The 72,089-nt window shown below is 47.1% G+C and overlaps 1 protein-coding gene across 6 annotated transcripts; it reads right to left on the reverse strand.

The window, feature by feature from the left end:
• Positions 1–639: 639 nt before the first annotated feature.
• On the reverse strand, positions 640–29,329 carry LOC144106258 (cytochrome P450 3A6-like). Of its 6 annotated transcripts, none has more exons than XM_077639018.1 (6): positions 29,201–29,329; positions 23,152–23,255; positions 19,205–19,401; positions 17,073–17,262; positions 13,452–13,660; positions 640–1,662 (listed from the first exon to the last, which is right to left on the reverse strand). In XM_077639018.1, exons 3-6 carry the CDS (start codon positions 19,382–19,384, stop codon positions 721–723), a joined length of 1,521 nt encoding a protein of 506 aa, XP_077495144.1. In that variant the 5' UTR covers positions 19,385–19,401; positions 23,152–23,255; positions 29,201–29,329; the 3' UTR covers positions 640–720. The 6 variants fall into 6 exon arrangements, with proteins under 6 accessions (XP_077495144.1, XP_077495145.1, XP_077495143.1 ...); XM_077639019.1 differs by lacking the exon at positions 29,201–29,329 and adding an exon at positions 28,142–28,217; XM_077639017.1 differs by lacking the exon at positions 23,152–23,255 and having other exon boundaries at positions 29,201–29,322.
• Positions 29,330–72,089: the final 42,760 nt, after the last annotated feature.

Genomic DNA, 72,089 nt, shown 5'->3' on the forward strand with positions numbered 1-72,089 from the left:
CTGCAACACTCCGCCGTTTAGATCCTCGGCCCCTTAGTGAAGCCAAGATTCTGGGTCCTTGGTGTAAGCCTTAATAGCAGAGGACAGCTTTGAAGGCACTTTTCAAGTTCTTTAAGGACTGAGGACTTAGTACAAGGTTGTAAATTATCAGTTTGTGCCCTGTGCACCCTGCAAGTAATGGCCAACGGACACCTGGAAACATGATCTCCATTTGTTCTCTCCCCTTTCTATCTCTCCCACCGTTCCCCTTCCCAAGTGTAGAGTAGCATACCGGGCGCTGCCTATAGTTAACCTCCCTGCCTTTCCGTTCGTCTTTCTTTCTCACCCAATAATATTACTACCCATCCGTGGGTGGTAGTGGCCCGCGGGTTCTTATTTATTGTATTTTATTATGATATATACCTAATCCTTAAGTGAAAGGAAACTGCTGAGAATAACTCTTGAGTCTTTGTACCTTATCATCAAGAGTGCCGTAATAAATCTGCAAATACAGATTTTACGCGTTGCTGTGCTTTTCAAATGAAGATATGGTAGCTAGCTGCGAAGCAAAGTGGGACGTTTATTACCATGTGAGTATGCTATTTCTGCGATTGTTCTAAATTTGTCCAAGATTTGAGGCCTGGGAGCAACGTACTGGGAGAAAACGTTTTATTATCCGCAATGTTTCTGCAGGATCAAAATTTTGGTGGATTACACTGACAGCAAAAACTCTAAAAACATTCAAATATTCCTCGGTCTTAGGCTAAGGTGCACGCCACCCTTCGGGTTTGCCACCAAGCTTGGCACTTCCAGAATCAAAGGATCCTGCGATTGTTCGCATATTTCAAGTTTGTAATTGCGCAGCGTTTTCACCAGAGTGGTCTTGATACTGAGCAGGGCCAACCGTTTGCCGAGACAGGCCCTTTGACCCAAGCCGAAAGGGAAGTAGGCGGCAGGGTGCCTCTTCATCGACGCTTCTTCCGAGAAGCGTTCCGGGATGAATTCTTCGGGCTCGCGCCACAGCTCGGCATCACGGTGCACATAAAAGGCCGGAGCAATGATGTTGACGCCAGCGGGAATGAAGTGGCCGAGGACCGTCGTGTCCCGCGTGCATTTTCTGGCCACCATGTGGGGAACCGGCGGGTACAGACGGAAGGCTTCTTTTACCACCATATCCAATCTCTCAAGCTCGTGCAACTGCTCAAAGGACAGCTCATTTACGCCCGGGAAGCGCTCTTCCAACTCGTGCAGGATGTTCTCCTGTTCTTCTGGGTGTCTGGCCATCAAGTGGAATAGGAACGCGAGTGCTGCGGCAGTAGTGTCGAAGCCCGCTATGAGGAGGACCACGGCGTTCGAACTGACGTGGCGCTGATTGAGAGCCTTCAACTTTTGACCAGAAACACACGAGCCATTCTTGGCTGCGGTCTGGGCGTCCAACAACATCTGTATCATGTCGTCGCTTCGAGGCCGCTTTCCAGTGCGGCGGAGCTCGGTGACTTTGTTTACGTCATCCATCATTTTCTTCATGCAGCGAGCGAAGGACGTGAATGGATACAAAAGGAGAAGTATGTGACGCAGAGCAGGAAACGCAAAGGAGCCTTCAAGGGCAGTCTTGTCGGCCTGCTCGAAGACCTTTCGCATCCACTTCAGCATCGGATCTTTAGTCGATCTCTGGCAGTCAATCTGCATGAATAACCGAAAACAGCTCATTGGTGCATCATTGAAGAGGTAAAAAACAGCGCAGCGACGAAGGACACGTCAGAAGAAAGAAGAACAAGCGCTGACTAACAACTGAGGTTTATTGGAAAAAACACAGGTATTAATAAACTCCACAAAACAAGCAGCATACATGATTCTCCGAAAACACTTCTAATCATGGAAATCGAGATACTTAATCTCACGAAGAAGCACCGAAGCTATGCTTACACATGTGTCACCATTCACGTAGACGTGATATGCCTCACACAGTTCCCTTGTTAATTTTTTCCTATGCCTGCAAATAACTTTCGCCTCATGGAAAAGAGGTGTGCACATTTTCATATCGGGAGAAATGGGGATATTATTCAGGGGGCAATCTCGGATATATAAAGCAAGGTTGGGCGATGGGGTGCATTTAACGAGGTATTTTTTTTTACTTAGTTATCGCATACTGCGGACCAAATACGGTCCAAGGAGGAGAGGCACAGTGCAAAACTAAAGAGTACAAAACTTCGACCTTGAAGGAAAAAAGATACATGACGACGAAAGAAGTACTAAAAAGGACGACCAGCACTTATGCAACGCTAGATAGGCACAGGATGAAAGAAAGAATACGCAGTGTCAACAACACAGCGCGTCTCAGGCAGCGCCAACCGACGGTTGAAATTACTCAGGACAGGCAAGCAAAGGAGAATCATGAGGCAGCGGGTTGCAAACAGTAATCGTATTAGGAAAATATGAATACATATAGGCATTGTTAAAGAAGAAAATACCAGCCAAAAAAAAAGACGAACACACCAGGAGAGAACAACACAGGACCACGGCTGGACTAACAACTGGATTCTTTATTGAGTACAGACCTCCAAGTAAACTCAACGCATGCGCCAAGGCAGGACAGACGCTCAAGCATACTTATTCAAATAATCAAGTTCTTTTATCGTCAGCGCTATCGATGGTGAACTGACGCAAGCATCGCCATGTTTTGCTATTTGAAAGGCCTCAAAGATTTCGCGGGCCTTCCATGTTTTCCCATAGCCCAGAATGGTGACTTCAGAGAAACGTGGGGAACACTTGCCAGGACATCTACTACAGTGCCAAGCAGGATTGCCATCTTCACCAGCGCCAACATTTGTTTTGTGCTGGCGCATCCTGTCGTTCACACAGTCACCCGTCTGACCTATGTAAAATTTTCCACAGGTCAGCGGAATCTTATAAATCACTTCAATCCGGCACTTTGCGTACATGGTTCTATGTTTGGTCGTGCAACGCTTCTTGTTTCCGCCAGGCATAATTCGTGCACAAAGTCCTGAAAGCTTGACGGGCGCCGAAAAAATTAAATTGACCCCCTGGCGCTCGGCGACTTCCTTAACATTGTGCGCCACTTTGTGCAAATAAGGCATGACTTGAAATTTTTTCTTTTTCTCAGTGGCATCGTTATTTCCCTTCTTGACCTCGCCGTTCATCTCTCTTGATACGGATTCAGCGAACGCTCTCAACATTTCTTAAGGGAAACCTGCATCAGCAAGGCGTTTGGTTTGCGTAGCGACACTGGTTGACACGGTGTGACAGCAACTTTTTTCACAGAGTTCTCGAAACAAGCCTTAGCAATACCTCTCTTGACTAGTTTCGAATGGTTAGAGTCAAAGAATAAGAGCCCTTTTTTTGTCCTAGGTGAATACATCCAGCACACATGGCCTTCTCCAGAAAAGGTTAGTAGCAAGTCTAAAAAACGGATGGAGTTGTTAGTGGCTAATCCGTGAGTAAATTTCAGAAGGGATGAGCAGCGCCTAAAGGCACCTAAAACATGTTCAACTATCATCTGATAGGAGTCATTAGGTCCGGTGTTTTAAAAGCACTAAAAAGTCATCAACGTATCTGACAATTCGCAGAACACGCCCATCATCCAAAACACTTCGAAGCGAGCGGTCACACTTTGCTAAGAAAATATTGCAGAGCACTGGGGCTACACAAGCACCTATGCAGATCCCTTTCTTCTGAATATAAAACTTGTTGTTAAACTCGACAAGAGTGGAAGAGAGGTACATAGCAAGGAGCTCCAAAAAACTTTCACTCTGGATTCCACATCTTGTTTGAAAGGCCAGTTCACCACACTCTTCAATCAGTTCTCTCACCGCATGAAACAGTTCGTCGTGAGAGATAGAATAGTAAACGTCCTCGATGTCCACAGAGAAGGCCATGTTTGCTCCTAGTAGGCCTTGCTGTAGCTCCTGTACAAGAGCTGCAGAGTTCCTAATCCCGAAAGGGTCTTTTGGCGTAAGGCTGTTCAGATGTCGTTGAAGATATTGTCCAACCACCTTTTGCACGAGCCCTTTTCTGTAACGATGGCCCTCAATGGTACAGGTGGCTTATGTGTCTTCGCTGAGAAAAAAACCTGCAGCGAATTCTGCGAAGATTTCTTTACAGATTTTAGCAGGTGGTCAAAATTGAGTTCTCCGAGGAGCTGCTCAGCGGCGGATTTCACCTTGGTCGGTTTTTTCGAAGCGCCTACAAAATATTTTTCCATGGCTGCCGCAGCTTTTTCGCTGAACCGTTCCAAAGGCAGCACAACAAAACAGCCTTCCTTGTCAGACTCTAGAAGAGCCAGCTTCGAGTCACGAAGAAAGGTAACCACCTTGCGAAGGTCTTGCATTTTCCTTGCTATAACTTGGTTCCCCGACTTCTGAAGACAGTCAACACCTTCGGAGAGGCATCTCTCCTTTTCTTGGGTTGGCGCCAGGTCCGAGACACCTCTGAAAACCGCCAGTAGCTCATGGTTCTTCATTTTAGGCACCAAGCTGTACTTGGGACCCTTGGACAACAGGGAGTCGATATTCTCGGGTCCTGCTGCGCAGTCGATGTACGTCACAGGTCCAGGGATAGGTGTTGCTTTCTTCTTTCTTGGAAGCCATACCCGACATTGGTTCCAGTGGCATTCGGTGAGACGGGCTGCCAGCCGACATGAGCCCTGAAAACGTCTCTCGTTGGCCCAAGCCAAGAGACGTTTTCAGGGCTCATGTCGGCTGGCAGGGCAGCCCGTCTCACCGAATGCCACTGGAACCAATGTCGGGTATGGCTTCCTAGAAAGAAGAAAAGAACACCGATCCCTGGACCTGTGACGTACATCGACTGCGCAGCAGGACCCGAGAATATCGACTCCCGGTTGTCCAAGGGTCCCAAGTACAGCTTGGTGCCTGAAGTGAAGAACCATGAGCTACTGGCGGTTGCCAGAGGTGTCTCGGACCTGGCGCCAACCCAAGAAAAGGAGAGAGGCCTCTCCGAAGGTGTTGACTGTCTTCAGAAGTCGGGGAACCAAGTTATCGCAAGGAAAATGCGAGACCTTCGCAACGTGGTTACCTTTTTTCGTGACTCGAAGCTGGCTCTTCTAGAGTCTGACAAGGAAGGCTGTTTTGTTGTGCTGCCTTTGGAACGGTTCAGCGAAAAAGCTGCGGCATCCATGGAAAAATATTTTGTAAGCGCTTCGAAAAAACCGACCAAGGTGAAATCCGCCGCTGAGCAGCTCCCCGGAGAACTCAATTTGGACCACCTGCTAAAATCTGTAAAGTAATCTTCGCAGAATTCGCTGCAGGTTTTTTTCTCAGCGAAGACACATAAGCCACCTGTACCGTTGAGGGCCATCGTTACAGAAAAGGGCTCGTGGCAAAAGGTGGTTGGACAATATCTTCAACGACATCTGAACAGCCTTACGCCAAAAGACCCTTTCGGGATTAGGAACTCTGCAGCTCTTGTACAGGAGCTACAGCAAGGCCTACTAGGAGCAACCATGGCCTTCTCTGTGGACATCGAGGACGTTTACTATTCTATCCCTCACGACGAACTGTTTCATGACGTGAGAGAACTGATTGAAGAGTGTGGTGAACTGGCCTTTCAAGCAAGATGTGGAATCCAGAGTGAAAGTTTTTTGGAGCTCTTTGCTATGTACCTCTCTTCCACTCTTGTCGAGTTTAACAACAAGTTTTATATTCAGAAGAAAGGGATCTGCATAGGTGCTTGTGTAGCCCCAGTGCTCTGCAATATTTTCTTAGCAAAGTTTGACCGCTCGCTTCGAAGTGTTTTGGATGATGGGCGTGTTCTGCGAATTGTCAGATACGTTGATGACTTTTTAGTGATTTTAAACACCGGACCTAATGACTCATATCAGATGATAGTTGAACACGTTTAAGGTGCCTTTAGGCACTGCTCATACCTTCTGAAATTTACCCACGAATTAGCCACTAACAACTCCATCCGTTTTTTGGACTTGCTACTAACCTTTTCTGGAGAAGTCCATGTGTGCTGGATGTATTCACCTAGGACAAAAAAAGGGCTCTTACCCTTTGACTCTAACCATTCGAAACTAGTCAAGAGAGGTATTGCTAAGGCTTGTTTCGAGAACTCCGTGAAAAAAAGTTGCTGTCACACCGTGTCAACCAGTGTCGCTACGGAAGCCAAACGGCTGTCTGATGCAGGTTTCCCTTAAGAAATGTTGAGAGTGGTCGCTGAATCCATATCAAAAGAAATGAACGGCGAGGTCAACAAGGGAAATAATGATGCCGCTCAGAAAAGGAAAAAATTTCAAGTCATGCCTTATTTGCACAAAGTGGCGCACAATGTTAAGAAAGTCGCCGAGCGCCAGGGGGTCAATTTGATTTTTTCGGCGCCCGTCAAGCTTTCAGGACTTTGTGCACGAATTATGCCTGGCGGAAACAAGAAGCATTGCATGACCAAACATAGAACCATGTACGCAAAGTACCGGACTGAAGTGATTTATAAGATTCCGCTGACCTGTGGAAAATTTTACATAGGTCAGACGGGTGACTGTGTGAACGAGAGGATGCGCCAGCACAAAACAAAAGTTGGCGCTGGTGAAGATAGCAATCTTGCTTGGCACTGTAGTAGATGTCCTGGCAAGTGTTCCCCACGTTTCTCCGAAGTCACCATTCTGGGCTATGGGAAAACACGGAAGGCCCGCGAAATCTTTGAGGCCTTTCAAATAACAAAACACGGCGATGCTTGCGTCAGTTCACCATCGATAGCGCTGATAATAAAAGAACTTGATTATTTGAATAAGTATGCTTGAGCGTCTGTCCTGCCTTGGCGCATGCGTTGAGTTTACTTGGCGGTCTGTACCCAATAAAGAATTCAGGTGTTAGTCCAGCCGTTGTCCTGTGTTGTTCTCTCCTGGTGTGTTTGTCTTTTTTTGGCTGGTATTTTCTTCTTTAACATGCCATACCAACAGGCCCACCATTCTGCCCTGCTTCATATAGGCATTGGTGCGGGCAAGAATGGGTTCAATGTAGTGTTTATGCTTATGACGAGATTTCTTAGATGACTGTTTAGTTATGAGATTCTGGGGGTCTATGCCTAGTTTTGAAAAATAGAAACGACCAAGAAATTTAATTCGAGCCGTTTTCTTCGTTCTCTTAAGCATTCAAGCCTTGCTTCTTGCAACATAGCAGATTGAGAGTCCCGGCGTTTGTAGCAGTTGTATATAAGACGCGCGGCAAGCTTCTGAATTTTTTTCAATTTTTTCTATATCTACCGTTGTGCGAGGGCCCCACACAATACTAGCGTACTCCAAGGAAGGTCTTACTAGCGCTTTGTACGCCTTGCTTCTTAGTTCACTTGACGATCTTCGTAATCTGTGTTTTACATTGCATAATTTTTTACGTGCTGAAGAGCATATGTTTTCGATGTGCTCCAACCATTTAAGCCTGTTTGTAATTGCGACGCCTAAATACTTATATTCCACTACTTTTTTAATCATATTACCGCCCAGGTTATATGAAAACTCCAGTTTTTTCTTTTATTAGTAACACACGTATGCACAGTCTTCTCAATGTTAATCATTATATCCCATTTATCACACCATTCTGCTAGTAATTTTAGATTTGCGTTCAGCTCGATTTGATCCGTAACAGAATATATGGTTTTAAACATGGCACAGTCGTCTGCAAACAGTTTAACTGATACAGTTGGCCCGATAGAGGCTGACGTATACGGCTGTTCACACAATTTCCCGTTTGGCCGATGTATTGCTTGCCACAAGAACAATGATTATCGTAGACTACCCTTTCAGCACATGGCGTGAACTTATTTTGGTGGTTTATCTTGCAGGCTGTACTACCGGTCGTTTTTCTGTTTTTTAGCCATTGCTTTCCTATCTACTATGGCACATATTCTTCCAAGTATTATTGGGGATTAGAACAGCACTTGAATACCATATCTGGCGCCTACACTATTTAAGTTATGTGACAAAATATGGACATATAGTGTAACCGCATGCTTCTTTGTGCCAGACGGCTCTGATGGATGTCAATTCTTGAATGATTCTAGTTTCCGCAGAATTTGGTTGCACGCAAGCAAGCTTACCTCTTCCGGAAAGGCTGCTGATTATAATCTACTAACCTGATGACTAAAATTATTTGCCATCCCATGCACACAAGATTATGAAACTCTGGATCCTAAACATACAACGGCTATACCACATTTAACTAACTTAGAATGGGCTTAGGGATAACTAAGCAAGGGCTTCTCTGAGCGCTGCTGAAAAGACAAACAGACGTGTTCACGGCCAAGGACCAATCTTAAGTCTAAAAACTGTAGCTCTTTGTTTTCTGGGACTTCGATGGTAAATTTTAAACCTTCTCTGCAACTATCAAAGACTATTAGTATTTCTTCTACATGGCCCTTGAAATTTGTAGGCTCAACAAAAATTGAATAATAATCAACAAGCCTAAACACCTGTTTTACGCAATCTCCGAACTTAGATTTTATCGTCCTGTGAACACGACACAAAAAAATATTACTTACCACCGCAGCTACTTGCGAACCAATGCACACCCCAGCTTTTTGAGCAAAGAGTTTACCTTCCCACTCAACAAAAGTCGATTGCAGGTAAAACGTCAAAAGTACTAAAAACAACTCCACAGATACCCCACAATCCGAAATAAAGCTCACCTCATCATTGTCAATAGTTATGCTTTTCTTAACACACTGCAGGAGCTTATCCTGTGGTATGGAATAAAACAAATCCTGCACATCGATGCTGAACATGCCACTCGAACCCGGGTTACAGCGTTGCAAATACTCAACAATGGCGACAGACTTCGAAACAAGAAACGGGTCACCAATCACTAGAGTGCTAAGGTGCTTTTGCAAAAAGCTTGATATCGAATGTTGCCAGGTGTTCCGCTTTGTAACTATACATAGCAAAAGAATTTTGGGTTTCTGCGTTTTCACAGAGAAGAAAATATCTAGACAATTTTTCTGCGAACTACTAACAGAGCGCTGAAGCCCTACCAAGTTCATTTCTCCCAGTAACTGCATTGCTTCAGCCTTTGGTCTATGGACGTTAATACAAGCTTCTTGCAGTTTTTTTGCGATAGTGTTCCCGGCTCTTTGTCTGAACAGATTTTCTGGGACAACAACAAAATGCCCTTCTTTTTCCGATGCCAGTAGCCGTAAATACGCTGATGAGAGAAAGTTATCCAGGGGAGCCAAACTTCACCCCTTCGCGGACCCTCCAACTGTCCCCTTCAAAGCCTCAACACATTTTACCTCGCACCTCGGTTCTTCCGCCTTCCGGGCTTTGCGAGAAACACTCCTTCCAATGCACAGCATTTCTTCTTTTCCTAGGGATGGCTGGACACAAAATTTCGGGCCTTGCTTGAGAACCTTTTTCGCACCTGCTTCTCACCTAGAACCAGTAACTTGCCCTCAGAACACGGACGCTTCGTCTTCGCAAGTCGTCAAGGGCGTGAAGAATGCCAGAGGAATTCCGTGTGTTGCTTCGCTAGGTCACACCACTCACGAAAACGCCGCACTCGATGCTTGTCCCTGCCACATGCCGCCCAAAGGCAGTCGTTGTAGAACAGGTGCTAGTGCCACTACTCCGATCCTATTATGCGGAGCATTCGGGGAATGTGTCCTTTCGGCGGGACCAGGGCTCCGCACAACATCAGCGCCTCAATCGGGCAAATGGCACGTCTTGCATGCCAAAAAGTCAGGCGAGCTTTTAAAGCTGTAACTCCGATTAGGGAAGCCAAGCCAGCCTGGCTGTCAAGACGAGCTGCGTTAGGACAGAAAACAGAGCTCAGAGTACCGGAAATGAACTGAAGAAAAACCGAAAACTGGGTTAGTTGGTGCATCATTGAAGAGGTAAACTGGGTAAATGGTTGTTTTTTGGAGAGTAATAATACCTGTCTTTTTTCCAATAAACCTCATTTGTTAGTCAGTGCTTGTCCTTCTTTCTTCGTTCGTGTCCGTCGTCACTGCGCTGTTTTTTACCTCTTCAATGATGCACCAACTAGCAGTTTTCGGTTCTTCTGCAGTTCATTTCTGAAACTCTGAGGTCTGTTTTTTGTTCTAACACTGCTCTTCTTGACAACCAGGCTGGCGTGGCTTCCCTAGTCGCAGCTAATAACTGATTATATTATTATTATTATTATTATTATTATTATTATTATTATTATTATTATTATTATTATTATTATTATTATTATTATTATTATTGCAATTAATTCATGAACCTTACACTATTTTTCAGGCACTAGACATTAACCTCTACTTATACTTGGTGCTCTACCGGCAGAGGCCTTCTCAGCGGCTGCACTCTCCTCGACCGGAGGCTGCTTTGCCTATTGCGTTCTAGAAGCCTTCATCGATCGCTACGCTGCTTTCACGAATTTCGGCAGAATTTTTGCCCACGCATCCGCCTGTGCCATCGTGTGAAGATAACCGCTACGGGAGTGCTTGTCACGAACCCAGAGAGAGCGCCACCTTGACCAGTGTTTTCCTGCAGCCACTTAAAGCGCTGTACCTCGTCACTTTGGCGGCGAGTAAGCGCGCAAGCAACTCAAGCCACTGTCTACCATTTTCCAGCTGAGTGCTTATTTCTTTTGTATACTTTTCTTTTCGATGCCTCTGCTGTGCCGAAGTTTTTGTAGCATGCCAAATGCAGGAAAAAAAAACTGTCTGATGGTGCTAGATTACCCCACTGCAGGAATGCATGTGTGTTGTTGAATGTCCCAGCCTATTTGGAGACTTTCTGTGCACGCTACGAGCCAACTAGACACGCCAAATTCATCACAATAGAAGAAACGAAGGCGCACACTACAAATATGTGAGAGCGGCGCCTAGAGCCCGCGCTGGGAAGGCTACGATCGCAATAGAGGACGCATCACAAACAAAACGCTGTGCGCGGTCCAAAAGCATAAAAAGCTACAGTTTTCAAGAAGAGCCACAGCGGTGGCTCAGTGGTTACGGCACTCGTCTACTTACCCGGAGTACCCAGGTTCGAACGCGACCGTGGCGGCCGCGTTTGGATGGAGGCGAAACGCAAAAGGCGGCCGTGTGCTGTTCGATGTCAGTGCACGTTAAAGATCCCCAGGTGGTCCAAATTATTCCGGAGACCTCCACTACGACACCTCTTTCTCTCTTTCTTGTTTCACTCCCTCCTTTATTCGTTTCCTTACGGCGCGGTTCTGGAGCCCACCGTGATATGCGAGAGAGTACGTGTCATTTCCTCTCAAAACAATTTTCTAGTTTTTTTTTTGAAGAGTGTCTTTGGTCATCTCGTGAGGCTATTGTGCCTAAAGAGTTATGTGTCGTAAAACTGGTAATTTCAACGAGTAACGTGCACTTTACGGGTTGCAATTTTCTTGCGAAGTGTAAGAAAGATTCGTCAATTGTTTTTCTTAAATCGAGGAATAAACCAAGAGCAAACATTTTGTCTTGACTATTGTCAGTTATGCGCTCCTTAACGTTCATTCTTGCATGCTCGGTCGAGTTCTTTTTTTGAAATCCGTACTGACGCTGAGAAACGATTTCAGCTTGATTAAAAAAAGTTTTAGGCGGTCAGACAGCACATCCTCAAATATTTTATAAAGCGTTCTCAGCAGCGCAACAGGCGTGATAAAAGGTAGTATATCACTGATTTCACAGGCAACATGCTTAACCGTTGTGGGTACAAAGCCGTCAAATCCTAGTGCTACATTGTTTTCCAGTCTGTTCTATATTTGGCACATTTTTCCGCTGCGAAAATAAAGAACTGGATGTTTGTGCTGCGATCATCGTTATAGGGTTGCTATCCGTCTCTTTTCAGAGATGACACTATATCCGGGCTGGCTGTTTAATGCTCATTATATAATTTTGCTCTCGGCTAAATTCAATTATTTGTGCATTTTGTCGTATTCGCTGTGTCCCATACTTTTCTGGATGAATGCGCAGGTAAAAAAGAGGTCTTCATAGTATGTGAGTCCCGCTTTCCGGAGATCAATTTGAAGCTTTTGTTTCTGAGTTTCTCCGCTTAATGAAATTCTTGCCCCTGTTCGTGGGAAAGCCTGACAAATTGTGTTCTTATTTTTTACAAGTTTATACAGCTTTAAGTTATTGCATTACTTTCGTGTCTTTATTGCGTTAATCGCAAACCGCTGTTCAAGTGGCTCTGAAAGGGGCTCTCATCAAAGATGCGGTATTCCGGGGATGTTAAAGGGTGCTGCTTCCCGAATACATTCCAGCAAGAATTTTGTTATTGAGTTTCGTAGAAGTGGAGTTATATGCCGTGAAAAATTGAATTTCGGCCTCTTCGCGCCTTTCCCTCTCATCTCAATTTTTGAAAGAGGAGGAGGAAGATAAACTTTATTTTCGTCGACCTAGTAGCATTGGTGTGGGGTTATAGCCCCATCAAGTGGTCATGAGCCCGTGGCGTTCGGCGACTTCTAAAACTCTTGTCACAACCCGGATCTGTGTGTCCGAGTCGGAACTGAGCAATGCGGCCTCCCACTCGTCTGGATTCGAGAGTTGCAGACCTCGAGGAGGGGAGTCCTGTGGGCAAGTCCAGAGAATGGGGATAGAGTGGCATGTTGGCCACATAGTTGACAGGAGGGAGAGTAGACCGCCGGGTATATGCGGGCATATATCGCAGGGTTGGGGAAAGTGTTCGTTTGGAGTTACCTCCACGCAACCTCTTAGGGTTTGGTTAGAGAAATATGTGCGGCGGGATATAGGATTCTACCTAAGCGGTAGTGCATGGCTATGTCAGGAAATGTAACCATACGATCTCTCGCCGTCCGCAGGACGGGCGACAACACCTCCCGGCCGACGAATCCTCGGGCATGATTGTGGGCCACCTCGTTCCCTGGATGGGATGAGTGCGTAGGGACCCAGATCAATTGGATCGGGCGGAGTTGGTCCCTGGTGGTGCGGAGGAGAGACAGGGTGACGGGGGAGCCCCGGCCTTTGGCGAAATCATCAATCGCAGATTTAGAGTCGCTGAAGATGGTTTCTGCAGAGGTTAAGACCATCGTCAAGGCTATGGCCGCCTCCTCGGCCTCTTCAGACAATCTGACGGGAATGGAGCACGCAACCAACGGCCGTCCATAGTAGCTTACAACCGCGAGCGAAAAAACATCGTGATTATAGTATGCGGCAGCGTCGACGTAGACCGCTGTCTGATCTGTTAAAAATACTTTTTATGGAGACACTTAGCCCTGTCCTTGCGGCGAGTGACATGATACTCTGGGTGCATGTTTTTCGCAAGTGTAAAGGTCGGCGCTCCTCCGCCGACACCACCGCAGAAATTTCCCTGCAGGAGCTTCCTGGCCTGGCCTTGTGAACCGGATGCTGACCTTTGTCAAGCCATTACTGGCTATTTGCTGGCACCGTGCAGCATCCCAAGAATTGCAATTTCTCTTTCTATGCTGAAATAAAGTGATCTGATTGGATTATGCGCGCTATGCTCCGAATTACGGACACAGTGAAGCATTAACCCTTACCTCCAAGGCGAGGGCTGCTTTGGTGATGATGTCCAGTGCCAAACCCTGGGTCAGCTGGTACATTTCGACAGCTTTTGGTTTGCGGCAGACTTCCGCGAGCAGTTCGACGAAGACATCTGCACAACTGGTCACAAGACTGGAGTAGAGCTTCACTTTAGGGACTGTGAAACCTAGGTTCATGACTGAGCGCACACTTCTCCATTCCATGCCTGCAAAAAGAAACGCATTGGAAGGTAGAGATGTTTAGGACCACAAGCAATATATTTTCTTCTGTTGAGTAAAGCTGTTCATTGAAAGTTCTCTGCGATTTGGAAATTTTGGATTGCATGGTGGTGCAGGATGATGATGCGCGAAAGTTGAAAGTAAAACTAGTACGCTTATAAGGGCACACATAATGGACAGCAAGACCAGGTTTCACGAGCCCAGAGATCGCTTGTAACGCTGAGGGACTCGGTCAGATAGTGGGAAAGAATAGGCCTACGTCACCTGCCACTGCGGTATGGGGTTGCTGACATTGTAACGCTTCGTCCAGCAGCGCGGATGCGCTAGCAATTTGGGCGTAAGCTTCTGGCACAAGGGAAGGGATATGAGAGCCTCGTTTGACAAACGTACGAAGGAAGCCAACAGTCTCCGAAACCAAGGTGCATAGGGGAACGTTTCTATTTTTGTAGCGAGAGCTAGACTGGGCTACAAGTCGAGCAGTTCACGTACATGAGAGAGACCAGTTGTGCGCATGCGCCGTTACCATGGCAACCGAAGAGGAGCAAAGTGCGGCGTGCGCTTCGCTGTCCCCACGGCCGAGTGAGACGTCACGCGGATAAGCAGTTGTGCGCATGCGCTGATACCATGGTAGCGAGAGAAACGCCACAGCTGCGCCGCGTTTTTCATCACCGCCTCCCCGCACGCTGCTCAACAACCCGAAACCCGCGTCGCATATGCGCAGCATTGCGTATAGAAGGGGGAGGTGCAGTGGGCGTCTCTATCACAACGTTTGACATGCATGCAGAGAAGGAGAGTCCAGCCGCTGATAAACAGCGGTATAGACAAGAGAAGATTAACTCTTTAGATCCTGAGGTTGTCGCCTGGCAGTTGGTTTGAACCAAATAAGAACGCTGGAGTCCGCGTGTACGTGAAACGAGGTATCCCAGCTGTCAGACATTTCCCTTCGATCGCGGTGAATAACGCTGAAGCCTGCTGTGTTCGGCTTCTCGAAAGCGGCATTATCATCCAAGGAGTCTACGTGGCACCGAGAACATCTGTCAAGCGGACGATTGATGCTGTTGCCACGAGTATACCAGCTATACGGCACGGTTTTAAAGCTGTGACTGTGGGTGGTTCGAACAGGAAACAGGACTCTCTTAGTGTATGAAAGAAAAATTTAACTTTAATTCAGCTTCGGACCCTCACATCCAGTCTACACAATGGGGAACTAGAATAGAGCTTGTAAACTAAAGAGGCTCTACCAAATCAAAATACTGTGTCCATAAAATTGAGACCGCTGCATGCTACTTCACAGATTATCGGACAGTCTTCGTCTTTGTCAAGCAAAATGAATAAAAGATGTGCATACCCAATGTCCCTCATTGCTAAACATACAGTTACCACAACAAACTCAGCCAAGGAAACGTACCTCTTGCTACGTATATCCTGGCATAGCCAAGCTAAGCCACTGCCAATTTTTTTATATTTCTCGTACTGAAATTCGAGAATAATACTTCTATTAATCTGCCGCTTAAAGAAAATAAATTATAAAGCAGCAGAAAAAACAACCCTGTCGCTGGTGGGATATCCGAACCCAGAACGAGGGCCTCGGTTCTGACAGCCTTAGAAAGAATAAGAGGGTTCTCACATAGCCTCCACCCACGCCGTTCGGCGACGTTCCACGCCATACCAGCGGTAATACAGAACGTACTACGTCCTCCACTCATTGACGAGGGCGACACTGGTAAACTCTGTCAAATTCGGCTACACTCCACATGAATGCTCGCGAAGGTAGAAGACTGGACAGCCATCGTCGTTGCTCATTCGGTAGAGCACCGGACGCCAAATTCGAGGGTCGTGAGTTCGGGCCGCGCCGGCGACATGTGGTTGTTTTTCTTGTACTTTCTTATCAGTTATTTTCAAATAATGACCCTATTTATCTGCCACTGATTAGTACAAAAATTTTTAAATTCCCTGTGCTTCTTGGTCATGTGACTGTTGGCTTCCTTCATGCAATCCTACATTTCATTGTTCAACAATTTAAAAAAAAAATAGTTTTACAAGTCCTGCTTGTCATGAAGTTCTCGCTTTTATAGGTAATAAGGGGACAATTACTACTTAGCATCCACCCCATCGCAGCTATAAGGCTAAAAAGAAAACCAACACATCTTTCACAGAAATATCGTTCAATTGACCAACAAAGCAAAGCTACCAGAAGACAAAAGAAAATAGAGAATCTGCTCTGCTTTTTGACTAGTTTATTCAGAGTAATCAGATTCATCGGTCTGACTACGCCCACTGCAAGACAAAGACCCATGTCTCTCCATTTAACCCTGTCCTGTGCCCGCTGCGGCCACCGTCTCCTCGCCGACTTTTTAATCTAAACCACCCACCAATCTTTCTGCCGCCCCCTGCTACGTTTGCCTTCTAAAAAATTGGCGTATTCTTAAAGGATGTTGTGACCAAGTGCTACACCATGGTGGCCAAACCCTGTTCTGGTGAGGGAGTGCGTTGTAGGTTATTCAGAGTAATGCCATCTCTAGTTATGGCCTCCTGCTCCTACACCTAGCGGAATTTACTAAGTGGCAATACGTTTGTCTCACCACTTTCCCGCAACAACAGTGTGTAGTAGGCATGCACATTTATTGTTTCGCTTCTCGCATGAAGAGTGCCGAGTGCCCCAAGCGAACGAGCATTAAAGGTGCACTAAAGAAGAATCTGAACTCGTCTTTTTACCGCGGGAACTCTATCTACACGTTCTCAGCATTATTAGGAACTACGAATTATAGTCCTGTGTGGCCAATTGCCCTAATTGAATCGGATCAAACGTCTCGGCTCCCGCCTCTTTTTAACTCAACGCGGTAGCTAGGAGGAGTCAACCAACGCGTCAGCCAGCCCCGTGGCGACTTGCTGCTCTGCCGTCGGCGGAGTGGTTCGTAAATCAAAGAGTCCGCGTGTATTTTTATTTTCGTGGGCCTAATTTTGCTTCTATACTGTCTGTGACTGAAAATTTTCTTCACAGAAGCCTAAAAAGAAAATAAAATCGGAAGCGAAGCCATTACTAGAGTGACTGATAGGCACTCCACGCGTTGGTTGACTCCGCCTACCTACCGCGTTGAGTTGAAAAAAAGGCGGGAGTCGGGACGTTTAATGTGATTTTATTAGGGCAGTCTGCCTTACAGGACAATAATCAAAAGTTTCTAAGAATGCCCGGAACGTGTAGATTGAGTTGCCACGGTAAAAAGACGAGTTCAGATTCCTCTTTAGTGCACCCTTGTTGCAAATTACACCTGCGTATCGACGATTATATTGCACCGTATTTCATGCCTCACGTGACCTAAGGACACCTTACAAGTGACATCTATCGTCAGATAGTTGAAACTGAACAGCAACAAGAAGAATTAAGGCTTCTCTGCTTACCTGTGAGGAAAAAGAGAGAGCTTCTCATCGGCTCCACATCGAGGGCGTAAGACGGCCTGTCCAGGAAGGCGCGGCTGTCCTTGATGAAGATCTCTCTGATCACATCAACGTCTGTGATCACCATGTAAGGCTTTTCGGCCAGGTAGAACCCAAAGATTTTGCCATACTTCCAAATCCATTCTCCCATCACCTGCAAAGTTGGCGCCGATTTCGACATTCTGAAATGAAGGCAAGCTGTAAAAGAAGGACACTAAAATTGTCTAAATGGAGTTCGATACCACGGGTATTGATTCGTCACTCTCATTTATTCAGCACGAGTAACGAAGAAACATGGGAAGCGGATATTTTCGCCTGCATGCGAAGCTGTATACTCAAAAGTAACTGTGTCACATTAGCTTCTACATTTCTATTTCAACCGACCCCGTATTGCGTGTGCTTTATCCACCGCGTGATACATTCCTGGTGAACCTGTTTGCATTATGTTTAAGTGTCAGCGGAGACGGGTAGATTTCCAATACTAAATCAGAAAGGTGTTGTCGGGCTAGTTGTCTCGATACTTGTAATGGCATCAAAGGTTATGCACATAAAAAACGACACGAAGATGGAAGACACCACTGTATGAGCGCAAAATAACAACTAGTTTACTCAGAAGCTGACACCTCTGATTATAAGACATGTAGGCGCATGCGCGGTGGATACATCCACAGCATGCCTTGTAAACGTGGTAACCCCATCATACGCTACAGGCCAAATTGTAACAAAGCTGATTCGCTGCTGTATAAGGCGAGAGAAGTATCGCTGACGCTGACCCTACCAAATCTGCCCTGTAGGGTATGATGTTGTTACCACGTTTACCAGGCATGCTGTGGATGTATCCGCCGTGCGTGCGCCTACATGTCTTATATTCAGAGGTGTCAGCTTCCGAATAAATTAGTTGATAGTTTGCGCTCGTTCTGTCGTATGTTCTCTCATCGTTCCGTCATTTTTGCGCATAACCTTTGATGTCACTACAAGTATCAGCAATATAGGAAACACAAACTTCTTTGCAGTTTGGCGTTTTGTGTTCCTGGCTATGGCAGTTCTACTTTTAGCTGTGTGAATATTTCTTCTGGGCGTTTCTTCTACAGGCTAGTGTCGGCTAGTATCAATCCAGATATTAAAATAAATATATGCTCGTCGAAAAAAATTTGAAAGAAAATCAAAGGAATGTTTTGTTTGGGCAATATTGCGGTTCAAAAAAGTGGTTCCTCATTGTAATTAACTGGTCTTTCTGAAAAAGTCTGCATTCCAAAATCAAAAGCAGGACAGTTCTTATGAGCGTAGTTCTCACATCTGGAACAGGGATTTCTTCTTTGACTTAGTTTTCGCACACATTTTCAGTGCGCATTCCTTAGCACGGGGGGCATGAACTAAATAAAAATGTCAACCTGAGCGTCGTGAAGGGCGTGTCCGATCTTGTTGTTGATGTAGCAAATAAAATAAATCGCCGTGTCCTTAAAGCTTCAGTAGAGAAGCCTTAGGTCCCTTGTTTGTGACGTTTTCGCACACCCACACCTAACAATTACTAGCTGCTGCATTGAGAGGTGCTTTGAATTAACGAAACTCTTCAAGCGCCCTCACAAGCCATGTGGAATCCTTGTTCAATATGCACGGGACATGCACCTTGTTTGCAAAACTTCAATAACCTCCTTTCCAATGGCTTCACATTTGAGGACAGAGGAGGTTGGTGTTTAGGAGCACATTCTAGAATTTACGAAGGTAAATTAGTATACTGATTTGAGCTGTCAAGTTGCACAATTTTATTTAATTTGTTTATGCATTAGTATCCAAAAGACAGTTGGATTCTGAAAAAAAACGCAGTCCTTTCCATTCATAGCACCACTGTCATAACCATCTCTATGGCTTTTAAATCTCTGCGGTCAGCCTTGTCACGACAATTTCCAGCGTTCCGCTCCTTTAGTGGCAGAATTTCTAGAAAGCCCCGAAACCGCGTAATATGTCACTCGTGGTGTGAAATATGTACACCACAATTTCATCAGTCCTGTGTTTCCTGAGATACATAAACGGCTTTGCAGTCGTAAAGGGACCCGCTCACTGCATGGAGGTTTAACAAGCCAGCTGTGCGTGTGTACCGTTATGCGGTCCCTCTGCAGCTGCTTCCAGCTGCCCCAGATGAGGTCTGGTGGCGGCCCTGGGTATCCAAGACGTGAGAAGAGTCCGTGCTGCCTTTTGCGCCGCGCCACCCATGCCAAGGTCGCGGCCACTACCGCAACCACTGAGGCGGTGTTCACCACCTCCCATAAACCAGTCATCGCCAGTCGGTTATACCCTGAAAAGTATTTTGTTTAGTTATTCGGTTCACCGGCATTGTGCTCACCCTATGCAGTTTCGGTGGACAACCGAAAGGACTGCTCATCAAGTTATGCAAAGTGCCATGTAATATTCCTCTACCATAAAATACCAGACCAGAATATCGAACTGCATGGAAAAAAATAGGAAGTGGCCAGATGAGATTTATGGGTTCCGACCCCATCTCAGCACACAAGACGTCATGCTGCGACTAAAACAGGATATCATTGACTCCAGAACCAGGGACGCAAAGGTTATTCTATGTCTCGATCTCAAAAAGGCATTTGATAATGTTAAACATGAGTCAATATTGAAAGGACTCAGCCACGCCGGAGTAGGCTACAAAACCTATCGCTACATAAGAGACTTCCTCACAGATAGAACTGCGAGCATAAGCTTCCAGGAGATTAAATCCGAGGAAATAAAGCTAGGAAGCAAGGGAACCCCTCAAGGGTCGGTGCTATCACCCATTCTCTTCAACATGGCCATGAGAGAACTCCCGGGCGAACTTGAAAAAATTGGCAACCCAAACTTAGAATATAGCCTGTATGCGGACGACATTAATCTATGGATCAACCGAGGAAGTGATGCAGAGATTAATCAAACCCTACAGACAGCTGCCAATATAATTTCAACGTATGCAGAAGAACGGGGCTTAGAATTCTCGGCCGAAAAATCTGAAATATTCATATATAACGATAAGGCTCTGAGGAACAAACAACCCTCGGAAATTCAGATTTCTGTAGGAGGAAAGGAGGTATCCAAGGTGGACACAATCAGAATCCTAGGCCTTCATATGCAGTCGAATGGGAGAAACACGATAGCCATCAAAAAGTTTGAGAGCAACGTGATGCAGACGCTCAATCTCATCAAACGAGTCTCGAGCAATAGAGGCGGTCCTAAAGAAGAAAACCTACTTAGGCTCATACACGCTTTCATAAGTAGAATCAGCTACGCCACGCCGTACCTAAATCTCAAAGCAGCAGAGAGGAACAAAATCGACGCTCTCATAAGGAAGGGCGTCAAGAAAGCTCTAGGCCTGCCCATGTGCACATCCTCAGAAAAACTCCTAGCACTGGGCATACACAACACGCTTACAGAGCTCGCAGAAGCAGTCCAGACATCACAGCTAGAGAGAACCAGCACAACACATGCGGGAAGAGCCACACTAGCCAAAGTCGGACTCCAAACAGGGGAGCTAGATAGAGGGAGGATATCGACATGGAGATTAGGAGCAATCTCAGGATTCCCCCCTTACCCAAGAACATGCACCCAGAAATAAACAAGGAAAGAAGACAAAAGCGGGCAGAGGTGATAGAACGCATCTACGGTGACAAGCCTCAGGAGGAGGTCGCCTACGTAGACGCAGCGGGCGATAGACATAGTCAGTACACGACCGTCGCGGTAGTGAACGGAGCGGGTGGCCCATCACGGTCGCAACTATCCTAGGGACAAACACCGAGACGGCGGAGGAGGTCGCAATAGCACTAGCTTGCGTCGATTCCAAAGCTAAATACGTCATAAGCGACAGCAAAGCTGCAGTCCAAAATTTTAGTAGAGGGAGAGTCTCCCCTCGCCGCCAAAATTTTAAGACAAGCGACATTGAATAGAACAATCAATATAATCTGGACCCCGCGCACGAATCTGTCCGTGGCAACGAGGCGGCCCACGAGGTAGCTCGAGATCTCTACCAACGAGCTGCACAAGACGAGCCACCATTCGCAGATCACGGGAGAGAAGGGAGACTAATCTCCTGTCAGGAAGTTACAGAATATTATAGACAACATCGCAGGTACTTCTCCCACCTAGCAAGGCACTCAACAATCAACAGGCGGTGGCGTGGAGGCGTCTACAAACAGATGTCTACCCACACCCAATTCTAAGCAAACATATCATTCCAGAAATAGAGGACGATAAATGCAAGAAGTGCGGGGCGCGAGGAACCTTCGACCACATAATATGGGAGTGTAGCCAATCTCCAGGCAGGGCAAAGAACATTAATAGTAGAGACGCCTGGGAGACCTTGCTCCGGAGCACGGATTCTGAGCTCCAGCTCACCGCCGTCCGACTGGCTGAAGAGGCCGCCGGGATACAAGAGATCATGGCCAGCATCTGACGCCACTATACCCATGCGGCAGGATCTCTCCTGATCCTCCCGCCTCAACTGAGGGTATGGGACAGGGGAGGTCTGGATGAGGGGGTCTCATTATGTTGGACAATAAAGGTTTTTTCACTCACTCACTCTACCATGTGACGCTATCATCATCGTCGTCGTTGCCGGCAGCCTTACTACGACCACTGCAGGACAAAGGCGTCTCTTATATCTCTCGAGTTAACTCTGTCTAATCCGACCACGTCATCCCCGCAAACTTCTTAATCTCATTCGTCCACCAAGCTTTCTGCCGCCTCCTGCTACGCTAGCCTCCCTTGGAATCCACTCCGTTAGCCTTAATGACAGCCGTTTATCTTGCTTTTGCATTACCTGCCCTGCCCAAGCCCATTTCGATTAGGATGTCATAACCTTCGCCGCTCCCTCATCCACTCTGCCCTCTTCCTCTCTCTTAGCGTTGGGCGTCCATCATAGCCTAAATCGATTTCGGACGTTAAACCACCATAAACCTTAAAGTTGCACCTATCACTTTACATATTTCGCTGCGTTGTCCTCGGTTTATGTTTAAACCCTTATCGTTATCCTCCACGTTTCGCCCATTGGTGAATACCGTTAAGACACAGCTGTTGTAGACTTTTCTCTTGAGGGATATTGGTAAACTGCCATTCACGGTCTCAGAGTGCCTGCCAAATGCACCTCACCCCAGTCTTATTCTTGTGGCTATCTCACTTCCTGATCCGGATCAGCGGCCACTACCTGCTCTAAGTAGACATATTCCCGTACCACTTCTAACGCTTCGCTTCCTGTCGTTAACTGCTGTTCCCTTGCGAGGTTGTGGAACATTACTTCAGTTTTCTGCATATTAACCGTTCCGATTTGCCTTCTAGGTCATGGATCATGTTTGTTGTTATGCCCTTGCGATAATTACCAAGGCGCTGTCATCAGCGAATGGCAGATTACTAATGTATACACAATTAAATCTTATCCCCAACTCTTCATATTCTTGGCCTATGATTACTCGCTGTAAACACGCGGTGAACAGTACTGAAAAGTTAACGTCTCCCTGCCTAACACCCTTCCTTATTGTGATTTTATTACTTTCACTACGGAAGACTATAGTCGCTATGCAGCTGCTACATATTTTGTTCATTAACTTTACATATGGTTCTTCCGTAATGCCTGCATGCCTTTTTATGTTACGCATACACGCATGTTGCGGCTAAGTGCTATGGCAGGGATAGCATAACTACAGTATGTCGTCGTCGAGCGAAGTCCAGCCTCTGTCTCTTTGCTGCGCATCCATTGATAACCGCAAATGTATTTAACCTACCATTAAGGCCAATTAGGTGTAATCGTAAATGACCTAATATTGAGTTATGTATCGTGGAGATTTGAGGGCAGCAGCAAATAGCCTTTAGCCGTTACCAAGAAGTGGAGTGTTTTCTTTCTCTTATAAATTATAAATAAGGAATGAGTGTGTCCTATATTGCTTCAGCTTTTACCACTTGTGCACTTTTTATAAACTTCTGTATTATAGGCGCAACATTCCCATAGCTCTGTTTTCAGCGGTAACAGAACATAATAGCTCTTCGCTTATTCAGAATAAGTAAAGTCTTTCACCTCCATGCTTGTACCGAGAAATATTTTACCACTTATACTTTGACGGATGACAGAAGAAAGTCTTCAGTCACAGAATGCTGGGAGGGTTATGGCCGCCTGGGAACCTGGAATAAGATATGGCCACAAGAAACGTGAGAAATAAGGTACTTTAATAGCGAATCATTGTTTTGGGTTTTGGATTTCCCGTTGAACGACTGCAAACCTTCTTTGTTTCTTGAATCATATCTCTGAAGCGGCTGAAGAAAGTATTAGCTTGATATAATTTACTGCGATCCGAGTAAAAGCTTCGATCATTTCGAAACAGGTTTTGTGTGTGCAACTTTAATGAATTAGATGCTTTGCCATTTCTCTACATTCTAGGCTACGTGACTGCCATAAGAATGACCTCATAGGTGTGGTAACAAGCGGTGTGCTGCATGGTTTTGTCTTTGGGCCACTTTTGTTGTCTGTATTCGTTACTACACTGTCACTGTTATCGAAAATTCTCTGTTTCTCACTCCACGCCGATGGCGTTAAATATTCAGCGAAATTCGACCTACCTGCGATGCGTGCTACTTCAATAGGATCTATCTATGTTCGGTGACTGGCATTCGTTCAAATAGCTGGGGCTCAAAAATACAAAAAGAAAGCTCTTAATCCTCTTAAGAAGAACACACGGCATGCGTTTAGCGCACGGAATCTTAGGTGGCCTCTCTTGAAGCGTGGATGAAATTTGAGACGTAGCTATAATTTGTGATACCACGCTGATTTTGTCGGCACATGCAAGCTTCTGTGTTCATTGTATGTAAACTTGTAAGAATTTTTCCTTTCTGCATAATTTTGTATTGCCCATGATGTAGACTTATTTTTGCTGTTGAATATTAGTATCATAATTGCTATTTTTTACATTTATAAGTAATGTGTGTCTGGTTGTGCAACGTGGGTCACTGCCGCCTTGTACGGGATGAGCACTAGTCAAGCTGCTTCTGCTGCTGCAGCTGTTTGCCTCGCCTACCCCGTCGTTGAAGGAAAAACTCTTAAGCTGTCCTCGGTGGAACGCTTGAATACGTTAGCTGTGAGGGCGTGGGTGAGGTTAGGTGGTGGCTGGGCAAGGCTTGCGCAATGATAACTTTATTAGCGAGGCATTGCGCCCCACTACACACAAAGCACCGTGCGCGTTCAACGAGAGCATGTTAACTCACTCTGTCCCCGCGCTCGCTGCGTGACACACACTGCACTAGGCTTGGCTGCTTGGCTTTAGGGCCTGCTGTGAATGCTTGGTGGTGGCGCTAGTAGTGAGTCTGTCGCTCACATTGCAGCCAAATGTTCATTATGTATCCGAGGCTAACACACGAAATGTCATTATACTTGAGGTGGCATACATAGATTCGGTCTATCCGAGGTTAACATACTAATGTTGGTTATATCCGAGGTGACATTAAGTACGTATAGGTGGTATACCATGTTGGTTGCTAGGCTGGTGGGCGTGGCAGATGAGCCACCTTACACTCGATACTTTCCACTTGCATAAACCTTTATAATGCCAATTTATTTATTTAATAAATTGATTTATTTAATAATATATAAACGCATGACGAGAAGTTCCGCAATCTTTCGGCGCAACATGCGTTGCTTCGAGAAAACTTCCCAAGTTCTGCCCAGCGCTCGACGCATGCATTCGCATTTCTTTTTTTGCCCCGCCAGAAGCTGCGAGCTGCCTTCTCTGCTTGTTCTATGGACAGCAGTACTAGCATTCATGTTGTTTCTAATCTACACAGGCGATATAGCTAATGATACAGACGTAAAAGTCCGCATGCTTTGCCAATGATAGTTTAGTTTATAAACAAATGAAAAGCATAGAGAATCAACTTCAGTTAAATAATGCGCTTGAAAAAATAGGAACTTGGTGTGAAGATTTCCAGCTCACATTAAATTTAGTAAAATCAGTTTCGATGACAGCTTCAAGGAAGAAACTGCCACTGACTTTCCCTTATAGTTATAGAGGCACGATAATAAAGGCTGTTACCGAATGCAAATATATACCTCGGAATAATTATATCGTCATATTTAAGGAGGGAGAACACATTTCACATCATAACAAACAAGTAATTTCCGCTCTTTGCTCGGTAAGAAGTTCGATAAGATTCACCTTACTTAAAACTAAGTTGCTTGTATACACATCCCTTGTACCATCAGTCATTGAATATAAAAACTATCCTGGTTTCCTCACACAAATCATTTGATATCTAAACTGGAAGGCGTGCAGCGGAAGGCGATCAGATTTGTTTTTAACAAATATAGCCACCTCGATTCCCAACATAAAAGTGTATTACAGGCTGGCCTTCCCACCATTAGTATTCGAGCAAACAATACCCGCCTGATATTTATTTATCTTCCTTTATCTGAAGCACTAAACATACACTCTAACCAATATTTATCACTTTCGGCCACACTTAGTAACAGGAAACAACATTCAAAACACTTTGTACACAATCAAAAACACAGTAATATATTTACGTTTTCTTTTTTTCCACAAGCAATTCGAGACTGGAGGTCATTGCCTGACCATACTGCTAATAGCTCATCTCTCATAACCTTCGCTTCGCACTTGTTCAGTCTCGACTGAGCCATATATAATGCTCTTTTCGCTATTTGGTGCTGGTTCTATTGTTTTTATTTCATGTATTTTTGTATTACCGTTGTAAATTTGCCGCGGCTACTGTTATCTTTGCTTATTCATTTTCTTTCGGACTGCGAATTTTATGCGTTTTTGGTAGTAATATGGAATTTTATGTTCATCTGTGCCTCCTAAGTGTTTGTAAGGTTCCTTATAAGTACATTTCGCCTTCTCTTTTGTGTTTTTATATCCGAGGCGATACACTTAGGTTCGTTATATCTGAGGTCAACTCACTAAGTTTGGTACATCCGAGGGCAACACCAGAACGTTCCTCATACCTCATGTGGCATACTTAAGTTCGGTATGTCTCAGCTTGACATGCTAACGTTCTTTACATGCGAGGTGGCATAACAAGGTTTGGTATATCCGAGCTTCACATACTAATGTTATTTACATCCGAGGTTGCATAACTAGGTTGATTATATCCGAGCTTAACATACTAAAGTTCTTAACATCCGAGGTGGCATAACAAGGTTTGGTATATCCGAGCTTCACATACTAAAGTTCTTTACATCCGAGGTGGCAAAACTAGGTTGATTATGTCCGAGCTTAGCATACTAAAGTTCGTTACATCCGAGGTGGCGTAATTAGGTTGGGTATATCTGAGCTTAACCTACAAAATTTCTTTACATCTGAGGTGGCATAACTAGGTTGGGTATATTCGAGCATAACATGCTAAAGTTCTTTATATCCGAGGTAGCATAACGAGGTTCGGTACATACGAGCTTAACATGCAAAAGTTCGCTACATCCGAGGTGGCAATACTAACGTTCGTTACATACGTGTGTAACACACGAAAGGTGGTTATATCCGAGGTAGCAACACTACGACCTCAGTATGCCACCTCGAACTGGCATACTGGTACCGTGGGCAGGTAGCAACCTTCCCACCGGGCTGTGGCCAACCTGCTTTCCTTAGTCTACCGACAGTCTACCGACAGGGAAAGTAATTTTAAGCGGGTAGAAGTGACCAAGCGAAGGTTATCTGATTGGTAAATAAAATCAAGACAAGAGTAAAATTACATGTCATGGCTAGGTGGCTTGAGCCACCGCCCGATTTAAAGGGTTCAGCCATATCCATCCTTCCCTCCATCCATCCATCCATGCACTGAACCATGTAATTAAAAAATACCATTGATGGAAAGAAGACAACTGGAAAAAAGAAAAAAAGACGAACTAGCATAGGCTGAAGCAGCTTATAGAGAAGGCGGAAGAAATGAAAGCTTCAAGGAGAGAAAGAACGCGAAAAAGAGCTGTGCTTCTTGCATGAGTGGCCCCCAACATAGCGTCGCTATCCTAGCAATTAGCAAGCCCATTTCTCTGTGCCAAGGATTTAAACACGGATGTGTTCTTCATGTGAAGATTCCAGAACCCCTTCGCTTTAAGACGGCAATACACATTGAAGGAAACTGAAAGAATCTTGTCAGCCGGAGACGTTGCTTTGGCAAGCAGCTGCAAACAGCACACAGGAGAGTTCTGATGTAACACGCACATGCGGCAAGGCATGGACGTAATGCACACAGAAGGCATGCACAAGGGACTTCGAAAGCCATCGACGCTGCCTTCCTCTCTTAAGAGAACAAAAGCGCCTGCGTCGCACGATACGCAAAGACCATTTTTCCTCGAAACACCTGTAAGAAGAGTATGATGAGGGGCCGTTTGGTGTAGTATGGTCTAATACTTCAAACTGCTCCAAGAGACGAGATCGACACGCAGGGCCACAAGTATACCCCTCCTATCTTTTTATTCTCCCGGATGAACGCCAGTAAAGCGCAAACTTTCAAGTAGAAGATAATCTTTCATGCAAAAGGCAGAGAAATTCTCGACGTCTTACCAATAGCGACATGCAGCCATGACAGGTGTTTTAGCGTGTCTCAAGTTGATTTATTCGATAAACATCTGGCATTTCTAGGTTGGGCTTGAGCTCATTTCGTGCCGTTTTTGACTGTCGGGAATGTTGATGCGCAGGCACGATGTTGGTGACAATAGCAAGGCGGGGACGGCTTTCTCCGACAAACTCCAGTTGAAAGTCTGACCACCTCTTTTCTCACCTTTCATCTTTATCTCTTCTGATGCTTTAATCTATTTGTTGCTTTGACCCTTTGATAACTTTGATGGTTTATTCCATGACACTTTTCACTGAAGGAACAGTCACCGCGCAATCTGTGCGCAGCTCTGAGTGTCGTCGGTTATGATTTAAAACATTTGCATATGAAAATGGCATACTCAAGTTCATTGCCGGTCACGCGCACGCGAGTCAATGCAATTCAGTTTGTTCAATTTTAAATAATAAGCAATGTCTGTAATCAAGATTCAAACGTATGTGGTGCCCTACCAAAAGTGGTGCTGACTGAGGACTTGAGAAGGCGTCATCGCCATAGATTTCATCACTGACACTTTGCCGTCTTTCTCTTCTCCAATGAGGTTCTCCTGCGTCGTGCGAACAAGCGGAACTCGGGGGAGTAATAAATAAACACTCGGCTTTAATAAGTCCCCTCGGAAGCGTGGTAAAAAAACTAACGAAAACTGATAGTCGCTAACTGCGCTCAAGTGTTTGGCATAAGTTATAGTCTGGTGGCCCTGTGCACATGGTATTCGGAAATTGTGGGAGGACTTCTGGCGCCAAATATCACGTAAACAGCCTGCATCGGGCCGCCGGTAAAATTCTGCTTTTTTTCTAGCCTTTTGAAAATTAAGTGGAAGCTGGCAGTCAGTGATTCTTGGGCCCTTGCTCTCTCCCTTTGTTATTTAAGTATTTTTTTTTCAGGCATCAATAGATTCTTGTAAATATCCATTCCCTTTCCTCCCCACCATAGAACAGTGGAATTCATTGGATGGTTCACTTCGTTCTCATCTGCACGATGTATTTGGGAATCGATTACCGAGTCTTGTGTGGGGTGATTATTGAACAGTACATGTAAATAAAAATAAATAATAGCAAATATATTTAGAACAAGGTAGCCAACCTCCGTAACCTGGCGGTCAAAACAACGCAGCATTATTAGAAAAAAAAATATTTATATGCACAAGCCCTTTAAACAGGTATTAGAGGCCCCTTCAAATGACGGTTACCGAAGTATCACTTTTTAATTTCTCATTTTAAGTCAAACTGGGCTGAGCAGCTACTCAAGAAGAAAAACAAGCATACACGGATAAAAGGTTGGTACGAATAATGCAGCCGTGAAAGGGGCTTCAATGCGAACATATACTGCGTGCAACATGCAGAGTAAACACGCCGCGCATAAGCCCTCAAAAGCGAGCCGAAAATTAATAAACGAATTAAGAATTCCAATTCCTGCTCCAAGCGACGAGATCTGCTGCCAGTTTAACGCGCGGATCCACCCTTACGACGTCGTATGGCTCGCGTCACACAGTAATGAGTGGCGGTCCTTACCCTGTATCATGACGCGACAGGCCCCGTTTCTTTACGAAAAGGTGCAGCGTAGACTTTCTTGAAATGTTATTCAGCACCACTTTTTCCAGAGGAGCACACAGACACACATGAGTGGACGGACACTGAGGCACGGCTAGACTGGCGGCGCGAGCACGAAGATTCCCCTTTCTCCCTCACCACATGACGCGGGGAGGGAGAAAGAACGCCGGCTGCAAGTAAAGTTATGGGCAGATCGTTGTCCAGGCCTGCAATATTTATTCTCTTCTGGCTCGCTTCGATGAATCAGTTGAGAGAGAAAACTGTGAGAGTAGTTTTTTGAATCCCTAAATATCGCGTCGTACCTAGCAGTAAGCTACTCTGAAAATTTTAAAGCAGGTTGATGAGTGATTCAATAGTTATTGCTATGTTGTAATTATTCCTTAGCGTCGACCGGAGCGTATACATATGGGGCTACAAATATGTAGCCGAGTCTCTGTGCTATATCAGCTGTAATGAGTAATTACTCCCTAACCGAAATCTACTCCACATCGAGGGTTCCATAAATACGCTGGAAAAATGTTTATCTCCACATCAGTTCTTTTATCCTTCTCGCAAAATGCCTCAGAGGCCTTTTAATATTTCCTGCTAGGCGCCTCATACGTTTCAACTCATACGACATGCATCATACGGCACGAGCGTCACCCAAGTAAGCATTGAACAGTGTTATTGTTGACAGTTTTAGGATAACTGACGGCTTCCAGTGCATCGACGTTAGGAATTATTCTCCGTACCTTTTTCTTCTGTAATACCGGGCTGAATAGTGTGCTACAGAATTACGTGCTATTATCGGCGATTCCGTAAGGACTGCAATAGGTATGCTCTGAAAGCTTTGGCTGGTTTGCGATTGACAGAGTGATCGACAGACTGACGCCAGGCAGGACGGTGGCGCCTTGTTTTTGTCGATACAAACATTAAGCCTCGCAACGTCTGCAGACAAAAAAATAAAAAAGCAACGAAGGCGTGACAGTGCAGTGCCCATGGCACATTTCCTTGCGTAACACTGAGAGGGCGGGCACGTGGACGACCAGCAACGCGCGGACGTGCTCGCGATGCAAAGCAGGTCGGTTTGAAGGCCGCCGACTTCGCCATGGATGCAGACGCTCTCTTTGCTTCTGGTTTTGGGCAAGCCATCTGTTTCGACGTTGGAAAACGGCGACCGCGGAGTCGATGTTGTCGCGCCAGTTTTGCTTTTACAACACGCGGCGTCCGCCATCGCTTCACTCGCGGACGAGGTCAGTGCACTGGCTAGCGGCTGGCACGTCACTGACCGCCCACGTACTGGCGCATGAGCCGCGACTTCGGCTGACGGAGGGGGGGGGGGGGGGGGGGGGGGGGGGGGAAGGCACTGGATGCGAAAGACGCTTTTTACTCTTCGCAAGGCATGGCCGAGTGCATTGCGATACGTGAAAGCGTAGGCTGCATGCGATGTTCCAAAGAGTTCGCATTCCACGACAGTCGTGCTGCCATTTTATTCTTCGTTGCTTTTTTCTTGGCTTCTAATTTCCGCTCCGCTTTTGAAATTTCGCTAGCAATAGCTCTACAGAATGGCTACTTGTTGGTGCTCTCGCTTTCCGTTTTCCGGGAAAGACGAAGTGAGTGTGCATCTACTTCACACCTGTAGTCGGACGCAGCGGACTACCTCGAATGCAGTAAGCTTATCGGCGCTGGCAGCATTTTGTTGGCATTAACCAGAAGGAAAGGACACAGGCAAACAGCAAGAGTAGAAGCTACGTGACAGTGTCTACTTGGCGTGTGACCTCCTGCTCTCTTCCATTATGTCCATGCCTTATTGCGCTAGTTGGCAACCCTCAAATGTGAACTGACCAACTGGCCGAATTCTGTATTTTGTGCCCATGTTGCGTACAAGTCCCGTGATTCATGCTTTTCTGTAGTGCGTTAGAACTTAAGCCCGAACTCAGTGATATCGCCACTCTCTGTCCTGCTCGGAATCCGCACGAAAGATCATTTTACAATGAATACGCTTAAAGAAAGCATCAGTCACAGTCCATAGAACGAAAGCATTCACGGAGTGATGCATAGGAGTGAGCAGTTACATCAGCTTACGCGCGGGGTGGCGGCCCATTATGAACCCGTAGGAACAACGTATTATCACTATTCTTAGTCATTCATCGCAAAAAACACTGCTGCAAGCCCGGGGAAGCCGGCCAATCAAAGGCAACTACATTCGTGCTGAAAATTCAGGTAAGCCAGTAAAAGAAAATATGGAATGTTGTGACGCAACAGCAAAAGAAAGTGGAAACAACCAAAAGTAAAATCCTCATTTCGAAAAGCTTTCATCGTAAATCATCATCAGCCTTAATACGTCCACTGAACCATTCTTCAATTAACCTTGTCTTGTGCAAGCTGCGGCCACCCTAATTAAATGCATTCAGGCAGAATCACCACTGCTCAGGCACTTTGCTCGCATCAGAGAGTCTGATCGTCCATCCAAGTGTTTTTACCTTTTGACTCGACTGGCTCAATTCTATCGTCGTGGCGCAGCCTGGAAACGAGCATTTGGAAGAGCAGAACACAATCATAAAATATGAAGACGACGGCGAGTTACAAAGCGAAGCTCAAGACGCTAGCTGTTGTACCACGTAGCGCGAGAGACTGAGGTTCTTTAGAATACGGCTTGGAGCTACACGCATGGTAAGTTCTTTTTCTCCTGCCTCCCAGGCCGGCGGAAAAGTTTCGAATAAGTTCGGCATCGCGTTCTTCAGGTTCGGGCGGTGGTCAGCTAGAGTTTATCGAGAATGGGAACTAAGAGAGCTTCAAGCATGAAATGAAGACATCCAATAATTCTGCACAATACAGCGAAAATAATTAGAGAGCTATTATAATAACACGATCAATAGAATCCATCAAATGCAAATATTAGAAACAAAAATAAACTGGCAGCGGTTGTACTTAAAATATGGAGTGGTGATTGTTGTTTCAACATTGTTTGGGAAGTTGGGTAAGTGGAAAATACCTGCAAATGTATCATAGTCAGAGCTCTACCCATGAAGGAGACAGCCATTGCGCAGGATGAAGCTCTAATAAAATCAGAGGAATCAAGTAGGTTTTACTGTGGGTTGTAGCTTACCAATGATGAATTTATAAACAAAGTGGTTGAGAGGAGGCTTTGTGAGATTAGAACCTCATCACACTTCACATGGAAGTAACAAATAAGTTACACGTCTCAAGAGTATTGTCTCAAGAATATTATTCGTAGCTCTTCATATCGTATGTTGTAGACAAGAGCAAAGTTAGGTGCTCTTCCTTTCGCTTGTGAGGCGATGCAAAAATAAGTTACGCATACCCACCACTAACCGCAGCATTTCGTATTCAGTCTTTAGACTTTGGCGGGCTGCAGCTTTTAAACGAAGGTAGCATTTTTTAGTTGAATTTTCTGTGTTCATGTCTCGGAAGCAACTTTACTGTATATACAACACTTTGTCATATATATGGCGTCTAGTTGCAGGTAACTTGCAGCGTTCTTCATCGGTATCGGCTCCACCGCAGTTTATGCCCGGGTCTTCACCACCCTCATAAATGAAGTCGCCTTGGATTCCATCCATTGATCTCTAAATATCTCTTAGCTTTAACGACAACGTACAGGAAAACAGCAGGCCACGAATTCACAACCCACGAGCTCAAGTGTCGCTCTTCTTCGCCGTACGGTCCGGGTTACTTCTTTGCCGTACTTGTTGCTATTCAAGCAGGTGTCCTAAGTGCTTCTTGAATGGGTCACAGCTGCACGGGGTACATGGTGTAGCTCTTCGAAGAGTGTGTTGCGCAAGGTTATTTATACACAGATGATGCATAGTTGCTGTATGTGGACTGCTTTGTGTAGCGACTGCTATCGAGCGCCCGTTCCTGGGTTTCGCGTCGGTGTAGTGGTGGTAGTCGACGTTAGCGGTGTGTGCGTTGCCATGGAAACCACTCGGAGGGCGGTTGCCGCGCGCGGAGGAGGTTATTGCGCCAGTGTAAGATTGCGCAATGGGAGGGTGCTGGCCACGGAAGGTGGCTTCCCTTGAAAAAGAGACAGCAAGGCGGCTGCCATGGGAGCCACCGTCCGGGCGGTAAGATTAGGAGGAGGGTATGACTATAGGGCAAGAATGAGCAAACCGGGGAAGAGGAGGAGTTGCCGTACAAGGAGGATGGCACGGAGAGAGAAGGGATGTGCAACGCGAGGGTGGGTACCGTGGAAGGTAGAAGGAGGAGGGAATGACTATAGCGCAAGAATGAACAAACGGGGAAGAGGAGGGGTTGCCGTACCAGGAGGATAGCACGGAGAGAGAAGGAATGTGCAACGGGAGGCCGGGTACTTTGGAAGGTAGACGGAGGAGGGAAGGACTATAGCTCTAGAATGAGCAAACGGAGAAGAGGAGGGGTTGCCGTACCAGGAGGATGGCACGGAGAGAGAAGGGATGTGCAACGGGAGGTCGAGTACCTTGGAAGGTAGAAGGAGGAGGGAATGACTATAGCTCTAGAATGAGCAAACTGGGGAAGAGGAGGAGTTGCCGTACAAGGAGGATGGCACGGAGAGAGAAGGGATGTGCAACGCGAGGGTGGGTACCGTGGAAGGTAGAAGGAGGAGAGAATGACTATAGCGCAAGAATGAGCAAACTGGGGGAGAGGAGGGGTTGCCGTACCAGGAGGATGGCACGGAGAGAGAAGGGATGTGCAACTCGAGGGTGGGTACCGTGGAAGGTAGGAGGAGGTGGGAATGACTATGGCTCAAGAATGAGCAAACGGGGGGAGAGGAGTGGTTGCCGTACCAGGAGGATGGCACGGAGAGAGAAGGGATGTGCAACGCGAGGGCGGGTACCTTGGAAGGTAGAAGGAGGAGGGAATGACTATAGATCTAGAATGAGCAAAGTGGGGAAGAGGAGGGGTTGCCGTACAAGGAGGATGGCACGGAGAGAGAAGGGATGTGCAACGCGAGGGTGGGTACCGTGGAAGGTAGAAGGAGGAGGGAATGACTATAGCTCTAAAATGAGCAAACGGGGGAAGAGAAGGGGTTGCCGTACAAGGAGGATGGCACGGAGAGAGAAAGGATGTGCAACGCGAGGGTGCGTACCGTGGAAGGTAGACGGAGGAGGGAATGACTATAGCTCTAAAATGAGCAAACGGGGGAAGAGAAGGGGTTGCCGTACAAGGAGGATGGCACGGAGAGAGAAGGGATGTGCAACGCGAGGGTGGGTACCGTGGAAGGTAGAAGGAGGAGGGAATGACTATAGCTCTAAAATGAGCAAACGGGGGAAGAGAAGGGGTTGTCGTACAAGGAGGATGGCACGGAGAGAGAAGGGATGTGCAACGCGAGGGTGGGTACCGTGGAAGGTAGAAGGAGGAGGGAATGACTATAGCTCTAAAATGAGCAAACGGGGGAAGAGAAGGGGTTGCCGTACAAGGAGGATGGCACGGAGAGAGAAGGGATGTGCAACGCGAGGGTGGGTACCGTGGAAGGTAGGAGGAGGAGGGAATGACTATGGCTCAAGAATGAGCAAACGGGGGGAGAGGAGTGGTTGCCGTACCAGGAGGATGGCACGGAGAGAGAAGGGATGTGCAACGCGAGGGCGGGTACCTTGGAAGGTAGAAGGAGGAGGGAATGACTATAGATCTAGAGTGAGCAAACTGGGGAAGAGGAGGGGTTGCCGTACAAGGAGGATGGCACGGAGAGAGAAGGGATGTGCAACGCGAGGGTGGGTACCGTGGAAGGTAGACGGAGGAGGGAATGACTATAGCTCTAAAATGAGCAAACGGGGGGACAGGAGGGGTTGCCGTACAAGGAGGATGGCACGGAGAGAGAAAGGATGTGCAACGCGAGGGTGCGTACCGTGGAAGGTAGACGGAGGAGGGAATGACTATAGCTCTAAAATGAGCAAACGGGGGAAGAGAAGGGGTTGCCGTACAAGGATGATGGCACGGAGAGAGAAGGGAGGTGCAACGCGAGGGTGGGTACTGTGGAAGGTAGAAGGAGGAGGGAATGACTATAGCGCAAGAATGAGCAAACTGGGGGAGAGGAGGGGTTGCCGTACAAGGAGGATGGCACGGAGAGAGAAGGGATGTGCAACGCGAAGGTGGGTACCGTGGAAGGTAGAAGGAGGAGGGAATGACTATTGCTCAAGAATGAGCAAACGGGGGAAGAGGAGGGGTTGCCGTACAAGGAGGATGGCACGGAGAGGGAAAGGAGGTGCAACGCGAGGGTGGGTACCGTGGAAGGTAGAAGGAGGAGGGAATGACTATAGCTCTAGAATGAGCAAATGGGGGAAGAGGAGGGGTTGCCGTACAAGGAGGATGGCACAGAGAGAGAAGGGATGTGCAACGCGAGGGTGGGTACCGTGGAAGGTAGAAGGAGGAGGGAATGACTATAGCTCTAGAATGAGCAAACGGGGGAAGAGGAGGGGTTGCCGTACAAGGAGGATGGCACGGAGAGGGAAAGGAGGTGCAACGCGAGGGTGGGTACCGTGGAAGGTAGAAGGAGGAGGGAATGACTATAGCTCTAGAATGAGCAAATGGGGGAAGAGGAGGGGTTGCCGTACAAGGAGGATGGCACGGAGAGAGAAGGGATGTGCAAAGGGAGGGCGGGTACCGTGGAACGTGCAGGGAGAGTACGGCAAGAGCGGAGGAATGTATACCAGTGTCCGTCTGGGGTGTCTGCTGCGACACGAGAAGCCCGATAAGAGGCTCAGCGGGCGGCTGGAAGAGTGAGTGTGCGTGGAAAATTAATTAGAGCGCTGTGTAACTGTTCACATATAAAGTCTCTCAAATTCCCTACCCCTTTATATCGTGAAAATACAATCCTTCAACGACAGTCGCTGAAACTCACGTTGCACTCGGTGATAACCACCGTGTGAGTTTTCTTTTTTCTATCTATCGGACACCAATTTAGGAGGAGCGGTCCACGGCCGAGCTCAGCCCATAGTCGAGTATAGTACACGGTAATATGGCTATGTAAGGATGCACGCTGAAGTGGAAGTAGGATGTGTAATGAAAGTGGGAGCCAACATTGATGAGCATTCTAATGACGTAATGAGCTGCATTTTTAAAATGAAAATGACAATTCGTTTTTAGCACCTGAATCGCGCCGGAAGGGAACAGATAAAGGAGGGACTGAGAGAAGAAGGGAAGAAAGAGGAGCCGTAGTGAAGGGCTCCAGAATAATTTCGACCACCTGGTGGATCGTTAACTTGCACTGACATCGCACAACACACGGGCGCCTTTGCATTTCGCCTCCATGGAAACAGGGCTGCTGCGATCGGGTTCGGACCCGGGTACTCCATCTCAGTATCTTCCTAAGGAGTGGAGCAGGAGAGCAGAATTTTCAACACAACGCGCCGCTTGCAAGTGGCGTCAGGTTTCCGCGTTTGCGTCGGGCAGCTCAACATGCAGAAACTCAAAAGCTTTTGAACCGTTAGCTTCACTACTAGAGGTAACGGGCTAAGATCGCCGTGTACTTCCCATGACCCTCAAGGCTCAGCCAAGGTCAAGCCTTCAGTTTATAAGCTTGGAGAACCATTGAACCGTGATGTGGGCATTAACCTATTAACGCTACCGCGTCACACCCCTAAAGCCGAGCTTAAGCGTCCCTTTCAATTTTTTCTGGCCCTTTACTCCTGCAGCAGCTTGAAAAATAAAGTAGTTTGGAAAGAGCGAGAAAATTTCTGTTCTTAAAATTTTCTAAATCTGAGCAGATATTCTCTTCTCGCCAAAGTTTTGTCCTCAGATACCTTGAAGTTGGATGGTTGGAATGAAGTTCAATGTCCAACGAATAAAGTTATCTACCCACCCCCCGACATGCAGGTCAGAGGTGGCTGCCGCCGGTTCAGATGCAGGCTGGGAGATCTAGGGTCCCAGCAGCCTCTTCAGCCAATTGAACGAGCTGGAGCTCAGGGCCCGAGCTGCGCTACAAGGTCTCCCAGGTGTCTCTACAGTCTATAGTGTTTGTCCCTCCGGGAGAGTACGGGCATTTCCACATTATGTGCTCGAGGGTCCTTCTCGCGCCACAAAGAATACATTCATCGCTCCTGGCTTTGGGGACCTTGTGGTTCGCCATAACCGGGTGCGGATACGTATAAGTTTGAAGTCGCCTCCACGCGACTGCTTGTCTGTTGTCTAATTTCGGGTCTGGCGTGCGTACAAGTCTACGCCACATCATATTTCACGTCGCACCAATCATGTCTACAAAGTTTTCCCTATCTTCACTCGGACGGTAAAGTACTAAATCTCGCCTATAACCTGGTCAAAAAAAGAATGGAATCAGCTGTCCTCCAGTATTGCTACTATAACCCAGTTTTCCTTATTTCAGTCCGAATGCTAACTTATCTGGAATCCCAGCGCGTTGAGTACCAAGATTTGCTTTTTATATCAATTATTCGCAAACCAATATCTTCTCATTCTTTGTCATTTGTGCATTTTTTGTAACAGTGTTAATGCTCTTATGTTGTTTCTCAACTTGCCGTATTAACCACCTGAAGTGATTTTTCGTCTTTGAAAATTGTGCTCTGACTTATGCACCCCCTCCCCCTTTTCCAATGCCCCCAGTGGGCCTCTAGGGTGTTTGAAAAAATAAATAAACATAATAGGATGCTGCGTGATCTGCCCATATTTTATCAAGCGCTCTCCGCTCTCTCGGACATCGACGGCCCCTGTAGCGGCTCGGCGATAGAGATCTCGAGCCAGCTCGTGGGCCGCCTCGTCGCCGCGGACGGCTTCGTGCGCCATAGTCCAAATTATCTGAATTTTCCTACACAACTTTCTCTGGCCTAGGATTTGGCCGCTTAGCGCGAGCTCTTTCCCTTCCTAAAATTTTGTATGGCAGTTCTGTTGTCACTGATGACAAACTTCGCTTCAGTTCCAAAGCAAGCTGACGCGATCGCAATTTCCTTGGCAACTTCTATGCTACGCACGCGCAAAGTGGCAGCTGTCACGGGATTGCCCCAGCCGATTACGACCGTTGCCACCGTAAAGCCGCCGCCACCTCGAGCCGCGTGTACATAGGCCACCTCATGTTCCGAGATTTAAATAATTATAATAATATTTGGTTTTTGGGGAAGGGAAATGGCGCTGCATCTGTCTCATATATCGTTGGACACCTGAACCGCGCCGTTAGGTTAGGGATAAGGGAGGGAGTGAAAGAAGAAAGGAAGAAGGAGGTGCCGTAGTGGAGGGCTCCGGAATAATTTCGACCGCCTGGGGATCTTTAACGTGCACTGACATCGCATAGCACACGGGCGCCTTAGCGTTTTTCCTCCATAAAAACGCAGCCGCCGTAGTCGGGTTCGAACCCGGGAACTCGGGATTAGTTGTCAAGCGCCCTAACCTCTGAGCCACCGCGGCGGGTAAATATAGTTTCATATACTCGGCTCGTTTTTGCCTCCTGGGTTTGTTATATTTCGTGTGCATGTTTCTTGGCTTAGGGGGAATGATCAGATTTTGTCTGACTTCCCTATTTACCTCCACCCATAGCGTGGGGCCTCTATCTGGTTTTATTCCAACTGGTCATAATCGCTCTTCCAGTCCTCGTGGTGTTTTCTCTCAATTTGGGAGGTTCGCACCGCCTCGGCCAATTCTGCCCATGTGTTCGTACCCCTAGCGCCATCTATATCTCTGTGGATGTGCACATGGACAGACTCAGCGCTCTTTGCACGCATTTTCTCATTAGAGACTCAATCTTTTCTTCTTCCACCGCTTTCAAATCTAGATATTGTTTTGTGTAGCTCTCCCGGCTGAAGATGTACGCCTCCACCAGCTTAATCAATTTTTTTTCAATTAACCCACGGCCCCTGCTCGCCGCCCACCTACTTAAGCTCAAGGTCTGCATTGCGCGATTCTCCAGCCTTCTGATAGTCTCGCCATTATGTCCGTGTGTAGAGAGGGAAAATTCCTCGAGTTCAACATCAGTGACGAAGAGTAATGTGGCAGCACTCTTTCAACATCAGCTATATTCGGTCTTTCAATAGAAAGCTCCTGTTACTCCATCTCTTTACGGCGCTCCTCGAATTCTTATTCCCTACTCCCTCTTCTTCTGGATCTCTTGAAAATTGGTTATTGGGGAAAGAAAATGGCGCAATATCTCTCCCACATCTCGGCGTACACCTGAACTGCGCCGTAAGGCAAAGCGTAAAGGAGGGACTGAAAGAAGAAAGGAAGAAATAGGTGCCGTAGTGGAGGGCTGCGGTATAATTTCACCACCTGGAGATCTTTAACGTGTACTGGAATCGCACAGCACACGGGCACCATTGCATTTCGCTTCCATCGAATCGCTGCCGCTGCGGTTGGGATCGAACCCGGGTACTCCGGATCAGTGGCCGAGCATTCTAACCACTGAGCCACCCCGGCTATCTTCTTCTCTCTCGAGGACCGATTACACTGACCGTTATCGCGAATGACGTTCTTTAAAATCTTCTAACAGTGATAATCCTCAGGCGTAGACAACAGTGAACCGCACTTGCGTCTTCATAAGAACGCACTGCATACATACCTTTGGAGATAGGAGCCGAATTTATTCATGCTATCTGGAAGCGCTTGAACCAAAAAGACAATGAAGAGGGTGAAGTAGTAAACTAGGGTGAAGATAGCCTCAATGAAGGGCATGGGCTTTTGTGGTTGTTACGGTTCGTTCTCTGCAAATAGCTGTCGCTGAATCTCGTGTTAGGCAGCGGGGACTCTCGACTGAGTTCATTTTTAAAGCTGATCGTGTGCCACCGATAGACATAGGCACTCGCACGAATACACATTTCAAAGTTACACGCTCGAATACACATTTCAAAGTTACACGCTCTTCCCTCAACCTATCCGAGATTGGAACATGCTGCCGAATGGACGGCTTGTTAAGCCTGTAGTAGATTGGGAGTGAGTACTGTTTCGACTTGTTTGCACTTTGTTCCTTTACTAGCAAAGTAAAAAACTACTCCCGGAGGTGCGGCGAATACATTCAAGGAACTTCGGATTGCGAAGCGAGCACGCAACCCGTCGGCCCCGGTTCGCGCTTCTTCGCGGCTAGCAAAAGCGGAATGATTTCACCTTCAAAATACGAAGCAGTCTTCAGTGCCCTATGTAATATTTAACTGTGTGTATAATTGAAAAAGTTTTCCTGGTTTCATTTTTCTTTTCCTCCACAGAAACTAGACTGTAAGCATTTTTTAGTCCTTCTCCTGCAACAGCCTCCATCGTGAGGCTAACAGCATGCTGAAAACAACTTAATAAAAATAAATAACTAGCATTCGAGGTTATCTCCCCGCGCTCGCGCGTTCCCTTTCGTTAAGCTGAGCACAGTACGTACCTGGTTGCAGAGGTCGTCGTCCTCGACATCAATGGCGCACACGAGCCTGAACAGGTCGTCCAGCAGGTGCTTGCTCTGTGCCACCAGGCTGGCCGCCGACAGCGACACAAGCATAAAAGGCAACACCAGGTAGGCGGAGTGGAAGTAGGCGCCTGACGCCGAGTACGGGTTGAAGTGCGCCGGTGTGTGCTACACGGCGCAACGCTGGCCACGATGTTCAGCACCGTGTCCGCGTACCTGCGCCGGTCGGTTGACGGCGCTCTTTCCATATGATCGTGTGCCAACGCCACGTGTTCCCGTACACGTACTGGACATGTACAGTTGTCCACAGACCTCTCTAGAGCGCTCCAACTCCTTGCCGTCTGCACTGGAAGGATGGATGGATGGATGGATGGATGGATGGATGGATGGATGGATGGATGGATGGATGGATGGATGGATGGATGGATGGATGGATGGATGGATGGATGGATGGATGGATGGATGGATGGATGGATGGATGTATGGATGGATGGATGGATGGATGGATGGATGGATGGATCGATGGATGGATCGATGGATGGATAGATGGATGGATGGGAGTGACGGACGGACGGACGGACGGACGGACGGACGGACAGGTGGACGGACGCACGGAGCGGACGTATGGATAAGACTGAACCCCTTAAATCGGGTTGTGGCTCAAGCGACCTAGCCATGACTCGTAATATTTTACTCTTGTCTCGATTGAAGCCACCAATAATATACCCTTCGCTTGGATACTTCTACCCGTTTAAAATATATTTTTCCTTCCCTGTCCTTAAACCTCGAGGCTTTGAATAAATCAGCCTCGCTGCTTTCCACTTCAAGGTGAAGCCCTTTAAAAAAAAAGTATCAAGTGTTCTACCATATCCTTCTCCTCTCCACAAGCACCGCACAACGTATCTGGCTCGTGGTATCTAATCCAATATGTCTTAGTCCGCAATACTCCCCTCCTGACCTCAAACAACAAGGAGCTCCCTTACAAGTATCATAGATATTTTCTTTGCCTATTTCCTGCTTAAAGTTCCTATATGTTCCTAGTGCCGATTTCGTCAGCATCCCCGTTTTCCACAGAGCCCTCTCTGTTTCTTTAACCTTTTTTCTAGCCGATAATTACTGATTTGCCCCCCACTGCGGTCCAGATATTTTCTTGTCAATTTTCTAGTTCGCTTTGTGGTTTTTGTGTCCACATTTTTCATGTATAGGTACCTGAAAACTTTCTTTGCCCACTGCTTTCCCATAATTTTTCCTAATCGCTCCCGAAATGCTGTTTGGATGTTCTTGGAGTATGGTTGCAGGGTATTAGTTTATCCCTGAATGTAGACAAATGCGGCGTTTTGGTATTTCCTCCAGACACGCCTTTGCACTTTTCATTAGTTCATCGCTTTTATCAGATTCCACAAGCTGAATCCGTAAAATATCTGGGTGTTACTTATCACTTAGCATTAGATTGGAGCCTTCATATAAATAACAATGCGTTTAAAGGAGAACGCGCTCTAGGCTGGCTGACAAGAATCTGCAATAAAAAGTTTCGGATGCGCCGCGACACATTATTGTTGCTATACAAAGCCTACGTAAGACCTATACTTGAATTTGGTTGCATTTTGTTCTCTGGCAGCGCATTCTACAAGATTCAACCCTTAATCTTGCTGGAAACGCGCGCTCTACGTCTCTGCCTTGGTCTCCCAAAATCAGTTTCAAACGCCCTGCTTTATCTGGAAGCCCTTATTTACCAAGTATTTACTAAGGTAATCGCTAATAGAGTCAGGGCAACCTTAGACTTTAATCAACCAAGAGATCACGCAGGCTTTCGTAAAGGATATTCCGCAATAGATCATATTCACACTATCAATCAGATGATAGAGAAATGGGCATAATATAACCGACCTCTATATATATCCTTCATTGATTACGAGAAAGCATTCGACTCAGTGGAAACCTCAGCAGTCATACAGGCATTGCGTAATCAGGGGGTAGAAGAGCCTTATGTCAAAATACTGGACGATATATATAGCAACTGCGCAGCTACTATAGTCCTCCATAAAGTCAGCAATAAAATTCCAATAAGGAAGGGCTTCAGGCAAGGAGACACGATCTCGCCAATGCTATTCGCCGTCTGTTTACAGGGGGTATTCCGAGCCATGAATTGGGAATAGTTGGGAATAAGAGTAAATGGAGAATACCTAAATAATCCGCGATTTGCTGATGACATTGTCTTGTTGAATCACTCAGGAGGAGAAATGCCAATCATGATCAATGAGTTAGACAGGCCGAGCAGAACGCTGGGTCTAAAAATTAACATGCAGAAAACCATGGTAATGTCCAACAGTCCAGCAAGGGAACAGCATTTCACAATTGTCAGTGAGAGCCTGGAAGTGGTAAAGGAATACGTCTACTTAGGGCAGGCAGTGACAGCTGATCCGGATCATGAGAGAGAGATAACTATAAGGATAAGAATGGGGTAGAGCGCTTATGGCAGGTTCTCTCAGATCATGAGTGGCAGTTTACCAACTTCCCTCAAGAGAAAAGTGTACAACAGCTGTATCTTACCGGTACTCACCTACGGGACAGAAACGTGGAGGCTAACGGAAAGGCTTAAGTTAAGGACCACACAGCGAGCCGTGGAAAGGAAAAGGATAGGTGTAGCGTTAAGAGACCGGAAGCGGGCAGAGTGGGTGAGGGAACACACGCGGGTAAATGACACCTTAGTCGAAATCAAGAGGAAGAAATCGGCTTGGGCAGGGCATATGATGCAAAGGCAAGATAACCGCTGGTCCTTAACGGTAACGGAGTGGATTCCAAGTGAAACTAAGCGTAGCAGGGGGCGGGAGAAGGTTAAGTGGGCGGGCGAGATTAAAAAGCTTCCAGGCAAAGGGTGGATGCAGCTGGCAAAGGACAGGGTTAATTGCAGAGGCATGGGAGAGGCCTTTGCCCTGCAGTGGGTGCAGTAAGGCTGATGATGATGATTATGATGAGGATCCCTGATCTAAATCCCCGCTTTCAAATATTCACGGTGCGTATCTTCCTCAGGTCAATGGACCCGGTGACTAATGTCAGCACTCCTATTTTTGTGTCTCAGCCGGCCTTATTCTTCTCTCATCATTGCCCACTGCATCAAATGCCACAAATTATGCTAGCACAGAACCTTTTAACACTGATTGGTGTTGATCTCAGTTCTTTGCTGTGGGTTGATGACACGCCGGCAGCAGTAGTGTAATTCCATTTTGACCACATCTTCCCATCTCATGCGAAGCACATGCCCGCAAACATTTTAAACGGTCTTCTCTCTGATCACATAGAGGAATACCCCTATCATACGGGGCTTCTACCGATGCCTTCGTCAGCTTCCAAAACGATGCAGTTGGCATCTTTTCGCGGGATTTGGCATGGAACTAGTCTTTGCGCATCGCAGATTATATTCCTATATTCTTTGCGGAATTTCTGGCTCTTGGAATGGCCCTGCGCGAAATTCCATGTCATGTGTCTCACGTTATTATCCTTGCTGATTGTTTGTCAGTTTTAGTACACCTTGGAACTTCACAAAATGATTTTTTGAGCCGTTTCCTGCGATATTTGCCCCATGCTCTTTGAAGGAGGTCCGTTTTGTCTGGGTCCCAGGCCATGCGGTTTTTTATTCAAATGAGGTGGCTGCAAGGTCGGCTCTTGACGGCTTAGTGACTCATCCCGTCCCGAATGTCAGCCTCCTGGCGATTTCCAGGTTTCAGCGGTTCCAACACATATCAGCCAGGTTACGTGATCCCTAACAGAATACCACTTATTATCAGCATGCAGCCGTGAAAGGGGCTTCAATGCGAACATAAAGTGCGTGCAACATGCAGAGTAAACACGCCGCGCATAAGCCCCCAAAAGCGAGCCAAAAATTAATAAACAAATTAAGAATTCCAATTCCTGCTCCAAGCGACGAGATCTGCTGCCAGTTTAACGCGCGGATCCATCCTTACGACGTCGTATGGCTCGCGTCACACAGTAATGAGTGGCGGTCCTTACCCTGTATCATGACGCGACAGGCCCCGTTTCTTTACGAAAAGGTGCAGCGTAGACTTTCTTTAAATGTTATTCAGCGCCACTTTTTCCAGAGGAGCACACAGACACACATGAGTGGACGGACACTGAGGCAAGGCTAGACTGGCGGCGCGAGCACGAAGATTCCCCTTTCTCCCTCACCACATGACGCGGGGAGGGAGAAAGAACGCCGGCTGCAAGTAAAGTTATGGGCAGATCGTTGTCCAGGCCTGCAATATTTATTCTCTTCTGGCTCGCTTCGATGAATCAGTTGAGAGAGAAAACTGAGGGAGTAGTTTATTGAATCCCTAAATATCGCGTCGTACCTAGCAGTAAGCTACTCTGAAATTTTTAAAGCAGGTTGATGAGTGATTCAATAGTTATTGCTATGTTGTAATTATTCCTTAGCGTCGACCGGAGCGTATACATATGGGGCTACAAATATGTAGCCGAGTCTCTGCGCTATATCAGCTGTAATGAGTAATTACTCCCTAACCGAAATCTACTCCCCATCGAGGGTTCCATAAATACGCTGGAAAAATGTTTATCACCACATCAGTTCTTTTATCCTTCTCGCAAAACGCCTCAGAGGCCTTTTAATATTTCCTGCTAGGCGCCTCATACGTTTCCACTGATACGACATGCATCATACGGCACGAGCGTCACCCAAGTAAGCATTGAACAGTGTTATTGTTGACGGTTTTAGGATAACTGACGGCTTCCAGTGCATCGACGTTAGGAATTATTCTCCGTACCTTTTTCTTCTGTACCACCGGGCTGAATAATGTGCTACAGAATTACGTGCTTTTATCGGCGATTCCGTAAGGACTGCAATAGGTATGCTCTGAAAGCTTTGGCTGGTTTGCGATTGACAGAGTGATCGACAGACTGACGCCAGGCAGGACGGTGGCGCCTTGTTTTTGTCGATACAAATATTAAGCCTCGCAACGTCTGCAGACAAAAAAATAAAGAAGCAACGAAGGCGTTACAGTGCAGTGCCCATGGCAGATTTCCTTGCGTAACACTGAGAGGGCGGGCACGTGGACGACCAGCAACGCGAGGACGTGCTCGCGATGCAAAGCAGGTCGGTTTGAAGGCCGCCGACTTCGCCATGGATGCAGACGCCCTCTTTGCTACTGATTTTGGGCAACCTATCTGTTTCGACGTTGGAAAACGCCGACCGCGGAGTCGATGTTGTCGCGCCAGTTTTTCTTTTACAACACGCGGCGTCCGCCATCGCTTCACTCGCGGACGAGGTCAGTGCACTGGCTAGCGGCTGGCACGTCACTGACCGTCCACGTACTGGCGCATGAGCCGCGACTTCGGCTGACGGAGGGGGGGGGGGGGGGAAGCCACTGGATGCGAAAGACGCTTTTTACTCTTCGCAAGGCATGGCCGAGTGCCTTGCGATACGTCAAAGCGTAGGCTGCATGCGATGTTCCAAAGAGTTCGTATTCCACGACAGTCTTGCTGCCATTTTATTCTTCGTTGCTTTTTTTGGCTTCTAATTTCCGCTTCGCTTTTGAAATTTCACTAGCAATTGCTCTACAGAATGGCTACTTGTTGGTGCTCTCGCTTTCCGTTTTCCCGGAAAGACGAAGTGAGTGTGCATCTACTTCACACCTGTAGTCGGACGCAGCGGACTACCTCGAATGCAGTAAGCTTATCTACGCTGGCAGCATTTTGTTGGCATTAACCAGGAGGAAAGGACACAGGCAAGCAGCAAGAGTAGAAGCTACGTGACAGTGTCTACTTGGCGTGTGACCTCCTGCTCTCTTCCATTATGTCCATGCCTTATTGCGCTAGTTGGCAACCCTCAATCAGCAAAGGATATTCATGTGCTCTACGGGTATTTGCAGGCATATCTGAATGCTCTTGAAGTCTGGTTGGACCAAATCAATTTATCACTTAATGTCAGCAAATGTGGCGTGCTGGTATTTCCACCCGACGCTCCTATGTACATCTCGCTAGCCTACCGCTCCACTCCAATTCCGCAGGTGGAGTCGGTTAAATACCTAGGTGTTACTTATGACCAAAATTTGGACTGGCGACACCATATTAAGAATAATGTTATTAAAGGGGAACGTGCACTTGGCAGTTTGACCCGAGTTGGCAATAAAAAGTTTGGCATGCGTCTTGACACGCTACTGTTGCTCTATAAGGCTTATATGAGACCGATTCTGGAATTTGGTTGCCCCTTGTTCTCTGGTAGCGCGAACTACAAGCTGCAGCCATTAGCCTTACTGGAAAGACGTGCCCTACGGCTATGCCTCGGGCTCCCAAAATCAGCTTCCAACGCTGTCCTTTATCTAGAAGCCCGTATCCCCAACCTCTATTCCCGCTTCCAACTCCTAGCAGTGCGTACTTTCCTCAAGTCTTTTGACCCGGCCCCAGGCGTTAGTATTCCAATTTTTGTATCCCAACCACACCTTTTTTTGACTAATCACTGGCCACGTTATCAGCTTCCGCAAGTTAGGTTCACGCAGAATCTGTTAGCTCCGCTTCAGGTTGATCTGATCTCCTTGCAACGAGTTGCTGACACGCAGGCTGATCCCGTCTTCTATTACGACTTTATTTTCCCGTCCCATGCGAAGCATATGCCCGCACATACCCTAAATGGTCTTCTTTCTTTACACCTACAGAATTTTCCACATCATACTGTTCTCTCCATTGATGCCTCTGGCAGCTGTGAGAAGGCGGCGATTGGCATATATTCGCAGGATCTAGCTTGTAGCTACTCCGTTCGTATCCCTGATTATACTCCTATATTCTTCGCAGAGTTTTTGGCCATTGGTTTGGCTCTTCTCAAACTTCCCAGACATGTCGCACGGGTTCTTATTCTTACAGACTGCCTTTCAGTTATTGTCTCTCTCCAAAATTCGAAAAAATCTTTCTTGACTCGTTCTGTTAGGTTTTTTGTTCCGAGCACAGTGCGTGAGATCCGTTTGGTCTGGGTACCTGGGCATTCAGGCGTCTTTGTTAACGAGGTGGCTGATTTATTGGCAAGGTCAGCTCTCAGCGCACCTGGAATATATCCCGTCCCTCACCTCATTCTCTTAGCAGCTTCACGTTTCCAGCGGTTCCAACATATTTCAGCCACTTTGAGTGATCCGTTGCTCAATACCGTGGACTTTCAGCACCTAAAGTACCCATGGAATATCCGGTGGTGTAAGTCAAGGCTTTGTGAAGTGTCCATGACGCTCCTGCTATGTAGAATCCCTCACTTAAACTTGTACTTATGCAGGTGCGGGTTCGCTGCGACAAACCTTTGTGTATCATGTGGGCAAGTTGAATCAATCGATCATTTTCTCTTCTCTTGCCTGCGGTTCGCGGTTCAGAGAAAGCAATATCTGGAGGTTCCTCTTTCGAGACTAGGACTGCCTCTGTCTCTTACAGTTCTTCTATCGTTCGGCGCGAGCGCCAAGGGATTCCCGTTAAGCAGTGTATGCGGCTACCTTCACGATTACATAAGTGCAACTAATCGATTATCTTGTTAGCTATATACAAAATTCTTTCGCATGTCCAAAAAAGGCTAGATTGATTCTATTCCGGATGACTCATACCTCTTGAATTCATTTTATTTTTCCAATTTTTTTTCTTGATTCAGTCTTCTGACAATTCCTTCCCCGCGCAAATGCTTCATTGGCATTCTACTCTATACCTTGTCCAATCCCCCCCCCCCACGTGGGTATGTGCCATATTACTTGAGGAGAAGAAGAAGAAGAAGAAGAAGAAGAAGAAGAAGAAGAAGGCAGTTAACTACGCGGGATGTGCTGCTGCGGCGATGGCGTAATGGTCAAATGTAAAATCCAGGAAAGGTAATCTGTCCACGCGCCACAACGGGTTGCCTTATAAGAGTGTGACAGCAACGAGCAGTGCCGCATATTACGCGCAACACGGAGGGAAGTGACCCCTTTATTGCGGCGCTTCTCAGGAAGGAAAAAAATAAAAAGGAGAAATAACGATGGCTTGGCCAGTCTCAAGGTAGTTAGTCTCAAGGGTAGGATATACTTCGAATTTAATAGTACGTGGCTTGCTAGCGCCCTAAGAGAGCTTCCCACAGGAGTCTGTAACAAGCAAAGGGTTCCAAAGAGTGTTTCGCAGTGATATCCGCCTAAAGAATATGCTAGAATTACCGGCATTTTGCGACAGTCAGCACGGACACCTCCTTTTCAGCACGTTCGCCTTAGGCTTCCTGATGACACTAGTTTGTGTCTCACTGGACAATTTCTCATTTTCGCCTTCAGTGCTTCTGGCGTTGTTGTCAGGTTGCGGTGCACATGGTCGTTCCCATAACCCCCCCCCCCCCCCCCCAACACGTCTGGAGTAGTCAGCTCTGGCATCCTTTCAGGTTAGGCCACTAATTCATGGCGCCTGACCCACTTATCTTTGAAGGCTCTGTCGAGCAAAGCCTTTGCAAGGCTGGTCCTGTGAGCAGGGTACCATCTTAACAAAGCCAGGCGGTCACTAGAAGTGCGGGAAGGAGGTTTTTGCGAAGATCTTCAACTGGGCTCCGCAAGATGTTCAAGTAGCGAGGTGCAGTGAGCATGTGCTCAAGAAATACGGGGCCAATTCTTCTTGCGTCAAAGCTCCCACAACAAAGCTTGAATGACCATTGGAACTGCTTTTTTAGAGAACCACAGAGAGTGGGCTGGTATCGCTCCAGTACCGAAAGTTATAGAAATTGCATATCTGGACAAGTTAGCTTCATCAGTCCAAAGCAGCTTCTGAATAACGCACGTTATTTCGACAGTCTTCCCCAAGATCCAGTTCGCCAAGTCAAGCGGACGTGGTAGGTATATGCCTTCTAACTTTTAGAGCAGATGGAGATGTTTGCAGCCAGGAATTCCTTGATACAGTTGTCAACAATGTGCTACAGGAGTTTGCAGCATTGTGAGGTCAAAGAAATAAAGCGATAATTTTGCAATTTTAAGCGATCCCCTTTTTTGAATATAGGAACAATGCGGGCCACCCTCAGGTCATCCGGCAGCTGTCCCTTCAAGAGGGAAACAGAAAAAAATTTTACAAGAAATCTGGCAATAAGTTCTGAGTATCGTTTTAGAAAGATGTCTTGGATTTCGTCAGGGCCACAAAAAGTTTTTGCTTTCAGGTTTACTAGCATATTCACAATTCCAGCATAGGAAATAAAATCCACATCATATACCGGTCTTTCTTGAAAATTCGTCACGCAAACATTTGATACTGAAAAGACGCTTTGAAAATTCTCATTAAAATGCAGTGCTATGTCTTCATCCTTAGTTATCGGGGTGCCATCAACCATTATTTGTGAAATTGGCTTCCTTTTTTTCTTTCATTTGCTTCCAAAATTTCTCAGGGTCATTTTTGATAAAGTTAGGCAGTGAACTATTGTAATAGTACTCTTTTGCTGCGTACACCTTTTGTTCAAGAGAGATCTGCGCTTATCTTATTTTATATGGGTCCCCATGTCTCTTCTTTAACATTTTTATTTTACGTGTAATATGAATAACATCGCGTGTCATCCAAGGTGTACGCTTTTGAACTTTCTTTTTCTTTGTAGGTATGAATTTGTTTATGCAGTAGTGCCACGTTACCTTGAACCGACTCCAAAGGAAAGACAAATCAGCGCTGTTAAATTCGACAAGACAGTTTTTTATATACTCTATAATGAACACGTCATCGGCATGAGAATAATCTTTGTAACTGAGCAGTGAGGAATAGTTTTCCGTCATCTGTACAAGTGGCAGGGTTAAGCTGACCATGTGGTGATCGGACAACCCTTCCTCTACACGAACAAGAGTATCCGTAAACCCCTGGTTAAGAAATACTAAATAGAGAATAGTACTGCCGTTACCCTGTACTCGTGTGGGCTCGTGTACTACCTGTTGTAGATCACAGTGTAACATAATATCAAAAATAATCCTAAAGTGTTTGTTGTACGCGTTTGCTGCCAATCGATACTCGGCAAATTAAAGTCGCCCGCCAATATAATCTTAGCCTGTTGATTCTCGGTCATTTCATCCTGTAACTTTTGTAAATATTCTGGAGAAGCATCCGGTGGTCTGTAAAGGGCATAAACAATAAAGCTGTGTCCCCAAGCACTTATCTTCACGCGTAAGCACTCAACATCATTGATATCTTCTAAGAGCTGAGCAGATATGCTATTCTTGATCAATACGGCTACACCCCCCCCCCCCCCCGAGTGCGCCTGTCCTTCCGGAATACTGCATAGGAAGCAGGAAATATATCATCACCTATTTCTTCATGAAGCCAAGTCTCAGTGTCGTGTGTGTGTCGTGTGTGTGTGTTGTCTTCTTGAGCCGCTTTTAGCGCATTCCTTCGCATAATGATCAACCAACTGGCCGCGGTAATAGCTTTGCTATCTGCTATCTCAGTCAAGACAGTAATATGAGGATCATGCTTTAGTAATAAAATTTTTTAACTCGTCAGTTTTGTTTTTGACACTGCGAGCATTAACATTGATTAATCTCAGTTGCTTATCGGCCGTTTGGGTCGCGCGTCAATCCTGTGTGTTTGAGGAGTCGCTTTGCACGTCCGCTGTGTGAATACGAGATGAGCTTTGCGGAATTACAGCGCGTCTGTTGAGGCTTTCATCCCCCCCAAAAAATGTCCTTGCCAATCTTCAGCTTATCATGAACCAGTGAAACTTTTATTTTAAGCTGCCTTTCTTCTTTACAACTGTCCCAGAGGAGTTTTCTTTTTTTCATTGTGGTTGGAGAATAACCATTCTGAATGACGATGTTAGACCCTTTGAGTTTCGTGCAGTTTGCAAAAAGGGCTTTCTTTTCGTTGTAATCTTGAAGGTAAATTATTATCAGCCGGTTCCCTTTGTTTTTTCCGAGCCTATGTATTCTTCCAATAGATTCGCACTTTACGCCCAGCTTGTCTTTGAATACCTCATTGACTATCTTTTCTTTCATGGTAGTTTCGGTTTCGTCAGCTGACTCTTCTATCCCGTAAACAATCAAATCAAAACGCCTGCTATGGTCCTCCAAGCTCGATAATTTCTTTGTCTGAAATGTCATTACATGTTCTAAAGATTTCAAAGTCGTCTCTACTTGCCCAGCTTGCTCCTGGGCTGCCGTAGAGTCGGGGAGTTTATTTTGTAAGTCCTGTAGTGTACGTTGTATACTGGCCAGTACATTGTTTAGGCTGCATAGCTCCTCTTTAATTTCACTGACATCAGTAAGGATAGCTTGTTGGCCTTCAAGTAGCTGCTCATACAACTCCTTTTGTGTCGGTCCAGGATTCATTTCTACATCACAACAAAGAAGTAGCCTGCAGACTAACAAAAATTCGTAAGCAAGACTGATACACGGCTCGGGGCACGGCAGGACCACAATGCAACGGTTGTCGCTACACACACTGTGAAATGTCACCAAAGGACCAACCTGCACAACGAACAGGTGCCTGGTCAGCATTGTTGCAGCGCCGGGTCCACCGTGCCACTGAAGCGGAAGCAGCAGAGCGTTTCTTTTATAGCTGTGGCTGTCGATGACGTCACGTGTTTTTGGCCGAAAAGTGTCGCAGAAGATCAACACACGTGGTAGTTGAAGGTGCAACAAGTTTGTCGGTTGGCACTAGCTCGCTCCTATAAAAGCTGGCAGAGTGATCCACGCAGCCCTCGTAGCTTGTCGTTGATATGGCGGTGGTTCCCAGCAAGACCTGCACAACGAAGAACAGGTGTCTGGTCAGCATTGTTGCAGCGCCGGGTCCACCGTGCCCAACGTGAATAACGTTGTCGTAGGCTCCCCTAATATCCAGAAATGCTAGCCATAGTGGCCTGTGTTCTTTTTCAGCAATCTTTATACACTGCGTCAATTTATATACACAATTCTGGCGAAGGAGCGCCCTCGCAGCGCGTACTCGCTCCGCATGCCGGTGTAGGTGACGTCACTGTTGCTATGCGCAGCTGCGCATGTGCTTTGACGACGCCACGTGTCGCCGAGGGGCGAGGAGTGTGTTCTCCGGTGCGTGGGAGGCTCACAGCTGGCTTTGTTCCAGGCTTTGAATGAAACGGACGGACGGACACCGCGAGTATGAGCCACTGAAGGCTTTCGCCTTAAAAAACAAGGGCTCTAACCTGAACTTATTCCAGGATTCTAGTTAAGTTAGATTTGTGCCATGTGCCTTTAGAACACCCAAGCTGCAGCCACCCAGTGGATTTGACCGCAAGTAACTTGCAAGGGAAGATGCAAAGTACATTTTATGGTGCAGATATCCTAGGTCCTAGGTTGTGGGTATGCGTGTAATAATTATGAGGTGAGACCAAGGTACGTTGCGAGCCATATTAATAGCTGAGTGTTTGAACCACTATAGAGTGAATATACATTTATCAGTAAGGCCTTATAAGAAGGAAAAATGCAGTTATGCTGAAAATAATAAAATATTATTGCATTCTTAGTAACATCAGCAAACGGTGCATTCTAGAGCATGCAAAATGCTGTTGTGGAGAACTGAAACATTGGTATTGACTGCAAGCGGGCAGACCCCTTACAGCCATCAGTGAAGGCATGTAGCAAAACACCGAAGGGAAACTCATATTGTGGGTAATAAAAAGCTGAGGCTCCAGGGCAATGCCTAGGTGGACGTCCAAGGTTGCAGGAAAAGGCAAAATGCATAAGATTTGGCAAGAAAAATCTGCCGATTGCTGACTGTTTAGCTTGGATCTAGTTTAGAGCTTTTCGATACAAGTTAAATCATGAGAAAGCCAGCCTTACATAAATAAACGAATCACAAATCTTTCACAATCTCAACAAAAAAAAATCGAGGGGGATGGCGGAGTCAAGGTGCAATCACTATTGTGCAGACTGGAAAGACTAAAAACTGGATTTGAGCAGATTAACACATGATCCGGATCAGTTGTCACTACCTGCCCTAAGATCATGAGAGGGAGATAACTAAAAGGATAAGAATGGGGTGGAGCGCATATGGCAAGTTCTCGCAAATCATGAGTGGCAGTTTACCAATTTCCCTCAAGAGAAAATTGTACAACAGCTTTATCTTACCGGTACTCACCTACGGGCGGAAACATGGACGCTAACGAAAAGAGTTGAGCTTAAGTTAAGGACAACGCAGCGAGCCATGGAGAGAATAATGTTAGGTGTAACGTTAAGAGACCGGAAGCGGGCAGAGTGGGTGAGGGAACAAACACGGGTTAATGACATCCTAGTCGAAATCAAGAGAAAGAAATGGGCTTGGCCAGAGCATGTAATGCGAAGGCAAGATAACTGGTGGTCCTTAAGGGTAACGGAGTGGATTCCAAGAGAAAGAAAGAATTGCAGGGGGCGGCAGAAGGTTAGGTGGGCGGATGAGGTTAAGAAGTTTGCAGGCAAAGGGTGGGTGCAGCTGGCAAAGGACAGGGTTAATTGGAGAAACATGGGAGAGGCATTTGCCCTGCAGAGGGTGCAGTAAGGCTGATGGTGATGATGACAAAAGAATCGGAAAGAATAAAAAGGTAAATAAAAGTCAAAACAAATAAAAAATGCTTTGCCTTCATAGCACATAGCAGACTGAAGTGCCCTGCGCAGTTTTTGCGACATACAGCCTGCCAGTATACAAAGCGACTCTCATATAAATGTCGCAGCAGTTCTGCTGTGTCCATTTTTAAATGTTACTAATTAGCGAGACTACGCAGCAGTGCGCGACACTGAATAAAGAAACTCTCAGCGAGGGCTACTTCTTGTTACAATGGCAGTCACAAAAACATTGTGTGTCGTCTGCTAGCGGTTCATCTGAAAGCGCTGCCTTGCAGTCGGCGCGGGCTAGGTAGGATGAGCCGCCGTCCGATTTCAAGGCTTCGGCCTTGCTCACCCATCCATCTATTTATCCATCCATCCTGCCGTGCATCCAGCCAATCCAGCTGATCCAGCTTTGCAAAGCGTGTATGGCGTCTCTTCTACAGTCAGTAGGTCAGCAGTGGCCTAAAAGCCCTTTACATCACGTCGCCATGAGCTAGAACAGCCAACCTACGGCACCAAAGCGCCGCAAGGTGTGCTTGGCTAGCAAAAGCAGCGCAGAGATCACTGACGTCGAGCGAGGCTGCTGAAACTCCGCCTTCGACGTCTGGTTACCGGAACCCAACTTGTCTACTCCTCCACTCGCGTTTCATGTAGCTCTAGTGCTGCTGAGCCTAGTAGTGAATCCCACTTTGGGGCTGTGCCGTTGGCGGACGCCACAGGCGAAACTGGTGGCAGCGATGAATGCTGTCACTTTTACGACAGCAGAGACGACGACACCAGAGGGGCCCATGATGGTTTCTGTCGCACACGGACTACGTGGAACCGCTAATAGGTGCCACAACTGAGCGTGACTGCAGCAGCAGCAGTGATGAGTGCGGTGTCCCGGACGACAGCCAAAATGACGGTGCCGGTGGACCGCACGGTGGTGCTGTGCCACAGTTTAACGGTGCAGTGCTTCTTGTTCAATGTGTACTGTACTTATACGCCAAAAACACTGCTTGGCTCGTCGACGACATTGGCTGAGGCAGAGGTTCTGATAATGACCTTTGTTGTCGCTAACAGGCTGATTTGAGCAGCGCTTGATGCCTTGTTCGGGTACCGGTCGGGCCTACCGCACTCAGAATACCTCTTCAAGAAGTTGTGAGCGCCGAAATGTGCAAGCTTCGTTCAAAGCCATTTTTCCTGCGAAGTGTGCATGTCCCCCCTCCAGGCCTGCAAAGACCGCCAGAAGCTAGCTTGAAAAGTGCGCAAAACACAACCAGAAGTGTGCATTTTTAAGAAAAGAGGCTGTTTATTGTGATAATGAACCTCAGGGAACAGCTCTGCCTTCTCACGGACAAAGAATTTTATAATGAACAATGCTTTGTTGCTCCTTCAAGAAGCGCACCTAACATAACACGCTTTCTAAGGAGTACTTGTAGCTAGGTTTATTGGCTGCATATTCAAGAAAGGTACAGGAGCGCAAAGTATGGACAAATGTGAGGTTATTTTGACATGACAGCATATTTACCTTTATGCGGAGGGACAGAAAGAAAAACATTCATGCATTTATGGACAGCAGCTATACTCGGGCACAACTTAAGAACACGGCGGCTGTTCCCCGTCAAAGGACCCCCTTCCAGCCAGTGGCGTCGGCCGATTTTCATGACGCTGCTGATGTCACCAAGCATGGAGTGGCAGACGAAAGGGGGTAATCCCTTCCCACTTTATCCAGGGATAGACTCCTCTCTTCATTGCGAACTGCCTGCAAGGTTGAGCACTACGATATTCTTAACTTAGCACCGGTGCTGTGTGATGAAGATGGGATGCTTCATGCTTCTCAGGGCATCCATATTCCAGCACAGTGCATGTCGCAGACCCAGCTTTTGTGCTTCTCTTCAGAGATTAATTGACCACACAAATATGATGCTTCCACTTGTAGAGTAACACTCATGCTGGTAGCATTGTGTGCCTAAGATAAGTTTTGAGCTACTTTTACTGCATATCACAGCAAGTTACTTAGAACATGTAGTTGATAGCATGGTAGCGGATAAGCCACTCCGATATGTAACAGGCTGGCAGATGCAAACAGCCACCCTAAAACATTCAATCAGAGATACTACCGGGGTACTGTGCAAACCTGAAGAAAGAAATGGGAGATGGGAGATGGCGGGAATTTGTTTTGGCATCTGCTCGTGGTTCCCTGCCTTCTGGTGGCACTGAGTAGTTGTGGTATTTATGGCTACCCTTTTGGGGTCATTAGCAATGCCGGCAGTCAGGGTGAGCTTGTCGAGGCCCACTCTGTACGGGTTACTAATTCCCAGGAAAGTTGTCAGCATACTCTCCACAGCATTTTGAACTTGTTGCAGCCCATGTTTCCCAATGTTTCTGTCCATAAAAAATAGGTAGTCGCTGACATAATCCAAAATCCTGTTATCAAAGCTTTTTAACGCAGTTTACAAGGCCCTCTTTGTATAGCTAAGAAAAATATTGTTCACATTACATGAGACACTGGCAGATATTGGCTTTTTGTATGTACAGTTTCGATACCCATGCATCAACGGTGGCATGCAAAATGCAAGTGAAAGGTGAGAAGCTCCAAAAATGCTCTCAACAGAAATATAGCACTTGGCTTTAAACTAAAATTGATCATTGTTTCGTGCTGCTCCTTTTTAGAATGAAACAAGTGACTCATCTAGCTCTCCATGTTATAGTGATTGATGCCTCTGACACTTGCAGGTACTGAGCAAATATGTTGAACAATAAACGTTATGTTATCATAAAGTTAATAAACATGCCAATATGTAACATGTGTGCACGGGCCCCTTCCTATCTTCTACACATTTTGTGCTGCAGAGTTCTGGCTATAATTCTGCCGTACTAATATCATTTTGATGGAACTGTAATATAGAAACCTTAATTGTACACAGCTCAATATATTTGTAGTAACCCACAGCTGACTGCAATGCCAGTAAACATCCCTCTCAAACCTGGAATAAATTGTATATGTGTTGCATTAAAGGTATCTTAAATGTGTTCCGATCCTTAACCAAGGCATTTTTGGTGTAAACTGTCTTTGCAACCTCTGTTTTACATCACCAGCCAATTCAGTTCATGAGAGCTCATCACTAACTTTTTTTGTCAGTGTGTGAACACCAAAGGTGCAGTGTTAGGTAGCATGTTTAAATGGACACGGAAGACAAATTCCAGTTGCTATGCGTCAGTAGATTTCGGCATTCGAATGACGAAGTGGTTACTTTCATTGAAAAGCTTTTTAAGCTGGTAAAGGTAAAAAAAAAATGAGTACAGGTATCACCACCGCCAGCCCTTTTCTCAAGAAAATTATGGTGGTGCCAAGACTGGTTTCCCACCATTCACTTTCTAGCAGGGATGACAGAGTATTTCTCAGTCTAGATATGCATTTGAATGAAGTGTAGCGAGAAACAAACTCATTTTTAAATCCAGTTTTCCCAACAATAAATATATATTTTGCTGCTGCAGAAGTGACAGAATGGCTAGAAAGGGCAGTACAACATATCTTTACCGCGAACAGATATTGCATGGACATGTCCTTTGTGTGCCTTTGAGAAGCAGTACATATTTTTTGTGTTCTGTAAACTATAGTTGAATACAACTCAAGAATGAAGTGACAAATGCTTCTCTATAAGTCAACTCACAAGTTGCTTTCATGGAAGTTACGATAACCTGAGCCAATCAGGATGGCGCACACTACATAATAGGGTTGCCGCGTACCTGCCCCACTCATTGCCTTGTGACAGGTAGCTCCATTTCTATGATGGAAGGTGTACTAGTGGTAAGCTGTTTATTTCGTCAGAAGGTGACACTTGATGTCTTTTTATTTTTATATTTGTTTTGTTTTCAGATTGGTTGACATGTTCACACAGTGAAGAGGGCATATATGACCCACTTTTCTTTCTGTCATTACCTCTCCCTATTCAGTTTAGTTGTCACGTCACAGTTGCTTGGATGTACATTTATTCACTTCATTGTGGTCTATGCCCAAGGAAGCTGAGTGACATCCAGGCGAGGGTAGCCACATGTTAGTAGAGGTGAAGTGGAAAGCACGCCTCTTTGCTGTGCGTTCTCAGCGCATGTGCGGTTGAAATTAATCTTGAGCCCTCCACCAATAGCTCATCAGAGACATTGTGAGTTTCATTTTTGCTAATCTCATTGTGGCAGTGCTCGATGTGCTCGGCTTGTATACGCAGACGTTTAATGGATCACATTGACCTGTTAACGGGTTCACATCTCATCGTAATCATCAAAACTCGGTCGCATGAACGCTGTTGGTTGTGTCCTCCTCCTCCATGCTCATTACAACGCCTGGTCCTTTGAGAGGCATCTGCCACTTCATTCTTAAGTTGTATTCGAGTATAGTAAGTATGAAGAAATGTACCTAATATTGTATGTCACTTGCTGCTGTGTTGTTCGTGTGGTCTGTGTACAAAACTCTTGCTCTTGTCCAATGATATATTATGTAGTGGTTTTGTGTAATGTATAGGGTTGTTTCATTGAACAGATGGTATTTGTGGAGTCTGTTTGTACGAGGCGTGTTCAGTATATTTTTAACTCCTGGTTTGTAACACATTTGTTAACTCATGAAAGGGAAAGACTTTAAAATGAAAATAAAGTTTGATGTTTCCACTTTTCATGATATTCTCATTTTGCACATGGCACCACTGATATTGAAGTAGTCACAAGGAAAATGTAGGTAAAGATCAGTGCTCGATTAGAACAGTTTTTCGAACCAAATTTTGTATGGCGAAGGTGCTCTCCTTATCAATATCAACCGTCGAATGAGTCCTATTTATGGTAATGTGTATGTTATGTTTCCAGTCAGAAGGTGGGTACAAACTGTACGTACATGCAAGAACCAGCTGTGTTGAAAGTGGAAGACGAGGAGCGCAGTGGATGCCCGCTGTCTGCATCTCACTCCTGAGCTCGTGGCACATGTGGATGAATTTGTTTGTGATGATTGCCACATTAAGCAGACAGTTGTTGCGGGTGTCCTTGAACTTGAGGAGGCTGATGGACCGTGCACTTTTGCTTAAAATTTGTCCTAAAAATATATCATTTAACGTGACAACGCTTGGCATGACAAGTTAGGTGGCAAAACCGCCATGTTGAATAAGCTGCAGTTTCGGGATGTCCTGCCTCACCCACCCATAGTTCTGACCTAGTGTCTTGTAGCTACTGGCTATTCCATAGCTGAAGAAACATTTGAAGACCTTTAGTGCCCAGTTGGGGATCAGCCTCATTCTTCTCTGAGGGCATGTAAACAATAGTGCATCGATGACGCAAGGGCATCAGTGGAAGTGGGGGACTGTATCAAAAAATGAATTAAACCTGCTAAAAAGACATCTGAAGCTTTATTTGTACAATATTATTTCTCACTTTCAGTAATTAGCACACTATAGACAAGTAGGCAAATTATTCAACACACCTCTCAAGCTTAGAATATATGTATAGTAAATTTTTGCATCTGTATAGTCACTTCACTTCCTTATTATTGGAGGCTACTTCGGTCATTTATCCCATGGACCAATGTTTTGTGGCCTCATTATCTATTTTGTTTTAGATGGTGTCCTTGGCTTAAATATACTTCATTTCCTGGTGGTTTTCTAAAACTTTTTTTGGAATGTGTATGCTTCATCTGAGATGTAGCTTTGAAACAGCACAGTATTGGAATGCCATATGCTTGTTCATACATGTGCTAAGCTGGTACAACGTGGAATGGTACTATACTTGGGATTTAACATGCCCCCACGTTAGAGGAACCTATTTTAATCACCTGTGTTCTTTAATTATGAGCTAAGTGCACCGCGTGAAAGACAACATGAAATGTAATTTAGTAATTTCATATGAGCATTATAAAATGCACGCATATGAGCTGACTGAGAGACGCATGTTCACCCATATGAGTGATACGAGAGCTGCATATTTGCTCAAATGAGTGATACGAAAGACACATATTATCAGCCCATTCGAGCGATACGAGAGCCATATTTCGGCTCAAACAACTGATACAAGAGACTGATATCAGCCCATACGACAGATACGAGGAACACAATTTTGCCCATTAGAGGGATACGAAGGACACATATAAAGCCCATAAGAGACACATATTGCCTTATACGAGACACATATTGGACACATATTGTAACCGAGAAACGGTTGACGAAAGCAGGGCTGGTTTAGTTGCTTTACTTAGACGCGCAAGACGTTGGGACGCGCAAGGCAGCAGGCAGCACGAGAGATGATGAAGACGAAGCATGTAGCCTCGAGATTGCTCAAGGCTTGCCGACTGCCAGGAAATACAGTTTAGCCGCTATATGGCACCACTAGAAGAGTTATTAGTGTGGCATTGCTCCCCCCCTCTTGAAGACACCGACTCGGTGTGGTAGCAATTGCAGGCAGGACCACAAGGGTAGTCGCGCGTGTCTCTCGTGTGGCGTAGACACGCGCAAGGGGCTAGCTGGCGTGGTACGGCTTCATCCGAGCGACGTGGACAACTTCGGAGGTCGGCCGTCTAGAAGAGCGAACTGTTCCTTGGGGGAGAACTTTGTAGGTAACTTGACTCAGCTGGCGGAGCACCTCGTAGGGGCTAAAGTATCTGCTCCACACAAAGTATTGGGCTCCACACCCATACTTGTTCGCCTGGCAGGTAACGCACATTTCGGTGGCGGAGGTTGTAGCGCCGAGCGTCGTGAACTTGCTGGTGCCGGATGCGCTGTCGAGCGAGCTGGCGGGCGGCCTCAGCGTAACGAACAAATTGGGCAGCACCCATAGCAGAGGGGATAGCGCTAGCTGGAAGCAGCACTGCATCAAACATGGTTGTGGCTTCGCGCCCATGTACTAAACGAAATGGAGTGAAGCGCGTCGTTTCCTGGACCGCAGTATTATAAGCAAAGGTGACGTAAGGGAGCATGGCTTCCCAGTTCCGGTGGTCTGTGTCGACATACATAGAAATCATGTCGGCGATCGTCTTGTTGAGCCGTTCGGTGAGGCCGTTCGTTTGAGGGTGGTAAGCGGTTGTTTTGCGGTGACTGATGCCGCTTAGGCGCATAACCTCCTGCGTAACGGCCGAGGTGAACGCTGTTCCCCTATCAGTTAAAACGATGGTGGGTGCACCGTGACGAAGCACAATGTTTTGAATGAAAAAGTTCGCAATTTCATCAGCAGTACCACGAAAAGAGGTTTAGCCTCACAGTATCGGGTGAGGTAGGCGGTGGCGACCGCAATGTAGCGGTTGCCCAGCGAGGAGTCCGGAAATGGGCCGAGTATGTCCATGCCAACTTGGTTGAGGGGGACCTGAGGTGGATCAATAGGCTACAGTAGGCCGGCTGGCTTAGTCGGCGGCGTCTTGCGACGCTGGCACTCGCGGCAAGTTCTTACGTAACGCTTCACAACTGCAACAACCCTGGACCAGTAGTTTTTTTAGCCGTATTTGTGCCAAAGTTCGACAAAAACCCCGATGATCGGAAGATGGGTCATCATGGCTCGCCTGCAAGACTTCACCGCGAAGGGCCGTAGGCACTACGAGTAGATAGACAGCTTCTGTTCTACGTAGTTTTTCTTATACAGGACGCCGTCACGTAAACAGAACGACGACAGCCCGCGCGAAAAGATTCGCGGGGGACACTGAGCGCTTCCTTCTAGATACTCAATGAGGGGCCGTAGTTCGCTGTCGTCCCTTTGGTGTTGAATGAGAATGGACGTGGAGATGGCGCCAAGAAAAATAGAATCGTCGTCGGGGTCAGCTCGGTTGTCCTGGATAGGAGCACGAGACAAACAGTCGGCATCACTGTGCTTCTTACCAGACTTATAGACGATGGTGACATCGAATTTCTGAAATCGAAGGCTCCAGCGTGCAAGCCGTCCCGAGGGATCTGAGATTCGCTAGCCAACACAGCGAGTGGTGGTCGCTGACGACCATGAAAGGGCGGCCATATAGGTACGGCCGAAATTTGGTTACTGCCCACACAATGGCCAGGCATTCCTTTTCGGTGGTGGAATAGTTCGCCTCAGATCGTGACAAGGTGCGGCTCGCGTATGCGATTACGCGTTCGATACCATCCTGCCTCTGCACAAGGACCGCACCAAGGCCGATGTTTCTGGCGTCTGTGTGTAGTTCAGTGTCGGCTGACTCGTCGAAGTTTCCAAGGATGGGCGTAATTTGGAGACGAGTGCTGAGGTCTTCAAAGGCTTGCTGTTGCTCCAGGCCCCATAAGAATGGTTCGGAATCTTTCGTGAGTCGGTTGAGAGGCTCAGCGATCTGGGAGTAGTTCTGCACAAAATGCCAATAATAGGCGCAGAGACCCAGAAAGCGGCGCACACTGCGCTTATCGGTGGGCACAGGAAAAGCAGCCACGGCGGCAGTCTTATCGGGGTCTGGGCTAACCCCTTTAGCGCTCACGATGTGGCCCAGAAACTTCAACTCTTCGAAAGCGAAGTGACACTTTTCGGGCTTCAGGGAAAGATCGGCCGACCAAATTGCTTCGAACACAGCGCGCATGCGTCTCAGGTGCTCTTCGAACGTGTCAGAGAAGATGACAACGTCATCCAACTACACGAGACAGGACTGCCATTTGAGATCGGCAAGAACGGTGTCCATCATCCTCTGGAAGGCTGCCGGAGCCGAGCACAGGCCGAAAGGGAGCACCCGGAATTCGTACAGACCGTCCGGTGTAATAAAGGCGGGCTTTTCCCAGTCGCATTCGTTCACCTCGATTTTCTAATAGCCTCTTCGTAAATCTAGCGATGAGAAGCACTTGGCGTGGCGCAGCCGGCCCAGGGAGTCATCAATACGCGGGAGAGGATAAGCATCCTTTTTTGTGACTTCGTTTAAACGTCTGTAATCGACGCAGAACCGTAGCGTTCCATCTTACTTTGCCACTAGGACAACAGGCGACGCCCACGGGCTCGTCGACGGCTGCATCACGTCGTCCTTGAGAATTTCTTGAACTTGACGGCGAATGGCATCGCGCTGCTTCGAAGAGATCCGGTAGGGCGGCTGACATGACGGCCGTTGGTTGGCGTCAACTATAATTCGGTGCTTTGTGAGCGGTGTCTGCCTAACCTTGAGGTCGAGGCAAAGCAGTGGCAGAAAGACTGGATAACGCTTTCCAGGCAGCGTTTCTGATTAGATGGGAGGTTTGGGTTGACGTCAGTTTTTATGTGAGTGGTCGGTTCCTCCACTGATGCCGGGGCTCCGGACAAATCGTGCTGTCCCGCGAATTCGCTGAGTTCCTCGAAATACGCAATAGCTGTTCTGCCAGGGAAACACTGAGGTTCACAGCCAAAATTGGTCACCAAGAGTTCGGTTCGGCCATTGTTCAGTTCAACAATTCCTCGAGCAACACAGACTTGCCGACCAAGGAGCAGCGACATGTTGGTTTCAGCGATGCCACGAATTTTGGTGCTGTTATCGCAATCTACAGTAACAAACATGCTGGATCTTGATGGGATCAAAACTTGGTCGTCACAGACGCATAACTTAGCCCTGCGTGGCTCGGTATCGTCGTCGACAGGGCCTTGGGTGGAAAACAACACGATTAGCTCCTGGAGGTTGGTAACGGCACCGTACTCCTGAAGGAAATCCAAACCGAATATGAGGTCTTTGGAGCACTCGGGTAACACAGCAAAGCAATCCGGGAAAGTAACACCACGTATCTGGATTCGCGAAGTGCAGACACCGATCGGAGTTACCACGTGGCCACCAGCTGTTCGGATCTGTGGCCGAGACCAAGGGGTCAGAACCTTCCTCAAGGCCGTGGCTAACCGTCTGCTCATTAAATAAAAAATCGGCGCCGGTATCCACGTGTGCGGTAACGTCGCGGTTGTCGGCAGATACCGGAATTTCGGCGAAGGCCAGTCGGTCGCAGCGCTTCGTCGAGGTCGTTGGGTTAGGTCGTCGTCGGTCGGAGCGTCGCGGCGAATCGTCGGGTGGAGGCTCTTGACTCGGTCCAGTAGCGGCAGCCCTACCCCGGAGGACGCCGTCTTCAGTTTTCTCGACGTGGGGACGTACCTCTGAAATGACCAGAGGATGACGGGCGGCCGGGCGAAGAGAACCGCCTTGGGGATGGCGATTGGGACTGGCGTCGCTGCGAGATCGAAGATTGCACGTTATCAGCCAAGCACTGTTCGATATCCCGTGGTCTTTCACCGTAGCGTGGTCGAGGTGCGTCAGGTGAAAACCCGTTTAAACCCATCCTGCGGTAGGGACAGTGGCGGAGGATGTGGCCGGGCTCTCCGCAGTGATAACAGAGCGGCCGATTGTTTGGCGTACGCCAAACGTGCACTTTGCTCACGGGGGACCTGAACTCCTGCGGCACGGAGGGTGCTGTTGCGATTGGCTCCTGCAGATATGGCACAGGAGCGATGGGGGAAAAGGCTCGCATCGCTGGCCCGGGATTTCGTAGCGCCTCGCTGTACGTCATAACGGAGGGCGCCGGCTGCGGAGCTGGTGGTGGCTGCACAACTCGTCGGATTTCTTCGCGTGCCACGTCCGTTACGGCAGCGACGCTGACCTGCAGAGCTTCAAAGCGAAGTTTCGCCAGTTCGTCGCGCACCAGGCTTCTTACAAGTTCCCGAAGCTCCTCGGCGGGCAGCGACGTAGGCGTATACTGCGACTGGGAAGCGGCTGCTGCGGTAGCCTGACGTCCGTAGTGGGCGCCCCATTCCTGCAGAGAGCACTCGATACCCGTTGCCTCCTTGGTTAAGTCGGACACTGTTCGTGGCGGGTCACGGACCAATCCGGCAAACAGCTGCTCTTTTACACCACGCATTACGTGGCGTAACTTCTGGGCTTCGGGCATAGCAGGGTCGGCCCGATTGAACAGTCGCGTCATGTCCTTGATGAACATCGCGACGCGCTCGTTCGGCTGCTGTGATGTTGTTGTTGTTGTTAGCCTATCAAAAGATGGCACATACCCACACTGGGGGATCGGCCAAGAATCGGGTGGCTATTCACCTGAACGCAGTTAACAAAAAGGAAAAGCACGTGGGAGCATAACACCGGTGAATTTTCGTCATGAACAGAAAAGGGATGAGTGTTTTGATTTTAAAATTTTAAGAATAACAATAAAGAGAGGGATTAAATATTAATGATTTAGTCAAAATGTAATAATTGATAGAAAAGAAAAGGTTGAAACACTTAGCAAGGCAGTCGGTGAGATTCTATCAGGAAATTTTGAACAGCGGTGCAAACAGATCTGTGGCTGAACCCAAATGTGGTGGCGCCAAATGATAGCAAGAGCGGGCTGCTCAAACTAAGGCCAAGGTGCTGCAAGGGCTCCTCCAGCAACCTTTTTCTCAGTGAGTTGAATCGGCGACAATACAGCCAAAAATGTTCAATAGATTCTGGCTCACGGCAAAATGCACAAAGGGGAGAAAGCGCCAGACCCGACTTGTGTAAATAGAAATTTAGAGGGGGGATGCGGCAGCGTAGCCTCGTCAGTGATACTTCAAGCTGTGATCTCGAGCGCAGGGCGATTTCAGCTTTCTCTTTTCTTTCGCTGCTGCTAAATGTCGCCAGCAGCTCTCGAAGAAAAACCTCCCAGGTGGTAAAGGAAGCTAAGTGGTTCTCAAACCACGTTTTGGCCGAGTCCTGCAGCGCAAAGTAGACGTTGCGCAGCTTGCGCTGGCCGTCCCACTCGTTAAAACCTGCCACTCGGTCGAAGCTGGACAATCAGTCTTCGACGTCCTCGAACCTGTTCCCGTGGAACGGTGGCGGCGACCGAGGTGCGTGAAGGACGAATGGCGGGGCATTCCCGGAGTGCTGACTTGTCTGGCTAGCCGCGGTGGATGTCATGGCCCTTACCGGCGCTGTCAGTTGGCCGAACTCGGGTTGTAGGCCTCGCAGGCGGCGGCTCGCCTTGTGGACTGGTGTTGTAGCCACGCGCTGAGAGCCGACGTCAAAGGTGTCCTCGAGGTCAGCGTACATGGGCCGTCACCCAGCACCTCCACCAAATATGTCGCCGAGAAACGGTTGACGAAAGCAGGGCTGGTTTAGTTACTTTACTTAGACGCGCAAGACGTTGGGACGCGCAAGGCAGCAGGCAGCACGAAAGATGATGAAGACGAAGCATCTAGCCTCGAGATGGCTCAAGGCTTGCCAACTGCCAGGAAATGCAGTTTAGCCGCTGTATAGCGCCACTAGAAGAGTTAGTAGTGTGGCAATATCATCTCGTATGACCACATACTAGACACATAAATACATACGAGACACATATGCATCCATATGAGATTTCTCGATAAGGACCACTCCTCCTTCTATGGTAACTATCATCTGGTTACATATTCCAGAGCTCTCGCCATAACATCCTACTTCCGCGGTAACTATAGCCTCCGGACGTTTAACGCAGCAACCACTACCGGTCGCGCCTTCCTGCGCTCTCACTATAACCTCTTTCCACGGTGAGCACCCTTCAGTTAAGCTTTCCTATTCTCCCGCCATTCCTTCCTCCTTTCAGGGTAACGATCCTCCGATTGGAGATTCCTCTTGTGGATGGTTCCCGCGGTAACCACCCTCTATTCACACCTTTTCATGCTCTCGCGACACCCTCCTCCTCGTTCCAGTGTAACGGTCCTCCAGCTGATTCACGTCGCAACCACCCAACGGTTGCGCTTCTTATTCATTCTCCATACCCTCCTCTCTCCGCGGTAACCATCCTCCGGTTGGGGATTCTTCCTCCCCTGTCGCGGGACCCTCCTCTTTCCACGTTAGCCACTCTCCGTACGGTTCTGGTAATAACCACCAACCGGTTACGCATTCCTCCACTCTGGTCCGATCGAATTCCTCCTTCCGCGGTAACTACCTTCTGAGTGGTTCCTATGGCAACGTATCTACCTGCTACGCCAACGACTGCGATGTACTACTACTACTACTACTATGACCACAACGACGGCGACGGCGACGACTACGATGACGACGCGAAAGCCAGGAACGGGCGCCTTACAGCTTTACAGGGACAGGTTAACAGCTGTTTCTGTAAAACCCAGAGGGTAAAAACCAGATTAATTCAATGGAATGAAGCAGACTTTAGAACTAAACGAAATGAAAAAAAGCAAATAAGGAAGCAATTGTTCTAAAAGAATGGGAGTGCAAGTACGGATAACGGGTGGTGTAACGTGATGTGTGTCCTGTTCTCTCTTTCGTGTTGTTCTCGCGCTGTATCTACGTAACTAAGTATGTAATGCGTTTGCTGTGTGAAATAAATCTGTAGACAAATTGAACTTGTCACGCCAGAACATGGCAGGATTTATTCGGATGTCAATGTAGGCTTAATCACTATCCCTGATGCCATCGGATTTAGAGATAACAGAGGTAAAGTGAACGAATCGGTGGTAGAACTTAGCAAAAAGCGACTGGAAGATTGGTGGCTCAAAAGCAGAACGTTGATGTAATATTACAAATTCAGGATTAAAAAGTGTATTTTGACAAAAATTGTGAATTTATAGGTTTTGTGAAATAGCGGATGCCCGGAGCAGGCTTATTGCCACAAACAGAAATGCCGTTTGTCACGAAGACGGGAGGTGATGAGTATAGACAGAAGAAGATGAGGCTAACGCACAATGTTTGCACTAATTTCCCCCCAGACGAAAGCAGTAGTTCTGGTTCCGAGTAAGAGTGATGACGGGCGACGGCCAAAGGGCTACAGGCGGGACACCTGGTCTATCTCGATGCCACGGCAGCGGCGGTCAGTAACAAGTGAAGCGGGTGAGACACGATGTATCCAACGGTGGACGTTTGTCCAAGCACTGTACAGGGTTCAATATAGAGGCTCAGAAGTTTTTCACATAATACTGGTGTGTGCGCAGGAGTGCAGAGTAAACCCTCATCACAAAGGAAAAAAGAAACTGCACGGTGGGCAAGGTCATAACTTCGTTTCCGTGGCATGGTAACGTTCTGCGTTCAGTCGGCAATTTCCCGGCAATGGGCGATGGGGGGAGTAAATTCTTCGTGGGATGGGGCTGAAGAGAGGACGGGGACACAAAGAAAGATGCTTCCGAGATGAAAGCAGGGGATTGGTCATTGAGACGGAAAAATAGAAAGTAACACGTTGTTCGTTGCAGCGCTGTATTGCAGGCAAACGTCACAAATCGGAGCAGGCAGTCCAAGTTAATGTCTTAATATGAAATGTAGTTGGAAAGCGTGCCCGAAACGGTCCGATGGAAACGTTCGGTGAGGCCATTGCTTCGGAGGGTTATAAGCGGATGTTGTTTTGTTGGTGGTATTCCTGGCATGAAGAACTTGCCTCAAGACGCCGGTGAGGAAAGCCTTGCCACGTGCGCTGAGAAGACCATGAGGGGCTCCATGGAGCAGAAGAATGACGTGCAGGAAAAAATTGGCTATCTATGCAGCGTTGACGGATTTAAGGGCAGTAGTTTCTGCTTATCTGGTTTGGTGATCAACAGCGGTTACTATCCAGCGATTCCCCGCCGGTGTCAACAGCACAAGTCCGTAAAGGTCGATGCCGACCACTTCGAACGGGATGCGTGGGCAAAGAAGAGGTAGTAGAAGGCCCGCAGAAAGAGACTTTGACCGTTTATGGTCTTGGTAGAGAACAAAGAAGGCGACGTATTTTGCAACGCTTCTGGAAAGGCCAGGAAAGAAGCGGCCTTTAAGGCGATCGCAGGTCTTCTGGAAAACCAGAGAACCAGTGGTCGTACCGTCGTTGAACACTTGCAACTGCTGACGGCGGAGGGAATGGGGAAAACTGGAACCCAGGAGTCGTCGAGAGGGTTTTAGTTTTGCCGGAGCAGCGTGGGTGTGAAACTGGTGAGTTTGCGGCGCAGTCGAGCGGCCGGAGGCGGCCTAGCAGTCGTGAGGCGATCGATGAGCGTTCGGCAGTAGGTATGGGTCTGCTGTTCGGAGACGAGATCTCTGGGAATGGTTGGGGAGAAAAAATCATTGGGGGCGGTTGTCATTGCACCAGGCGGTGTATCCTCACGACGGCCTGGTGACGAAGGAAACCACGTTGTGTGTTATTGTGGCGAAGTGAGCGGACAATGAAAAAGAGCGTGGCGTTCTTACGTTAGCCAGATTTGTGACTATAAAATGGAATTCTTGGAGGCGGAGCATCCAGCGCCTCAGACGCCCAGACAGGATTTTAATGAGAACGCCCAGCACAGAGCATAGTGGCCAATTCCGATCGTGAAGTGCCGGCCGTACAGATATGGGCGAAACTTTTGAGTGGCGCAGACCACGAAGAGGCACTCCTTTTCTGTGATGAGATAGCTATGCTTGGCTGGAGTCAGTGTCAGTGTACGACTTGCGTAAGCGACAACGTTTTCGGTGTATGAAACTTTTCGCTGCAAAAGCACAGCGCCAAGACCATGCCCGCTGGCGTCGCTGTGCGGAATTCTTGAAGCTGAGTCATTGAAATAGCAGAGGACAGGATCGCCACCAGAGCTTGTTGACGTTCAGTGAATGCGGCTTCGCAGTTGGCAGACCAGAAGAAATTTTTTCCGTCAGTGAGAAGCCTGTGTAGAGGCGACGCTATTGACGCCAAGTTGCGGATCATTCCATAGGAGTGAGATGCTGAGCCCAGGAAACTGCGAAGCGCTTCGGCGCGGGATCAACAGCATCCGCATTTGTACCGGGGTCAGGCCGAATCCCATTTGATGACGACGTGGCCAAGCATAATAGATCTGGAGGCAAAGGAACCTCACTTCGTGTTCAGCTGAAGGACAGCGCCTGAAAACGCGGGGAAAATTTCATGGAGACGTTTAAGGCGGTTCTAGAATGTTGACAAGATTCCGACGTCTCCCGGGAACCAAAGGCAAGTTTTCCATTTGAGATCCAGGAGAACTGTATCAATCATGCGTTAGAACGTAGGGGAGCGTTCCACAACCCAAAATGCATAACGTTTAATTCGTATAATCTATCCAGGGTGGACGCGCCGCAGTAGATAAATGGTTAAGGCGCTCTTCTACTGAGTCGGAGTATCCGGGTTCGAACCCAACCGCGGCGGCCGCGTTTCGATGGAGGCGAAACGCAAAAGGCGCCCTTGTGCTGTGCAATGTCAGTGCATGTTAAAGATCCTCGGGTGGTAGAAATTATTTCCGAGACCTCCACTACGGCACCTATTTCTTCCGTGCCGCCATGGTTGCTCATAGGTTATGGCGCTCGGCTGCTGACCAAAAGACGCGCGTTCGATCCCGGCCCCGGTGGTCGAATTTCGAAGGAGGCCAAATTCTAGAGACCCGTGTACTGTGCGATGTCAGTGCACGTTAAAGAACCCCAGGTGGTCGAAATTTCCGAAGGCCTTCACTACCGCGGCCGGCCGCGGCCGGGATCGAACCCGCGTCTTTCGGGCCAGCAGCCGAGCGCCGTAACCACCCAGCCACCGCGGCGGCTCCTGACCTCACAATGCGTCGAGCCTGCAAAGAGAGGAATAATGTCATGATGAAATTAAATATGGCCGTCACGGGACAAAAACAGAAATTATTTAATAACACTGAATTTTGTGAGACACAGTCAGCGTGAAACACTCGACAGACATCTTACTGGATAATTTGTAACAGCTAACACCGCAGTTTTTGCACAAAGTGAAATTTAATTTACCTTGTACCAAATTGGCGATTTTTAGTTCAATGCGCCGTTTCGCATCTCCAGTAAAGATGCTCAATGCGAAAAAAACAAGGTAATGTGATATTGAAAGAAAATTATTGTATTATTTTGTTTTACTATCATAAGTACGTATCTCTAAATGGAGAGCGCATTTTTTATTGAGGTAAAGATGCATATGTTGTAGCATCGCCTCTATATGAACGTCAAAACATCAATTTTGAACAAAGGTCGTTTTTTGGAAGAGGTTAACGAAAATACGCTGGACGGGAAAAACTCAGAACACCTTTGCTTTTTTAAATACAACAGTTTATCTTAGTTGCTTTCAATGCGCGTAATAGATTCGGAACTTGCTTGAAAACCACACAAAACACCCGTCTGATAGTCCAGATTAATGTCTTTTTTTCACTTGGAAAAAGATTTAACCTTAAATTGCGGATTTTCTATTGCGCCTGCAAGTGTGTTAGCCAAAGAGAAACAGCGCAGAAGTAGTACACATATCCTTACCAACTGGTCTGTAGTGGAACACAAAACAGTTCCGATTTTTATCCTGCATAAGCTGTACATGACAAATGTATTCCTGAATGCATCGGATGTCAGGTCACATGAATTCAAACACGCTGTTCCACAAAGTAGTGAATGTTTGGTGAATTCATTGCACCAAAGACGAAAAATAAAGTTCTTACCACTCGGGCAGATCTGCATTGCGCTCGACGTCAAGTCAGACGCTTGGCAATGAGAGTAAATACATAGAAGTCGTCCTCGTGCTTTGTCTCGTTCTCTTTTCCTGCCGGAAAAAATACAGCCTCATGTAGTCAAAGCAACTCCTAAAATCCCAATCATTTCTGAACGTATCTCAAGATAAAATATTTGTAGTACTTAAAAATAAGATATTGCAGGCCAGGGTAGTCAACCGCGGAGGTTTTCGCTTGCTCAGACAACGAACAGAGCCAGCTCGAGGGTGCATGCTCTTTCGTCGTCGCGCTGGTTGTGTGGCTGGACGCCGCCGTGCCAGACAAGGCAAGACTCGTCCCCTCAAGAATGTGTCGTGGTGACGAATTGCGCTGTGACGAATGGCAGGGGGACGACGGTGGTGGTGTTGGGAGGGGGGTGTGGGATAGCCATTACCTTTTTATAATAAACTGCACATCTCCAACCAAAAATGTTAACTTTAACCCAACGTTTCGAAGCCGACTCGGCTCCTTCATCAAGGGTGACTGAGGGCAGTAGCTAGCGTCTTTTAAGTATGGAGGGGAGGGGGGGGGGGGTGAAAAGAACGACAGCTGTGTCGCGCAAGACGCGGGGGAGGGGTTTTAGGCTGTTAGTCACGCTGGCGCACTGCAGGGAGGTGCTCAATGGCGACTTTTTTTCGTTGCGTTGAAGAGCGAAGTCCCTGGGCATATACTGGGGCAGGTTTCCTTTTGTGCGGTTGATATTGTTCGGGGTGGTTTGGATATGCCAGGATTCCAGAAGGAGCCTCTTGTGGTAATTTGTTTCGGT

Source organism: Amblyomma americanum, chromosome 10 (assembly GCF_052857255.1).
Source record: "Amblyomma americanum isolate KBUSLIRL-KWMA chromosome 10, ASM5285725v1, whole genome shotgun sequence".
Taxonomy (NCBI): domain Eukaryota; kingdom Metazoa; phylum Arthropoda; class Arachnida; order Ixodida; family Ixodidae; genus Amblyomma; species Amblyomma americanum.

Excerpts from the sequence above, each read along its gene's own strand:
- LOC144106258 (XM_077639017.1), bottom strand. Across the intron at positions 13,661-17,072 it reads CTCTCTCTTTTTCCTCACAG|GCATGGAATGGAGAAGTGTG; the intron begins GTAAGCAGAGAA and ends TTCTTTTTGCAG. Across the intron at positions 1,663-13,451 it reads AAGCAGCCCTCGCCTTGGAG|ATTGACTGCCAGAGATCGAC; the intron begins GTAAGGGTTAAT and ends TTATTCATGCAG.